We start from the raw sequence: 72,089 nt of genomic DNA on the forward strand, positions 1-72,089 counted from the left end.
CATTCTTAGTGACAGTAAATCAGCTATACAACTAGCACCTAATCCAGTGTTACATGAGAGGACAAAGCACATTGAGATAGATTGCCATTTTATCCGGGATAGGATCAAAGCAGGAGAAGTTGACACTGCTTATGTACACACACAACAACAGATCGCAGACATATTGACAAAAGGGCTAAGTCAAGTTCAGCATGTGCATCTTCTAGGCAAGCTTGGAGTGATCAATGTTATGCACTCATCAGCTTGAGGGGGTGTGTTAAAAGTAGTTGTCCATTAGTCAGTTGGTTACATAACTAACTATTCAAAAGTTAGTTAGCAGTTAAAGTTTGTTAGTAGTTAGTTAGGCCCATTATTGTAATTTCACTTTATAGTTTGTTACCTCGTTTAATGTGCTGATTAGTTAGTTAGTTAGTGATACTTTTTGCTGCTTTGTAACAGCCTCTGATTGCTATATAAGCAATGCAGAGCATCACTCGTTTGGCATGATAAAATCAATACAACATTTCTCTCTTTTCTCTTCTTCATTTGCAGCTTCCTCACGCTTCTTCAATGGAGTGAAGAACTTGGAAGCTTACTGTTTTTGTTCATGACCACGCTCAACCTTCTAATTATTTATATTTAAACTAGCGAGTAGTATTTTTAAACTGAATTTGGGGAAGCCAAATCTAGTTTGAGACATTATAGAATAGAGCCCTTCGTTTTTTATTCTTCGTTTTCAAATCTATATAAAATGATGTACAATAATGTGTTACTTTTTTTTTTATGTATATTTAAAATTATTTTTTAAAATTATAAATAGTATATATCTCTGAGTCCGAAACTCAAAGGGAACAAAATATTAACAAAAATTCTAAAACGGTATATAAAATTTTATATTAACCAAAACGGTAAAATCGCTGCAGGTGCAGCGACTTATTTCACTTGAAAAGTAAAATCGCTGCCAAGCAGCGATTTCAAAATTTTTTCTTCTTACAAATCGCTGCCTTGGCAGCGATTTCATATTATTTTTTAATTTTATTTTTAAAAAATAAGGTATATCGCTGCCAGTGCAGCGATTTATAAAGATTTTTTTTTAAATCGCTGCCAGTGCAGCGATTTATTAAAAAAATAAAAAAATTCTAATATAAATCGCTGCCAGTGCAGCAATTTATAAAAAAAAATTTATGTAAATTGCTGCCAGTGCAGCGATTTATTTTTTTAATTTTTTTTATTAAATCGCTGCAATAAGCAATTTTTTAAATAAAATTTTTTTTTAAAAATGTTAAAACAGCGATTTTATATAAAAAAAATTATAATATTTTTTAAAATTTAAATATGTAACTTATAAGAAAATATACATTATTTTAAAAAAATTAAAAATAAGTAAAGTAATAAATATATTTTCTTTCTAAAAATAGATATTATATTGAATTTAAATTTAAATAATATTTGAATTCAAATAATTAATTTTTTTAAATAAAAAATTAAAGGCAGAAAAATTATTGATTTTTTTTTAAAAACAAAATGATATATATATATATATATATATATATATATATATATATATATATATATATATTAAAGTTAAAGAGGATCGCATGACAACAGTAGACCCTTTGTTTTTATTGTAAATAATTGAAGAAAATTTTCACATGTAAATAGTACATAATACTTTCAATTCTATAAATTGGACTTATCCTTCATATTCATATTACTTTCAATCTTCCAATCTACCAACAATCTTTTTATCTTCCAATCTACTTTCAATCTTCCACAATCTTAAAATTCTTGTTATTCTTCAAATTTTCTAAAGTTTTTAAAAACATTTTCTTTATAAGGTGAGTTTAAATTTATTTTATTTTTAATTTATTTTAATTAATTTTATACTTTTATATGATATTGTTGATATATTCAATCGTTTGATACTTTTATTAATGTTAATTTTTCTTTTTATTTTTTGTGTATAAATATGCATCCGTCAAATTTATACGTACATCCTGGTCCAGTAGAGCAAGATGTATTAAAAATTCAAGTTCATCATCGTTCCGAAGGAATTTGGAATGGTAGCATAAAAGAAGAGAGATCTTGCTTATATACGCGTCGTGGTGATATTGAATTTTGGCAACATTTAAAATATTATCCATTACATTCTCGCATCCTTCAATATTTTGAAAATTGTAGATTTAAAGGAATTCTTGATGTTGGATGTGTGCCGTATGACTCCGGATTAATTTCTGCTTTAATTGAAAGGCGGTGTCCGGAAACTCATAATTTTCACATGCGAACTGGCGAGGCTACCATAACTTTACAAGATATTGAAATTTTATTCGGAATGGTAGTAGATGGTAGTCCTATAATTTTAAATGGAGCTGATTCTTTAGGGATTATAGGTAGACAAGAAATGATTTTTCAATTAATAGGATGGTTACCCGATACTAGTTGTTTTTCTGGTGTTAGTAGATTGTTAACATATAAATTGATTGAGTATATCGAAGGTTTGAAAGTTATTAATGATAACTCAACTGAGCATGAAGTTCAACAAAGATTTAGATTATGTTTATTATGGTTATGTGGTGGATCAATATTTCCGGATAAATCTAATAATAAGATTAATTTGGAGATTTTGATTGACATGAGAAATTTAGATTTAGTGTCAACTCAAGCATGGGGATCGGCCGCATTATCATATTTGTATAATTGTTTATGCCGTGCGTCAATAAAAAAATCAAATGAAGTTTGTGGATTTCTCTCTTTAGTGCAGGTATACATATTTTTTAATTAAATATTTTTTATATACTAGTAATATGCACTTTTAAATTTAAGTGCATTATAAGTAATGGTGAATTTATTTATTGTAGATTTGGGCATGGGAAAGAATTATTCCCCTGCAACCATTGCCAAAGCCTCTAAGAACCAATCAATTTGAGGCTTCAACTGCGCTTGCACGTAAATGGACGCGACGTAGAAATCATCAAAATGAGGCACGAATTGTAATCGGTGTGATTAGGGATGTACTTGATAATCTAACTGATGAACAGGTATTTAATATTAGTATCTTAAACTGTTCATATTTTATTTTATTTTAAATAAGAATATATTTGGTAGATTTTTAAATGACACAATGGTACAAAAAAATTATTTTGTAAGATTGTTCATTTTCACGTAAATATTTTTTTTCCTGCCAATGTTGTTTTTATAATTATGTTACTTAATTTTTTTATAGTTTATTTGGCATCCTTATTCGGAAGATGTTATTAATGGATTGCCTGAGTGGTGTCGGTCAGGACAACGTGTCTGGATGGCACAGGTGCCACTGATTTATGGAATTTATCGTGAGTGGCACATGGTTGATCATGTTGTGAGACAGTTCGGTTATTTACAACATATTTCTGGACCGTGTACCCAATTTTCCGAATATCATTTTAAGCGTGATAAACGATCCAAAATAAAACAAGAAGATATAGATGCATTTAACTATACACAATATTTATGGGAACAAAGTCAAAATCGTATATTTCGACCTCCATTTGTAAGTGATCAAACAGATTACTTTCGTTGGTACATGAGGCATACCCGCATGGTCATCGGAAATCCACAACATGTTATACAAAAAGGGTATCAACACATGACAGGAAGACATGAGGCATTAGTATGTATATTACATAAATTTTAAATATTTTTTTATTAATATTTGTTTATTCATTATAAGCTAGGGGTCATGAAATACAGTATCGTCGAGCTCGGATGATTGAAAATGATGAAAACCAATCTAATGAAATGAGACAATATGCAGCGAAAGTCGCTCGTATTTCAATGGAGTCAATGAATGCGGCCTTTCAGGGAACGCGATTGAGCTTTAATCCTGATTACAATCCTCCCACTCAATACGATGAACCACCACCAGTACAAGTATCTTGCCGATCACGACAAACAACACTGAGAGAGGGTGCTCGTCGAGGTAGAAGGACCACTGGTGAAACAGCTGATTTTTCTACAGGGCCCTCTAACACTAATGTGGCGACTCCCGAGCCTTATTATCCCACATTTGATTTTTCTGCAGGGCCCTCTAACACTAATCCAAATTTTTCTAGTCAGCACACAGTTGGTTTTGTAACTCCGCAGGTTCCAATATCTGGGTTTGCACAATTTAGTGGTTCTCAATATGATTTTCAACATAGTATGCGTGAATTTCTGATACATAATTTTCCATTTGGTGGAAGATTGAATTTTTCGAATGTAAGTATAATTATTTTCATACAATTTTTTTAACTTTTTATAATTTTTTTTATTTTTATTGCATGTTTATTTGATTATATTATGTTATATTGTATTATAGGTAACTGTGTTTGATGATTCAAGATTTAATGCTGGGGCTTCACAAAATTTAGTTCTTAATAGACAAAATCCACCTCGGAGAACATCAAGGCTACACAAATCAACTAGATGTGGAACAGACAATCACTATCAAAATGAGGAAGATTTTGAAAATGAAGATGTAGAAGATTCAGATTCAGAAGAATAATTTTTTTTATGCACCTTTATTCTAAAAGGCTGAAGATTTGAATTTTGAAATATGTAAATTTTGTTGTTTCGTGCAAGTTTGAACAAAGTTATGAGATTCTTTCCTTTTTTTTATTTATTATGTTTGAACAAGTTTGCAGGATTTACTTTTCTTTTTGTAATAGGTCAAATCAATACTTTTTATGTTAGGTCAAATCAATACTTTTTATATTAGGTCAAATCATTATTTTAATAGAGTTCAAATCAGTAATATAATAATAATGTAAAGATATTATACGCACAATATTTAAAATGCACAAAACAAATTAAATTCATGTCAACAAATAAATATAAAAGATATATCATAGGTCAAATCAATACTTTTTGTCAGCATTTTTTTTATGTTTGAACAAGTTTGCAGGATTTAATTTTCTTTTTGTCATAGGTCAAATCAATACTTTTTATGTTAGGTCAAATCAATACTTTTTATATTAGGTCAAATCATTATTTTTTACGTACAATATTTAAAATGCACAAGACAAATTAAATTCATGTCAACAAATAAATATAAAAGATATATCATAATATTAATAACAAGATAATAAAAACACATTAACCTTAAAAATATATACAAAATATTTAAAATCGAGTAGGACATCGTGTCTTTGTGTGACCTGTCTCCTTACAAACACTACATTTTCTAGTCATGCGAGCCGGAGCTATATCCATATCATTCTTAAGTCGGCTTCTTCCTTGAGTACCACTTGTCCGCAAATATTCATTATTTGCAATTAAATTAAAAGGAGCTGGTGGCCAATACATTTCATCACCCACTGGATTAAATGTCTCACTATATGTTCGTTTGTAATATTTTGCACTGTAGAATTTACTTACATAAGATTTTGGCTCGATTCCGCGAAGTCCACAAAATTTGATGGCATGCGAACAAGGCATATGATAGTTTCTCCATTTTCCATAAGAACATTTCTTACCTTTTGCAGTAACCTTGTGGACATTTCCACCTTTACCATCATGAGCAAAAGTAAGAATTTCAAAAACTCCATCACCTGTGTTGTAAGTCATCATATCTGTGTGCCCTTGAGCTCTTTGATAATAATCATTAAAATTTTTATCTATCGCATGAGGCCATGACATATTACTTTGAAGTAATGCAATTGCAAGATTGTTTCTTTCGACAAAACGATCAACAAGAGCTTTGAACGTCATTCGAACCATGGCAGTCACAGGAAGCCCCCGAGCTTTTTTCAATAGACCATTATATGACTCAGACACATTTGTCGTCATGGCACCCCATTTACGACCACCATCCTTATACATTGTCCATTTTTTCAAAGGAAATTCATTTAACCATTCATATGCTACAGGAGACAATGTTTTGATTTGTTGTATCCGTTGCACAAACCTTTTCTCCTGATGCTCAGTAGCAGCCAACCACATTAGATTTTTGAGTTCACTATTTACAAATTTTTTATTAAAATTTGCTTTTAAGTGTCGAACACAAAATCTATGATATGTGTTGGGTGGACTCAACCAATCATAAGATTGAACGCACTGCAAGATTTCTTGATGACGGTCAGAAATAAGACCAATTCCTTGTCGTTCACAAACTACATGTGTCCATAATAACTTGAGAAACCATGACCAAGACTCAAAACTCTCACGTGCAACTATAGCATATGCAAATGGAAAAATATTTCCATTCGCATCAATTCCAACCGTAATTAACAATTTGATATCATACAAACCATAAAGATGTGTGCCGTCGATAGAAATGACCGGCCTACAACTTTTGAAACCATCAATGCTCTGTTTAAAAGCCCAAAAAAGAAATTTAAAAATTTGCTCACCTTACATTGTTGTAGAATGATGCTCCCACTCAATAATAGTGCCTGGATTGAATAATTGTAGTGCAGCCATGTATCGAGGTAATGCCTTAAATGAACTTTCAAAATCACCATAAACCATTCGAAATGCTTTTCTTCGACCTTTTTGTGTTTTTCTATAACTAGGAGTATAGTGATGTTTTCCTTTAATAATTTCACGGATCATCTTAATATTTATGTCCGAATTTTGCATAACATATGGTATTAATGAAGTGGCAATCATGTTATCATTCAAATTGAAATGATTCTCCTTATAGTTATCTGTAAGACAAGTATGCGGTTCAATCATTTTTTCTGTCTTCCACATACCGCTTGAAATCTCTCTAAACCGAATCATCCAATCACACCCTAACTCATGACGCTTGCAAATAACTTTTCAACTTTTACTTTTGGATTGATCACAAAGAAATTCTTTTTTAATAGCAAGACTATATGCTCTTACTGCAGATTTCATTTGCATCTTATTCATAAATAACATACCTAGTTGCATATACAAATTAAATTAATCAACATGAAATAAATAAATAAATAAACAACTATAAAATATTTAGTTTTCAACAATCGAATCTGACTGGATATGTTTAGGATTGTTTGAATTCCAAAGTGCCGTTCGAATGGAACCGTCATCTCTCGTGTAGATAAAATCTTCTGCATTTTCGTTAGTGTGATCTAAGTATGGAATGGCTGTAGAATGATAATTAATACTTTGATCTTCAACGGATGCATTAGGTGCATTATCCACATTATCATCATCGCCGTCATACATATCATCACTGTCTGTTAATTCATGCTCGGAAGGTTCATCATTGTGCAACTCACCAACTCGTTCATCATCCATAACATTATTATTTACAATTTGTGTACAATAATTCACTGCATTTTGAATTTGATCATACCTATAAAAATAATAATATAAATATATTACATATAAGAAAAATAATTTTTAAGAAATAAGAAAACATTACTTTATTTACCTATTCGTTGAATCCGATGAGAAACAATTCAAATGACTGAAATTTTGGCTAGACTCTCCCATAATATTCAAATGACTTTATTTTACCTAAGATTGTTGGTAGATTGGAAGATTGAAGGTAATATGAATATGAAGGATAAGTCTAATTTATAGAATTGAAAGTCTTATGTATTATTTACATGTGAACAGTTTCTTCAACTATTTACGATAAAAAAATAAATTTTCTACTATTGTCATGTGATCCTCTTTAACTTTAAAAAAAAATTCAATAATTTTTCTGCCTTTAATTTTTTATTTAAAAAAATTAATTATTTGAATTCAAATATTATTTAAATTTAAATTCAATATAATATCTATTTTTAGAAAGAAAATATATTTATTACTTTACTTATTTTTAATTTTTTTAAAATAATGTATATTTTCTTATAAGTTATATATTTAAATTTTAAAAAATATTATAATCATAAAATTAAAAAATAATATGAAATCGCTGCCAAGGCAGCGATTTCATTTTTTTATTAAAATTTTTTTTTATGCAAAATCGCTGCCTCAGCAGCGATTTCACTTTTTCAGGTGAAGTAAGTCGCTGCACCTGCAGCGATTTTACCGTTTTGGTTAATATAAAATTTTATATACCGTTTTGAAATTTTTGTTAATATTTTGTACCCTTTGAGTTTCGGACTCATATATCTCCAGCCTTATTCTATAATTTTTTTTTATTTTTTACGATCAACTTCAATCCAATTCTCTAATTTACTTTCTAAAATAAATGTTTTTCTTAATTCTCAATCTTATATTATTATTTCTACTTCATCCTTATTTTATCATCTCCTTCCTTTTTTTGAGAGAATCGTGGTAAGGGTTGAACTATTATGTCACGTATTGTATTTTTAAATTAAAATATTCTTCTTATCATTTTAATTTTGTGCATTCTTCATAGTGAAAATCAATAATAATATCAAATTATATTAAAGTGACGAAAATTTTAAAAAAATATTATTAATTTGTGATTAATATTGTATATATTTAATAATATATTTTTAAAATGTTGTATAAAAAGAATTATGTATATTCAAGATTTAATAATGACCTTATATGAAAAAAAAAAGTTAATTCAGAAAATAATAATAATAATAATAAAATAAAAAAGTGAAACAAACTATCCACCTCTTATAAATGGAGAATAGAGAGTGAGTTTAGCTAGCTTTTGGCCATAAATTTTAAAATATTCTTGGCAAATATTATTTGAGTGAAAATTTGGATGAAATTTCACCATGTGTTTGGCCATATGCTTTGTGAAATATATTTCACCTATTTAGAAAAATATGATTTATACCTATAAATTTTAAAAACTATTAAAACTAACTATAAGTTTGTATTACAAGTCAATTGGATGTTCGTTACAACAATGATAAATAGTTTCCATCACACTAGAGCAATGTGGTAATTTGGAGCGAGTGCAACAAGTATCATTCCATAAATCGTAAAGTAGACAAAACACATGATTTTAGTACCTTGCGTTAATTTTTCATCATTTTCATCAACAATCATATCATTATTTAATATTCACTAAATATTTCATCACTATTTTGGTGTTCACGTAAAAAAATTATGTAATACAACACAAATAACTACTATAGAGGGTGTTTTTGTAAAAGATAAAAGTTTGGGGTAAAATTTTAATTTTCAAAAGATCTCAAATAATGAGATTTGGCCCAAATACTAGAAAAAACTAGTATTTGGGAATTTGGGATATTTGCCAAAAATATTTGCCAACTAATGACAAATTGTATGGACAAACATTATTTGCCAAATTTTTCCCCAAATATTATTTGGGAAATCTATGGACAAAAAGGTCCTTAAAGTGTGGTTGGAAAGCCTATTTTACTCTCTGAATACAACGAATAAAGAGTAAGAGCCTATTTGGCTCAGCTTAAAAGCTGGTCAAACTGACTTAAAAGCTGGTTTTTGACTTATTTAGCTGTTTGGCAATACTCAAAAAAACTTATTTTAAGTTTAAAAAAAAAACTTATTTTAAGCCAAAAGTTAAAAGCTGGGGTAGGGGTGCTTTTTTTTCCCCAGCTTATAAGCTGTTTTAAGTTGACCACATTTTTACCTTTTTGCCCTTAATATTTTTATACAATCTCCAAATTACCCACATAACTCTGACATCTCTTTCTTCTATTTTTCCCTTTTCACGCGTGGATGATACACAATTACTATTACTAATGAATGAAAATAAAATAAATCTTAAATCTTCCAAGTGATCTATTCAAATTATATATTATTAAAATGTAAAATAAGTTGCACATATAACTTAAATAAAAATTTATATTCCTCTTATAAATAATTTGTGATAATAAAGAAATATGTGAATGATAGACAATTATTATTACCTATGGATGAAACTAAAATAAAATCTTAAATCGTTCTTTAATCTATTCAAATTATATATCTTTAAAATCTATAATAAGTTTATATTCCTCTTATAAATAATTTGTGATGAGAAAGAAATATGTGAATGATAGCAAAATATAATTATTTATGGCTGTCAAATATAAATTAATTAACTTTTATTATGTTAAAAGCTTTTAAGGGTATTTCAGACATTTTGATTTAAAAAGCTATTTATCAACACTTATTTGCGAAACACATCAACAACTTTTTTTTAACTTCAGCACTTTTATCCAAACGCATAACTGCTTATTTTAAAAATAAGTTTCAGCACTTTCAAAAGTACTTTTTTAAAGCTGCTTTTATTAAGCCCATCCAAACGGGCCCTAAATTAGATTGAGTAAGAGATAACCAGACTTTTAATTTTGGGGAGGGAGTGGAGGAGGGCGCAATTGTTTTACTACGAATAAATTATGTGTAATATTTTCTTTTTATAAAAAAATCATTATTTATAATAAAAAGTATTTTTTTAAAAAAAATATGTAATTTTTTTAACCCTTTTCGGATGGAAGTTATCAAGAAATATATTATTTTATTCTCTTACCTTCACTTTGCAAATACTCACATTATTTAATCTTTTTACTCCTTCTTCACTTGATATCTTTTTTAAAACTTTTAATAAGGTTAAACTATGTTTTTTCAAAATATGAATCAATAGTTGAATGTGTTGATTATAAATTCTTTTTTTGTTTCCCCTTATAAATTTCACTCATTACAACAAACCTATGTATTACAAATAGGATATACCAAGTTATCCATTCTTAAATAAGATTTTATGATTTTAATTCTTATTTTTATTTAAAATTATCTGCTTATTATTTATAAAAGAGAAAAATACATAAAGTTCCCATTACACTTGGACCTTATTTTTGAAGTAGACACTTAAAGTTTGTCGGGGTCCTATTACCTCATTGAATAATTTCAAATCAAATTAAATACATTCGTTTTAGTGATTTCTATTCCAACTCCCCACGCGCATCTCTCACCCTCTTAATAAAAATAATATGTCTATTTATATTTTTCTGACCCGTTTTTTAAAGGCCGAATTCTTAAGTTGACCCGTTCACATTTCAACCTTTCCTCCTAATCATTTTTTTTTAATTTTTTCTTACCCAAAATTGTGATATTGAGTGATCTGAAGTAAGATTGATGCAATTTTCACTTTTTGGGATGCTTCAATTCTTGCATAAAATAAATATTAATGAGTTATAATTAACTTGTATTGGCTAATGAGGCTGTTTTGAGTATCCGACAATTTTGTGGTGCACTAAGAAACTAAGAGATTTTGAAAATTTTAAGACCAAGTGGAAAATAATGAAAATTACTTAAATAAGATCCAAAAATTACAGTCTAGCCTTGTTAAATTACGGATTAAGCTAGTCCAGCGGACCTTGCCCATATTAGTTGCTCTAGTTATAAGAGTGAAAGGCAAAAGAGATATGGATAGGAGAATATTTGTATTGTATAGTTATTAGTGTATAGGACGAAGATATATGTATTTGCATATGTATACTGGTCTAATTATTTACTTTAGAGAGACAAAAAAAGAAGAATGCAAGAACAAAAATAATAAATTACTTACAATAGTTGGAAAATTCCAGTGCTGCAACATATATTGGATTTTATGTATCATATTTTTTGCTTAGTTGTCAAGTTATTGGTTTATAGGGTTAATTAAGTCTGGCTACATACCTCTCGTTGTTCGTCCGGACGTCACCCCTGAACACAAATCACCTCAATTTAATGGGTCGATCAAGCTCTCTATATCATCTGGTCTATCTAACCTCTCTTCTCTCTATTTTAAGATTAGACAATATATTTATCTCTCGATAGACAGTCAAGAAATACTAAACAAGAATATAGAAGTAACTTATAATGACAATAAAAAATTAATTCAAAACGCCATTAATAATCAATATTTGATCCGTAGCTACAGCCTCATAAAGACTTTAGCTACTAATCTCTAAAAAAACAAGAAGATGAAAAGAACCCTAAAAAGTAATGATGACTTTCTCTTCCAAAGTCCTCATCTAATTGAATACCTCCAATAATTATTTGTACAGATTATTTATAGATGTAGAAACTTTAAATATAATAACTAAATCCAAAATCAATTGGGAAATCAAAATCAAACTAAATCCGACTTTCGTGCGCGAACAACCTCAATATTTTGAAGGCATGTGATGTGAATGACACGTGCAACAACTAATTGCAATTCAATTTGAATTCTCTCAATCTTTTCGTTATGCATTATTATATTAAATTTATTTCATTAAGTTATCTGCTTGATTTCCTTCTTCAGCATTTCATCTTTAATTTATTTTAGCTCCAAACTTCTTCAACTTTACACCAATTTACTCCTATAAATAAAATATATTGTTTAGCAAAATCCATAAAATTAATGATTCTAAATTTTAATATTTTAAATTTTTAATAGATTTTGAGTTTGGACTTTTGTTGTTTGTTTTTAATACTATATATATATATATATATAAATTTATTTTTATTATTATTATCTTTTATCTAGCCATGAACCAACTCAATTCATATTGTTCAAGCCCATATATATATATATATATATATATATATATATATATATATATATATATATATATATATATATATAATTTTATTTTTATTATTATTATTTTTTATCTAGCCACGAATCATCTCAATTCATATTGCTCAAGCCCCATTATCTAGCCACAAAACCCCTTTTTTCTTAAGAAACACTAAAAATTTGATCCCATGTAATATATCAGAAAAAGATGAAGTAAGAAAGAATAAAAATAAAACAACAACAATTTGATTTGTTTCGACTTTCTCCTTCTCAACATTCACTTTTGAACTTTAAAAGACGATTGTTTATCCTTCTTCTCTTTGTACTTCTCAATATTTTCTATTGTATCTTTTTTCACTATTAACAATGGTGTCATTCATGGAACTTGATCCAAAGTCCTTACTAGAGCCACTAGTAAATCGGTTTTCTTTCCCTTTGTGAGCGCTTTTTACAGTCGATTTAAAATTTGAAGATGCTTTCTTTTTCGACTAATTCGGTAAGCCCAATATTAAAATATGGACCTTCATCCATATGTATCAATGAATTTTGAAGATGAGAAACTAAAAAAAATTGAAAACTGAAATTATGGAAAGAGATCTACCTCTTGATTAACTTGAAATCATTAATTAGAAAGAAAAATGATTTGAAATTAAAAAATGAATAAACGGGGTAACTATGGAGAGATTTGTGGCGTGAAAAAGGGAGAAAAAATCGTATGAATTATGTACCCTGCAATTTTGTGTTGCGGTAAAAAAAACAGATTTTGAAAAATTTAAGAACGGGTGGGAAATAATGAAAATTATGAGGGAAAAAGTGTGTATATAGGTAATATGTCATTTCTTAAATAAGCTCCAAAAATATAGCCTACCCCTGTTAAATCACGGACTAAGCTAGACCAGCGAACCTAACCTATGTTAACGACTCTAGTTATAAGAGAGAAATCAAAAGAGATATAGGCAGGACAATATTTGTATTGTATAATTCTCGACTTTATACAACGGAAACACAATTTATATATTTCTGTTTGTATAAGCGAAAGAGGCGAGGGAGAGATTGACGAGATCTCGTAGAGTGGCGAGCAAAATTCACCAAAGAGAGGCGAAATAGCACAATTTTGTACAGGGTGTAATTAAATTAAACGGTGATTATGACATTTAATTTGAATTAATAGATTGCTATTATATTAAATTGGAAAAATAACTTAAATACACAACTATAAGTTTTATATTCTCTAATTTTCCCTTCTTTTTTTAAATATTACATAATTCCCTTTTTTTTAATTTTAGTGTAAGTTTATAGATACATTACATTCTCTCTCCTATAATACACAATTATCCATTTTAATGCCTATTTTTTCTCCATTAAAACACTCAACCTTTTAAATCAGTTTTTGGATTTTGAATTTTCTCCATTTAAACACTCAACCTTTTAAATCAGTTTTTTGATTTTGAATTATTAATTTTAATTAATTTTAAATAAAAGACCCAATTTTGAAATTTTGAATTTCAAAATTCAAAAATTTTGAAATTTCAAAAATCAGAACAACTTCTCTTAACTTCTCCCGTTTTGTTCTTTTAAATCAGTTTTTGGATTTTGAATTTTCTCCATTTAAACACTCAACCTTTTAAATCAGTTTTTTGATTTTGAATTATTAATTTTAATTAATTTTAAATAAAAGACCCAATTTTGAAATTTTGAATTTCAAAATTCAAAAATTTTGAAATTTTGAAATTTCAAAAATCAGAACAACTTCTCTTAACTTCTCCCGTTTTGTTCTTACTCCATCAAGTTTCAGTTCTTTTTTTTTTCCATAATCATCTTCCTTCTCTTAAAGATTACTTACTCCGCCATTGCAACTTCAACGTAAACCCACATGCTTAACAACTCCCAAAAATAAAAACCCTAAACCCCCAAGTTCAGTTACCGAAGAAACAAATTCCAATCAGAGGAAAGATTAAACGAACAATCAAAAAGCAGATGAATTTGGTAATCTTCTTGTTCTTGGAGGCAAGCAGATGAACTGATACATGTTTTGAAAATTGTTATAATGTATCATTCACTAAGTTTAATAAATGTTTCATCCACTGTACTTGATGATACATATAGAATCAATGTGTATATTGTTTAGGCGATGTTTCTGATACATGTATTAGATATGTATCACATGTTATAATGTTTTAGTTAATTCACTGATACATGTAGTAGACATGTATCACATGTTTTTCATGTAGTATGAATTTCTGAAAACTGAAACCATGTATCAGTAAGTTATTAGTTGTTTTATTTAGTATTTATATTTCAATATCATTATAATTTGTTGTTTTATTTTCAAATTGCAGCCACTGAAGTACAAGATTAAAAAGATATCAACACATCTCATAAGGTTTGCTGACAATTTTAACAACAATTTCCTAAAGGACTTTGAAAAATATATAGGGGAGAATATTATCCAAATGTTTAATGATATGTTACCTTATACATAGGGGAGAATGTTATCCAATTACGTGCTGATTTTATGGTGATTAATGATCTGTTACCTTAAATTAAGTTGTTTTAGTAACAACATTAATTGTACCGTTTTTTCTCAATTTTTTTCTCAACAGTTTAAACTTACCATGTAGCATTTACCATGTATCACTAGAGTCTAAAGTATCACGAAACAACAAATTTAAGGGATTTTTTGTAAATACTAATTTTATCGGGACAAAATGTAATTATTGAATTACACTATGGGATTCCTTAAATTTTTACTATTAAATTTTCCCTCTTACATTTTGTATAAAATAGTAAACATATTCTCTCATTACTTTTATGATATTAGTTATAGTTTCTAGGTTGTCAATCACATATTGTATCAATTTAAAGGGAAAATTATATGAAATGGCAAACATTCATAACTATTATATAGTAGGGGTATAGTTTAATTTATTTACATTATATAATTATAGTTTATTTTATTTTGCTATAATTAATGGGGGCCCACAACCTATTATGTAACCAATTGTATAAAAACCTTATTTTCTAATTTTGTATATAATTATACACAATCTTATTTTCTCTCTCCTTTTCACAATTAATTTTCTCTCTCCTTTCCACATTCTAACGTCTTCTCCTACATTTAATACTCCAATATCAGATTTGAATTTCGAATTTTTGTCCAAAATTTCAGTAATCCCTCCCGAAGTTGAAGTCCCCTCCCTTAGTCGAAGTCAATTTCGTAAGTACTCCTTAATTTTAGTTGTTTACCTTTTTTTTCTAACTTATCTAAAAATTGTATATTTTGATGAAATAATCATTTTTTTGTTCTTGATAGATCTAAAATTCGTCAAACAATGAACGAATCGTCTACATCTTTGAGGATTACCAGAGGTAGTCCTTTGCATGTCAATGTTGTTGACATTTTACCATCCTTTTCAATGGGGCTAACTCAAGAATTTGGGGTTAATGTAGGGTCTTTGGGAAAATCAAAACAACTTATACAAGAACAAACCATGGAAGAGCTGAGATCAAAGAAAAAAACGACTCTATGGCAGTTCAACAAGTTATTAAAAATGCCAAAGCTAGAGGCATTAAAATTGTACAAGGTACAAGAAAGAGGAAAGCTTTAATCGTTGAATCAGAGGAAAATGATTCTGAAGTTGTCGGATCCGAAGAAATTCATAATAATGAGGTAGTGTCTTAAAACACAAACTTAGATACAATTTTTTTGTTATTTAGTTGTGAATATACAAAAACTATTAAATTAAGTATTGTATATAGTATATTCCATGTGAGTAATTGTATATAGTATATTGCATGTTTATGTTATTTTTGGTTTTTGTATATATATACAAAATATGGAGAAGTTTACTCTGGGGTTTCTTTGTGTTTTATAGCTCTGCTCATTTCTTGAATTAGGTGAATGTCAAAATGGTTTTGACTTTTGATTATGTTCCATGCTCTTTTTGTGTGTTTGTGACTTGTTTAGGGTTGTGGAATAAAGGGGCATTGGTAAAGTTTTTGTCTTTCTGTGTTGTGCCTTGTGTTTTCTGGAACTTCTCAAGCATGATATTTGTATATTCCTTTGTTATGTTGCTCGATCTCTTCAAAAATGTCGGCGAGTGCGCGTCGGATCCTTCAAAAGTAATTGGACTTAGTTATACAGATGGAAAATTTGAATATATGATTAGAATTTGTATATTCTATTAGTTATATACAAATTTTTGAAGTTAGTATATATTAAGTTTACATACATATACAAAAATTGATATGTACATGTCTGTTTTAATAGCTGGTAGTAAGGATTGTATATATATGGGAAAATATCATAGGTGATTATAATTTTGTATATTGTAGTAGTTATATATAAATTATTGAATATAATGTATTGAATATGCATATACAATTAATAAAAACATTGAATAAGTGTTAGTATATACTATATACAATTAAAAACCTGAATAACATATATCTCTTGTTATACAAATTCGTAAAATGCATTTTGTACATGTATATATTTATTCAATAAGATTGTATATGTATATTTATTGCAATATAATTAGACGTGTATATACAATAAAAGACATTGAATACGTGCTGGTATATACTTTATACAAAAAATGCAAGTGCATATATATAAACAGAAAATAATCTGCGAATGACTTATTTTTTTATTTTATTTATATATATATATGTAGGTATGTATATACAGAAATTAATTTGTACATGACTTATTATAAAATTGTTTTTTTTTTTGTATATATATACTATGTTTATTTCATACACTTTTTTTTATTTTTTAGGAAGTCAGATATATTTGCAATAACCGTGAAAAAAGGACAATTCACATGCAATGTTATACGCAAATAAACACATTGAATGAGCTTCAGAATAAACTGCCTCCAAAGCAATATAATCGTATATGTGCATCATCGTGTTTTGCACAGTTAACAGCAATGAGACGATGTCACGTGCAAGCACAACTTTTTAGATGCATTATGTTGAGGGAGTTGGAAGGTAGTTCTGTGAATACAATACTTTTTTATATAAATGGCACAACGCTTCGATTCACAATACGGGAATTTGCCATTATTTCTGATTTGAATTGTTCTGATAATGGTGCTGACTTCAACTTTGATATTGATCAACCCAATAGAATCATCGATGAGTATTTTCCAGGGAATTCTCCTGTCACTAAAGCTCGTTTGGCTGAAGCTTTTAAAGCAAAGGTATGGGGTGACAATCAGGAAGATGCATACAAGTTTGTGATTCTATATTATATACATGAGTTTATCATGTCCGCAGAACCTACTACAACAACAATAGATAAGTTGGACTTTGATCTGGTTGAAACAGGTAGATTTACGGATTATCCTTGAGGTCGGAAGGCTTTTAATGAACTTGCTAAATCCATAAACAACAAGATAAAGCCATGTGGACAGTACTACAGAATTCAGGGCTTTCCACTTCCAATGCAAGTTTGGTTCTATGAATGTTGTTCTTATGTTGATGACAAGATTGCTGTCAAGGTTTCTAGTCACATTCCTCGGATTATCAATTGGGTGACTAAGAACGACCATACTCGGTTTGATTATTTTATGAAAATAATTTTTAATGATGCAGATAATCCGGTATGCATTTACTTAATACAATTTATAAATTATAGAAGTTAGTATACATTTACTTACTACAAATTTTATATTACATTTTTATTATATTGAATTATAATTTTTAATTATTATACAGATTAAGTTCAGAATTATTGAGCCAACAGCGATGGAAATTAAAATCCTCAAACTTCCACAATCGATAGAACAATCAATGTCTCAGGGCCTGCAGACTGATCACAATAAAGTTACAGATCCGGATGATGATTTCCGAAACCCGCCCAGTATAACAAGCAGAAAAGGAAAAGAAAAAGTTATTGAATGTTCTTCACCGGCTAGGAAAAAGAAAAAGCAATCCGTTACAGTCATCTCTTCAACAAAAGCAGTTAAGACATACACGCGAAGATCAATGGCGCGCAAAGCCACACGATCACAGTCCATCAATATCAACAGTGTTGCGAAACACAGTGATGCAGGTACGTCACACTACAATGAAAATGTAGAGCAGAAAAGTGTACAAGACAGAACACAAATGGGGGAAATTAAGAAGTCAACAAGCATTACAATATCGCGTGATGAATTTGAAGCATTCAAAAAATCGGTAATCAAATATACAATTCAAATATATGTTATTTGAAAATATTATATACAATTATTAATAAAATATGCACCTTTTTCACATAGGTCAAGGACGAGTTCGCTGATTTGAGAAAAATGCTTGAAGACAAATTCAAAACAGTGTTGGAAGCCATGAATTCCAAGGTATCACATGTATAAATTTTTTGTTTTAATTATTTATATACAATATACTTTATACTTATGAATACAGTTGTATATTTTTTTTCCAGGGTAATGTCGTCGATGATGATCAAGAATCACCCATCGGAGATGTTCATCACAAGCCCACATACACTCCACATGAACCCCAAAGTCAATCTGCATATGTGACAGAACAAGAGGTATTATTTTGCTTTATTTATACATTAATTCAGTTTATACACATTTTGAAATGAAATAAATTGTATATAAGTAAATTCAGTTTATAGACATATTGAAATTAAATAATTAAGAACTATATACTAGTATAGCTCAAATTACACATCAGCGTATTACTTATTTTTATACTGAATATACTACAACATATTTTCTTATATTGTTTACATTATAATCAGGCTACATTTGAAGATGTCATGCAAGAAACGCATATCACTCGTGTTCATCAGTTAAATAACAAGTCTTCACAGTTAGGTGCACAAAAAAACCCCGATAGGTCATCAAAGTGCATTAAAAGATCGTGAGGTATCCGTAAATGATTATATACATTTTAAAATTTAATATAATGGTTTATAATCAATTTGTTAGATATTTAAGTTATTACTTTCTTTTTAAGCTGGGAGATAACTTGCAAGAACTAAACCAGAATTCCCCACTCTTGGATCATGTTGTTTTGAGTGATAATTTGAATGATGTAAGTGGCACTGCCTCACAAGATCAATTAGTGTTGTATGCTAATGTGGATGCCCAGCAAAATGCCCAAAGGGAAACTGAAAGTAGCTCAAACAGTCGGGTAATATATAACATATACAATGTTGCATCTCACGAGCGTATTGCAGAAGCAGAGGAGTCTATTATAGTTGCAGCGCCTATACAAATGGTATACATGCCTGATTCAAATCAGGAAACAGTTGTAACTGAATCACAGGATGAATTGCCAGACCATCTTCTTCCAAGCGTGAACACACTGTAAAACATTGTATTACAAAAACAAGTTGAAGCTGAAGTAACACCCATGCCAGCTGTTAGGCATAGACGCCCAGGTCCATTCAACATATCTCCGTACATGACTTCGTTTGGTTCGGATGCTGGTAAGCAACAATTAGTTATGTTTACATTTTCATAAATAAGCATATTGTTTGCATGATGTAAATATTTATATACATATCTTTTCAGGTAGTTCGTCCCGACAGCCAGTTGTGTTTTACATGAAACATCCATTTATTTCATTGTCTGATAAGGAAGAGTCTGATTTGTTTTCAAATTTTTGGATATGGCTGAAAGAAGACTTACTCGTCAAGCATTACAAAAAGTAACATTTTTTTATACACTTGCATTTTTTATTGTTTGTTTTGTGTAGTTATTTTGTATTATGTATAATAGGAACTATGCGGAGGATCGCTACAAGAAAGGAAAGACAATATTACCACAATTGTTTAATTTTGGTGTAGCAACAATTGACAACAAGAATTGGTTCTACAACATCGAGTTTGAGCGCCAGTTGATTGATAACTCGGTATGTTTCCGTTTTTATATTATTAAAAATGTTTAAATTAAATGAAATTGTATAATGTATAAATTATAACATTATTACTCATTATATCACAGCACATAGATGTCTTATTCTACTATATAAGGAAAAAGGCCAAATACTCCAACAGTAGCACATACAAATTCATAAATCTATGTTGCAATTTCAACACTGTTTTTCTAAATGCTTGGAATGCATATTATGGAATAAAAGGTGACCTTTCTAAGGAAGTGTTAGACGAGATGATTATTGATTATATTAATGGATACAAGATGCTAGTGTATGCACCATGGCACACAGTCGATGATGTATTCATCCCGGTTAACTTAGAAGGCAGGTTACATTGGATTCTGGTTGTCATATCTTTCAATGATCGATGCATCAAGGTGTATGACTCAATCAACAATTCTCTTCACCACTCATTTGTTGTCAATCACATCAAGAAGTATGCACAGCTTATACTAATGTATCTTGTAAAGTCTGATTTCTATCAAAAGAAAGGTCTGGATATTGCAAGCCACCATCGATATCAAGGTCATACCGTATATGATTCATTCGAAATTGTATATGTGGAAGACCTTCCCCAACAACCAGCTGCTAGTTTGTAAGTTATAAAATTCAATAAATTTATATTTTATTGAACATAGTTACACTTTAATTAGTATAATAACAGTTGAGCTGTATTTTTATATAATTTTTTTAGGGACTGTGGAGTGTATGTTGCGTCATACGCGGAGTTCTTGAGTGAGAGGAAAGACATTCCAGCAGTCTTAGACCCAGAAGAAATCCACCTTAGATATGGTGCATTGTTGTGGAATTACGGCAATCAAAAGATACAAGCCGGAGCTGTCAGTGATATTGAAGCGCCTTTAAAACCCGTCAGAAATCGCACACAAAACAACAGTTCTGAAAGGATTACAATCCAGTAGGTTGATACCTTAGTTGTAGCATTGTTTTGATTTTTGCGTTGACAGTTTAAATATTAGTTGTAGATTAACAATTTTACGATAATTTTTGTTTTAATTAACTCGTAATATCATTTTCTTTGTTTTGAACTATATTTTAGTATTATAAAAATATATGACACTATCTTTTTGTGTTATTTTGTATAAAGTAGCATATAAATAAATATATACATATACAATTTAATTGTATAAAAACTACTTTTAAAACTAAGTGTCTTACATTTACGAATTTGTATAACAAAATATATATGGTCAGGTTTTTATTTGTATATATTTTATAGTCACACTCATTTCATTGTATAACGTATATACTCTATATTAGTGTTCAGGTTTTTATTTGTATATAGTATATTATTAACTGTTATATTCACATAAATAAATACATATATGTTGTTCAGGTTTTTATTTGTATATAGTATATACTATCACGTATTCAATGTATGTTATTAAATGTATATGCACATACAATTAGATTGCTATATATATACAAATTCTATCTTATGGAATAAATATACATGTACAAATTGCAAAAGATATATGTTGTTCAGGTTTTTATTTGTATATAGTATATAATAGCACTTATTCATTGTTTTTATTAATTATATATGCATATATGTAGTTCAGGTTTTATTTGTATATAGGATAAAAGAGTTTTATTTTTATACGATCTACTTGTTTAGTGTTGAACATTTTATCATGTTGCGTGTATATATACAAATTTAATTTACGCATATTGAGTATAATATATACTTTTGTAGGTCATACAACACACACATTAATGTACAACACATAACAAAATTAAGACGTAGTTTAAGTAATATAAGTATACAAAAACAAAGATTTCAATTAAGTCATAATGCATATAGTTTCAAATCAAATTTAATTAGGAAAAAACAATTAGCCTTAAATATCTTTTGGCTTATTTCTACATGAACGCCTATTGTGACCTGCCATTCCACATGTGCTACATGTATTTTTCCCCTTAATCCTCGATAACTCTCTTGCTGTTTTTTTCCGAGGCTTACCCTTTGGCCTGCCAGGAGGTCTTTTAAATTTTGGAGGTAATACGTCATCAGCAATAATGCTATTCGGAATCAACCATGCCTTTACATCCGGTAAAGGATGTATAGGCATATTATATGTCTTCAACATTGTCTTTGGTTTGTATAAATCCGAGCAATATTCATCTGGTGGTAGACTCTTCCATTTCAATACCGCCCAAGCATGTTCACAAGGTATTTCCTCGTACTGAAATCTTCCACAGGTGCAAGTTTTTTCTTTTAGACAGACTACAAAATATCTCCCATCATTATTAACATTGTGCACATATTTCGTTGACGGTACAACCTGCTCATTTATAAATACAATTAAATGAAATGATGTTCATACTAATATATACAACTAAATTTTGTCAACACTCCTAAATATATACTTATTCTTAAATATTACCGTCATTCTTGTGCTCAATGCTTCATTGTCTGTTAATATGACATGGTATTTTCCAATCAATGATGTGAATGTGCAGGTTGCCTCCTTCTTGTAGTCATGATTCCACCTTCCAAATAATAGCCTTACCTCTTCGAGAAATTCAAAAATAGGCAATTCTCTAGCTGAAACAAGTGTTGCATTTATACTCTCAGCAATATTTGATGTCATGTGCCATCCTCTATGTACTTGTGCATAACAAAGAGCCCATTTTTCATATCCAGCTAAATCCAAATACTCTTTCCCTCTTATATCTTCTTTTTCTACAGTCTCCATTAACATATCAAATTCATTCTTTGTGCAAGCTTTTGCCATTGTATAGAATACACCAGATAACTTCTCATTAGATTTTCTAAACTTTTTCTGAACGTTATTCCATAAATGCCACATACAAGCATAGTGTGGGACATTACTGTATACATTTGTAACAGTCTTTATAATGCTCTCATTTCTATCAGACACAACACACATGTTACTCCTCTCACCGTATGCTTCTTTAAGTTGCTCAAAAAACCAAGTCCACGCAGCATCATTTTCTGAATCGATAATACCATACGCAAGTGGAAAAATATGTCCTACAATAATAACAAAATCATATATTAAATGTACATATACAACAGATTCACGTTTATACATATACATTATTACATATATATATATATATATATATATATATATATATATACCTGCGTCATCTGTCGTGCTTGCTGCAACAAATGTACCATTATATGGACCTCTCAGATGACTACCATCCACCACGACTACTGGTCTACAATGATTGAATCCTTGGATAAATGTATTCAATGCAACAAATAGATACAAGAACTTATTATTCGTACTCTTTTTCATACGTATATGAGACCCCGGGTAAGTGATATCCATCATATACAAATAAGCAGGTAACTTTGCATATGATGCAGCTGGTGTACCCCTCAAAGCTTTCAATGCTTTCTCCCTGGTCCTCCAAGCCATCATATAGTTAACATCAACTCCTAGATCAATCTTAACATCCTTTCTTATATCAGCTGGTGTATATTTACGTTTATGATCTACAAATTTAGGTTTCACAATCCCTCCTATTAAATTGCTAGTTACATGTCTTTGCGAATAAACTCTATCTTTTAAAGGACATGTATGCTTTCGGTTGAATGCTCGAATTCTGAACATTCCAGATTTGTTGATATTAGAGGCCTTCATTAACCATTCACATCCTTTAGAAAAACATTTCAGAGTGTAACTGCATATAATTTTTAATATAGTATACAAATTTAGTTTACAATAGGCAATAAAAATATTTATACAGTTTAAAAGTCACTATTTGAGAGGCACACTACCTTATTGAATTTGACCGAGTAGTTTTATACTGAAATCTCTCTTTAATCGCATATCTTTCCATGACTGCTTTCAAAATTGATTTGTCCTTGTATACTTGATCAACCTCAACATGCTTATTAGATTCGTCTGAAATCACCCAAGTTGTATCAATCGATAAAAATGCAACATTTGTATCCTCCGGTTCAACAACAATCATATCATGACAATCATTTTCTGCAACAGTTGCCAACACCCCCATCTCTTTATACTGAGAAATCTGTCTATCACATGAATCCAAAATAGTTATACAAATAGGAAATTTGTTAAAATCAATGTTGGCCTTTTTTAGCATTACGTACACTCTGACACCCATGTCATTGTGTATAACCATTCGTTTATTGCTTTCTTCAACCTTGTACTCAATCTTCAAAGTCTTATTATTCATATCAACACCAATCTGTTTTGCAATAGTTGTATAAAAATCTAGAAACGTTGACTGTTCCTTAAAAACTACTCCCTCTATAGTATAATCAACGTAACAATTTGTATCGTCCCATTTTCCAGAATGCATAACCAAAATAGCTAATGAGCCCATTATCTGTACATTTATGAAAAAGAATATTTATATATATTTCAAATAATTCAATGAGATCATATATACAATTAATACAACAATTTTTATACAATCAAATTATTGAAATTTTATACTGTTAGTATTTTTAATATACAAACACTACATCTACAATAGTGTATACTTCTTCCCAAAATAAATCGTATGACATAGAGTTTTTATATTATTATTCTTTTTAATATACAAAAACTACATCTACAATAATATATAATTCTATCAAAAATAAAACACATAATTTATGAATTTATACAATTATGAACACTGATATTAATATTGACGCTTTCAAAATATACAAATACTGCGAATCACATATACAATTGCATGAACAGTATATACAATATTGTATACTGCAAATTTTCAGCTTAACAAAATCATATTTTGAATTTTTTTAAAAAAATAAAAACATCTCACACTAACGAATGAACGCAAATTCAGCTTAACAAAATCATATTTTGATTTTTTTTTAAAAAAAATAAACAATCGAAAACAATTCACAAATTCTAAAACCAATAAACGAGAAATTTCATTGAATAAAAACTTACCTGTATTCGATTGACAAAATTGCTGAACTTCAGTTTCACAAAGAGCAAAAAAAAATAATTATTGTTTTGTTTCAATGGCTGTATGAAATTATTTTTTTGAATTTGAACGTTTGGCTTGAAAATAGCGACGTTTCCCTAAATTTGTGGCATTATCTTCATTTATTGTTACCATATTTAATGATTCAGTTACAAACAACTTTTTAAAATAGAATTGTATAAATAATAAAAAAAATTATATACAAAATTAAAGACACCTTTAATAACTTAACTATACCCATATTATGTAATTAGGTAAACTATACCCATATAATGTTATTTAATCTAATAAGTTTGCCATGAAATTTTCCCTAATTTAAATGTCTAAATCAATATAAAAATAAAAAATCAATATTCAACAATATTGTCATTTCTAGTATTGAATTAATTCTTTTATTAACATTAGTATTAATTTGATTTTGATTTAAGCTTTATTAAAATTATCAATATCTATGGACAATAACTTTTATTGGACCATTCAAAATTCTAAATCTCAAAAACTTGAACTTATATCAAAATGCTAAAAGAAGTATAAGGAATATTTAGAAATTTTATCAAAGTAAATATTTTTATATATAAAAATTTTTTAAAATCATATATATAATCTCAAGTTGAGTTTTTGTAATTATAACCAAACCAACCCCAATATAGTCATGTTTTCTTTTCAATACCAAAACCAAGTAAACCATTAATCATATTTTTTTTTCCCGATTTGACTCTATTTACAATATTGCTCAATTTTCAGTTCAATTTTATATGCCCCTTACCTTTTGAGTGTTTCTTGAAATTTGTGGTTCTAGTGTGAAAATTAGAGAAGGAAAAGAAGGTTTTATGGAGAGATCAAGTAAGAGGATCCAACTGAATCCGTCAAGTTCAAGGGTCTTCCAAGTCATTCTACCGACAAATTATACTTTAGTAGATTGACATATAGATGAACTTGGCTTTACATTACCAGACAAAACATATAGTTGTTCAACCAAGTAAAGCAAGATATATGTAGAAATACAAGGAAGCATTGCACCTCATGCAAAAATAAATACATGTATAAATCATGTCGAAATCGACGAGACAAACATCTAACCTCTATGGCATGAGTATGAACAACATTTCTGCATTGCAGTATTCTTCATAGCATGTGTATAAATTCCCCCCTTAATCAACAAAGAACATATTCAATAGCAAAGAATCTATAAACACAAGTTGCTGCTATTCATTAGTCCAAGTAAAAAAGAGTAACAATCTTCCTAAGATTCTTGGCTTCTTGACATGTTTCCATAAGCAATCTGCTATCATGAAAGGCAAAGCAAATAACTTGCTGCACTTGCGAAATGATGTCCATGTTACACAGCCTACATTACCAGCAAAACCAATTCAAAGGGGATCAACCACCCGTTAGAAATCACCACGGATACAGCAAGACCCAATATGACAACACATATACATTCCCCGTGTAGTTCCACAAAGTGGGGTCTAGAAAGGGTAGAGTGTACCTAAACCTTACCCCTACCTCAGAGGTAGAGAGGTTGTTTTCCGGAGACCCTCAGCTCAAAAAGAAAAAAAACAGATCAAAGCAGTTCAGAAAAAACTGAAGTACAAGAAACAACATATAGTAACAAATAGGTCTACGACAAAATAATACGATAGTCGAAGTACAAGAAACAACAAATAGGTAGAGAAATCAAAGGACAAGAAACTATAAGAGAAATACTACAACTACTAGCATGGACGGACAACAAGACAATGCACTCCTATGTTATGAAGTATGATGATAAAAAGCACATTCAGAACTAGTTCCATTTTTACAAAAAATAGGAAGTAGAACATCTAGAACATAACTAGGTTATGTCGTATCATGATATTTCATTTCAGCACGTCACTTCTACACAGTTCTGTACCCAGACAGGGAACTTCATATCATAAAAAGCAGTTTCTGCCAAGTAACAAATCAACTTGACTACAAAATGGAAGAATGACTATTGAAAAGTGTACAAGACATCAGATATTCATGTTTTCCTGCTAAAACATACAAAGGAACTGGTTCAACTTGAAATGGAGATTGTATACTCAATTCATTCAAAAGAGATGCTCTTTTCGTACCTGCTAGCTTCTAGCAGTGAGAGATGGTCATTGTGAGGTTTCTCTATCACATGTTTCACCTGCAAATCCAAGAAAGTTAACATTATAATACCGTTTGGAAGTGCTACTAACTACTGCACTATTGTTGCATTTCACAAACAAACTTGGTGGAAATCAACATGAAGATTGAACTCTTCTTAATGAGTTATAAATTACTGACGGAGACCAAATTCAGCCTGTACATTCAATCAGAAGTCATTATAAAGTGGTTGTTTAAAGCGGAAGAAGCCTTGGTTCCTCCTCTCTTGAAACTTGGAATCCATCATGAGTCATATTAGCAAGCCATCTTAAGTATACATGTTACTTTCTTATTCAAAACACAAAATTTAGAAGACTAAATAATTTCAAAACTCCATCATTCAGATCTTTAAAATGGCATCTTAGACGTTTCCCTTGTCAAAAACTTCTGGGTATCCAATATTCATGTCCACTAAAAGAGCAACAGAAGAAGTGCATTTTAATTTTCAGAACCTAACCAGAAGCCATTTGATGACAAATCTTAATTGAGGGTTATAGAGATACAAAACTTGCTTCGATAGAAGTTTGAACCTAGAGAAAATTTCAATTCAACTGGACTTTTAGCTTAAATAAGAATGTGGTAATACTAACATAATATGTTAGATCTATATGGAAAAGGATGCAACTATACATTGAAAATCTAGCATTCAACTTATAACAACGAGATAGATCAATCACTCAACACAAATGACAAGGATAACTTTACAGACCTTCATAGGTCCTTGACATATAGAAACCTTAGTTACACTCGTACAATTAGTTCTACAGTAAAGGATGCCATGAAAATGTTGGAGTAGAAAAGCATGTCGGATGGTATCCCTATAGAGGCTTGGAAGTTCTTGAAGTGGTTATGTACATTAAATGTGGAAAGCTACCACATATAGACTTTTGAAACTTGTGGCATCAAACATGCCATCACATCTGTGTGGCTATAAAATCATATCATTGAAAGTAAAATAGGATGCCTAAAGTAAATCATTTCCAAATATAGAAAGAAAGGTGTTATTTTTCAAATTAGACTAAAAAAATGAGATCAGATAAAATAGAATAAAGAGAGTAAGAACAAAGAAGATTTTCAAAGTTTTGCAAACTACATGGTATTAAACTTATGAGTCGTACAAGAAAAAAGCAAGATAAAGAGACAATGCGAAGGGTGACAGAAGGATAGTTTTGCTACTGGCTGTTAGATCCACAATAAACTAAATTTTGCTATAAAGATAGATGAAAACTTATAGAAAAAGAAAGAAGGATCCTCAAATGGTATTAGCATCAAGAAATAGTTTGTTAATGGATGATTGAGAAGAAAGAAATTCAAATCAAACATATAATTTCATAAAACACATGTACAAGAGAGCAGTCACAAGTGAAGGATCAATATAATGAGATATTAAGGAGTTTGCCATTACTGTAGGTGTATACTAGGGACTTGGCTCAAATCTATACTTGTTACCTAAATAGGGTGGGTAATCTATAATATGAAGGATAAGATTCCACAGTGAAATTTTCGATGGAAGAAACTGGTGAGAAACTCAACCAGAACTTGGAATTGCCAAGAAGCACTTTGAGGAGAAAGGTTCTTAGGACAACTAAAAGTAAGACATAGGTGTAGGTTCTTTTCATTTTGGTATAGGGCTTGTACACGGGGTTCTCCCAATCAAGTTATTTACCTTATCAAAAAAACCTAAAAGTAAGACAATATATATGTCGTAAGTTTAGCTCCCCATAAAAATAAAAAAGGTATAGTGAAATTAAACAGGATTATGATGCATAACTGTATACAATTCAAATATCTAAGCTCAGCCTTCCAAAAGAATAGCATGATAGAAAAGATGTAACACACGAATTACAAGATGATAGCTAAAACAGACAAGTGCTTACTTACAGAGCATGGGATGAAAAAACACCAAACGGTGTAAAAGGTACTGTCTACATAACAGTTGTAAGACCAGAAATATTAGCACTCAATGCATCCACACGATGTATATCGTACAATCCCTTATGTAAAGATGGATGTTCTCACAAAAGATTGGTCAAGATTAGAAATGATAACATCAAACAAAGGGTTATAGCACACACACAAAGGATAAAATGCGAGAATGCAACATGAGGCGGTTTCGCCGTGTCCTATGTAAGCCTCCACAAGCACCGGCTCATAGGTCTGATACTGATGATCGAAGATGATAAAAGATGTGTTAGGCCTATAATGAAAATCACATCAAGAAAGTGTCTCACAGACCTATAATGTTTTCAAAAAATTCCGACTTACTAAGAACACAACATAGTGGATTGAAATGATCCGTATATATAATACCAACTAGTTGGGACAACACTTAATTCTCATTGTTACACTAATGCTACGTCCGGAGATGCCAAAGTTAGAAACTTGTGCATCTGTGTAGTAATAAGGGTGTCGGTGAGAGAAATAGCTTTAGGCTTAAGAGAACCCGAATTTCCTTCAAAGTCAAATCATATAGTATTTGAATGAAATAGACTTCAGAAAGAGTCAGATGGTAACTAATGATACATATAACTGACCCTGACTAGTTTAGAACTCAGGTGTTGTTGGTTGTATGGTGAATATATGAAATTAGCTAAACAAACAAAACGTAGGAAACTAACTCTTGCAACTCCTTACTCGTCTTGCTTAGCAATATAAAGAACTACAAGTAAAATTTTAAAATTAAAAGACCTAATGGTAGATGGTGCCACAGGCTGTTCCAACTAATTTTTGAAGTTCCTGTTTGTACCGAAATAAAATAAATACACACAAATGCAGTTTGTATCAACTCTTAAGAAGTTTAATAAGATGCACAATAGTATGTATGCCCATTGACTTTAAGGTCAACACCTTCAGTAATTTAGCCTCTGAAATAAAATATTCCAAGAGATGTTGACTCCAAATGTTTCAGTATATAACAATTTGATTATTAAACAGTACATGTAGTCAAAGAGAAGATCAGAGATTGCAGCTCTTACGAATGATTCCTTCTACTTAAGAAAGGAATACACAAGAGGAGGAAGACTTATTTTCTGGGATAGTAAGAAGCAAAACATATTTAAAAGAAATGTTCTCTCTCCATATCAAACAATTTAAACCCAAAAAAACATCAAAAAAAGAGGAAGACTCTTTCAAAGATGGTTAAATCCACGAGACACAATGCAACGACTGTGGTTGTTCATAACAGGGGAAGAGAGAGAAAAAAAACATTTGAACGAGGAACAACAAAGATGATATATTCTTTTTCGCAAATTTGTTTTGTGATACCACAAATGACGGTTCTTTTCTTTTCTTTAATGGAAAGATAACAATAGTGTCATTCCTGTCACAATGAAGCACAATTTTATGAATAGATGCAACCAAAAACAAAATGTAAATGCATTTACTTTTGACAATAACTCCTGACTTTCCGGAGGTTGTTTTTCCAAGCTCTGTGGCAATATCACTGTTAGCAGCTCCGGTTTCTCAGCACGAAGAGCACCTCTTATGACAGCAGCATTGGTGCCTGCTGCTCCAGAAGTAAAGATGTGATTTTTCTGGAAAAAAAAGAAGTTGAAGAAACATTGAAACGCTCGAAGTCATTAATTCACTATCTCCTTCAGGCTTTAACTAAGACAAGAGAATCATACCGTAATGACCAAGGCATAGCTTAGAATCTCAATAAGTTCTTGATGCATAAATCCCATGTTTCGTGTCCCAAAAAAGCCAATATTTCTTGGACCTTGTTGTTGAATAGCTAACAACTCCTGAAAACAAGAAAGGAGCAATCTCTCTTATTTACATTCAGACACATCTGATAAGTACATTCATAGACACATCAGATACATCAAACTAGACGATTTTGTTGGCTCAAAGTGACACTTGAATTGGCCAGCCAAATAGCTTAGACTGCTTGCCAGCAACAATTTGACATATTAGTTCTTTCTCATACTCTCAGGTTTTCAATGCAGTTTCAGAAAACACCTAACAAAGAATGACTTATAGATGGCTACCCAAGACGCTCCTTCCCAAGATTACATAGACCAGAGGTTGAATCACTAAGGAATTAGCAGAGTTAAGGAAAAGTGCAAGTCCAATCTAAAATTTTGATCCATCAAAACAAAAACATAGTAACCCAACCATAATTAGAAGTAACTAGTAATTTAGTAGAAAATTATTGATCTGATCTATCATATTCGTTTACTTAACTAAAGATGTTAAATGCCAAATGGAAGATGATCACTCAAATAATATTGAAGTGGACTATTGCAGGTAATAAATATCCAAAGGAGGAGGGGTAAAACAAGCAATATACTCCTAAATGTCATTGCAGTTCCCATTTGATACAAGTACTCCCTCCATTCCAATATAAGTAAATTTCTGGCACTTTTTTAATTGTCCAAAATGAATGGATTTTTCGAAGTTCAAAGATGTATTACTTATTTATTTCCAAAATGACCCTTCATTTTAATGGGTTCTTCATCGACTATCTCTAGTTTTAAGAAAAGTTTGGGAAGAAGCAAAGGGGTGATATTGACAAGTTACCTTTTAACCAATGTCTTTCATTGACTTTCTTAAGGGATGTGTCATACCCCAATAATTCATTTATTTCGGAATGGAGGGAATATAATACAACGTCCTTAATCGAAGGGTAAAAAGAAAGAAGTCAAACCTGCAGATAGTCCACATCCGGAACTGGCTTATACTCTGACACCAAAACTGATCCTGAGCCTTCAACAAGAGTCTGAACTTGAGTTGGAATCTGAGAGCTGAGTTCTTCATCAGAACCAAACATCTGAATTGCATAATCATCTTCTTTCCTCAAATTATCATTGCTGCAATATCTTTCAGCATCTCCATCTGGCCACTATACCAGCACACAGAAAACAGAGGCCCCTGGCAGTAAATCATAAGTGAAAACCAACTGATGCATGAAAATGCATTATAATGAGAGCCTATAGTTTGTGTGGTTGGCAGTTACTGAAAATTTATGCAGCCTAATAAAGCTCAACAATTTGAGGCTAGAGCTAAAGAATATCCAAACATGCCATAGGTGATGTGATAAGTTGCTTGGACTCAGGTGCGGTCCGTGTGGATGTCCAATATGGGTGCGCATCTAGAGGTCAGATCCTTCATGATCTAAATTTTGAGATTTGGGGATACAAATCCATGCATAGATACGGCTGTCAATATTTGGCTAAAAAACTAAGTTGCTTGGACTTTTCACTTTTGGTGTTGCACCCGTGTCGACACGACATGGGTGCAGGATACGTGTTGAATTTGGTCAACCGATTTTGGGTAACTTTGACCAAAATCGATGGGGAAAAATCGGACAGTTTTAATGATTTTTGTAATCAATACAAAAGCTAAGGAGAAATTGAATAAAATGGAATACTTCTTATATAGAAATTTCTATGTCACTCCTTTTCCTTTAATCTCCTTCAGGATTCAACTCAAATTCTCCACATTATATCTCAACTTCGGTTTTATAACTCGATTTTAAGATATTTTAATTATTTATAGGTTCTCCACATTATATCTCAAATTTAGGTTTATTAACTCGATTTTAAGATATTTTAATTATTTATAGGCGAATCCCTGCAAACATATAGATCCATATCCCTAAATCTTAAAAATTAAATCATGAAGAATCCTACCTCTAGTATCACACCCGTATCGGACACACACACCCTAGTCCGAGCAACTTCCTAAAAATAATTCAAATATCTAAAAACAAAGTTATAAAAACAAAATTATGAGATATTATGTGGAACTTAAGGAGAAATATTGATCAAGACGAGAATCTTGGAAGGAGATAAAAAAGGAAAGGGAGTGACAAAAGAAATTTATATATACAAGGTATTCCATTTTCTTCAATTTCACCTTAGTTTTTGTTTTAGTTATAGAAATTATTGAATCTGACCAGAATTTCTTCCTCGAATTTGGTCTAAGTACCCAAAACTGACTGATCAAATCGGGTACGGATCCCACACCCACGTCTGTCGACCCAGATGCGACACCAAAAGTGAAGAGTCCGAGCAACTTAAGACCGTTGTCAGTAGTAGTAGGATACGCAAACTTGTTCCACTCATTCTAACCAAGTGGTTTTTCTCTAACAACTTCAATTTCCAGTTTGACAATTGAAAGACCAATACAACAGGAATGACTAAGCCATTTGTCCTAAAACGAAAAGAAGAAAAAAGACGACAAACAAGATGAAATGGGGAAACTTCTTTCTTTCTGACAAAAGCCCCCAAACCTACTTAAATGACATTAATCAACCATGATAAAAGCATACAATTGCTTGTTTCAAATCCAGAAACAATTGTTTTTTCTGATAAAAGAAAGTTAATTTTCTATATATTACATAGAAAGCATAACCAGTCACCAACACAGCAGCAAGAGATAGTTATCTAACACTACAACACACAAACCCCAAGTAAAGGGAGAACATCATATCCCTTTTTTTTTCTGGACAAGTCAGAACAACAATAAAGTTTTGATCTTTCCTCCCATCAAACACCAAATTTTTCAAGAATCCATTTTTTTTTCAATTTTCACAAAGTCAATAGCAACGAGAAGTTCAAAAATTAAAACCCAGCATATGCATTTTAGCTATTAAGAAGTCTTGACCTATCCTCCCATCAAAAGCCAAATTTTTCAATAACCCATTTTCCCCATTACCACAAAGTCAATTGCAAGCAGAAGTACAAAAATTAAAACCCCATTTTAGCTATTAACACAGAGAGAAAAATAGCAATACCGTATGTCCATTGGAAGATGAACTTGTTGAACCACATCTTTTGGAAGATGAAATAGGATTGAGTGGACAATTGGGGTTGTTAAAGTGAACAACTTTAGTGAAATTCAAAGGGGAAAATACAGGATGAGAGTGAGGAAGAGGCAAAAAAGGAAGCCTCAATGAAGAAGTTAGCATTCTTGATTTTTGCCACAACTAGCAAAAAACAACTTTTTGAGTTTCTGGACAACTTTTTACTTCACTTTTTCTTCAAATCCAAAGCCCCCTTTTTGAGTTCTTTCAGAGACGATAGGTTTACAAATTTTGGACAAAGGCCATCCCTTTTTATTCCCTTTTTTTGTGTTTGTGGTTTGCTAGTATTTTACTTCAATTTTTTTCAACATAAAAAAATCTCCAACTTCTCTTTTATTTTACTTTTTAAACTTTTTTTAATCAATATTTGAGTATTGTAGTTAACAACCATAAGTGTCATCCTGCTGGACAAGTGCCTTGCAAGCTCAAAAAGATACTAGATGCCTAATTGACCAATCATTTTGACAAGTATCTCTAATAAACAATGGTTAAACAATTATTTATGTTAATAATAATAAATTAATGTTATGTCCAATAAGATATGAGTATCATCTAAAAGGTTATTATCCTGATTATTTACTATCATAGAAGAGTGAATGAGAATCAAGATTAACATGGTAATTGAGTTTATTACGTTTATTTTAATCTATAATTGAATTTGTTACGTTTTTGTTCATTTATCTGAGTCTATTCTTTCTAAAAGACTTAAGTAGGTTTTTCAGAATTTATTGAGTTCTTCTCATTTATGTCAGTTTTGTTTTTCAATTTCATGATTGTTGAGATATTCCCTTGTTGTTTATATTTTACTTTCTTTCTCTATTTGAACTCTTCATTATTTACCTCTAAAAAATATAATTCAACTTATATGTAAGTTTGAAAAAATAGTAAACGAATTCTATCTAAATGATAAAATAACCAAATAATATAGTTGTAAGAATGTACTCAAACTTTATTGATTACAATGTGAAGATATATCTTTTTATAGGTAAGAATCATTAAGATATAATGGCTATATCATATTCTATTAACTTATGTTAATTAACTTATCAAATGATATTTTAGAGTGAAAAGAGCAACGCTCGGCGATGCTTCTAAAATAGTTACATAACAACGAATGTCTTTTGACGATAATGCTCTATATGTTCGGGCTTGATTCAATCATAATTCAAAGAAGTGAGTATTATCGGTTTCTGATATAATAACGTTACTTGTGCTTATTTTTACGTATTATTGTTTAACACGTTCGTGAAATTTATATTGATCATATATATATAGTATCCATGTTTTTTGTATCAAATTCTTTCTTCGTCTGGTGAATGTAAACAATGTTCTTTTTCACTCAACAAAAATTTTAGATTTTTACTTTGTTTTGAATTGAATCTTTCTATAAAAGGTATTGAAGTGACTCATCTAATTAATGATTCTAACATAGGTCACATGTTCAAATCTTTTCAAAAACAAGTGGTGACATATAATGGGTTCTCCTAGTGGAGATTCAATTTTTAATCTTTTTTTTTTCTTTTTGCTTTCTTTTGACGCATCATAAGATTTGACTGAGAATATCTACTTATTTTCTTTTTATTATTTTTTAAGTTTCTTTTCGCATTTTATTTCATCCACTATAAATATATTTTTTTTGTTTCATTACTTTTTTCTTTCAAAAATTTCTTCATTCCTTATTCTTCTTATCATGTTTTTCACAACAAAAGAGGAGTTATTTCCTTTATTGTCGACTTTTTTTTCTTCTATTGGTATATCTTTTCTCGTTTTTGTTGTTGTTTGAATATTCTAGCATTACGCTCTAACCATATATGATAAACTGTATTTTGTCATTGCCATTCTGTACAATATAGCCCTGCTGCTTTTGTCTTTCATGTACTGCATTTCTCCATTGTACTTAATCAGTCCAATTCATTACATTCCGTCTTATTTCTTGCCTCTGTAGACAATGGCGAGCTAGAATTTTTGTTCAGGGAGTTCGAAAAATAAAAGTATAGATGTGTAAATAAGCTTGAAAAACAGAACTAAATTTTATTTTTAAAAAAAAAAAGATAATGGACAAGTACCCCCTCAACTTATGCCCGAAATCCCAGAGACACACTTATACTATACTAAGGTCCTATTACCTCCTGAACTTATACAAGATAAATTTTAAGTATTTATATATATATATATATATATATATATATATATATATATATATATATTTTAACCCCCTAAATAACAAGGAGAAACTGATGGTGCAGTGGCAAGTCCCCCTTAAATTAAGCTTCATGTCACTGGTTATGTGTTCTAAAAGGAAAAATGCATAAGTACCCCTTCAACCTATGCCTGAAATCTCAGAGACACACTTATACTATATTAAGCTCCTATTACCTCATGAACTTGTTTTATAAATAATTTTCTACCCCTTTTCGGCCTACGTGGCACCAGTTTGAAAAAAAATCAACATATGCCAGGCCCATAAGATAGTGCCACGTAGGACGAAAAGGGGTAGAAAATTATTTATTTTCAAGGGGGTTCAAATGAGTCCCCTGAAGTTCACGTGGGTCTACTCATGACTGTAGAATACTTCTTCATACCTCTGTTGCATAAGCACAATGGAAAAATGTATGGTCCTGATCTTCATTAACTAACTGACATAGAGGACATGATAAACCTTGCATTACTCCCCATTTCGCCAATCTATTCTTAGTTGCAACAAGTCTTCTTTGTACTACTAGATACATGATGAAAATTCATTTAGGAGAACCATAGTTTGTCCATACTAGTGATCTTCATCCTACCTTCTCCTTTGTACCTCTCATTTGCATATAATTGCTTATGTTGTATGTGTTATACTCCTCATATCTACTTTAGTAATGTCTGCCTCTTGTAGATGTTTTGTTGTCTTCAAAATCCTCTACACTACCTAGGAAGTCTATTGGGCTTGTATATTTCGTACATCATTTTATTCATAGTAACTATGTGTTCAAACCACCCACAATTTCTCTTTGTTTTTGCACAAGTTCGACAACAACTTTTCAATTGCAGCTTTGTTCCATGTATACATATTCTGAAAATTTAGTCCACCACTTTCTTTAGGCCAACATAGTTTATCTCTTGCAACTAGTGCTTTCCTTGAGCTTTGAAACTTAATATCACCTTTGTTGTGATATTTGTCTTGTTAAATTTTTGACATACGTAAAATTATTCAATAAGCATATATTCAAACTTTCTCTCATTTCGGCAATTTTATGGGCTGCAAGTGTATCAAAGTGTCTCTTCAACTTGAAAAACTTATCTTTCTTAGGACATAAGTGATATATTTTTATACCTTGCTGTCCTTTTTGAGTTTTTTTTTATATATGTATAATGCATCTCAAAATTTTTGTGTACATTTTTGGGATTTTAATAAAAGGACATATTTGTTCAGACATTCATATATTGTGCTCATATATTAGGTTTTTATGATATTGCATTTTAGACTAACCGACAAATCTTTTGCATCTTTTAAGATCTACTAAAAAGCACAAAAATTTAGTACCTTTTTAAATTTGATTTCTTTTGAATGATTGCTATCATAGTAATAAGCTCTAGTTCTATTGATTTCAATTCAGGGTTAGCATTACACAATTATACTTTACGACTTAAGATTCAATATATTTAAATGTCTTATATTGAAGAGAGGCTTTCAAAAATTATGATGTTGGTATCTTAGTCATCTCATATTTAGAGGAGGTGAATCAAAGTTATATGTCTCTCACCCTATTGTCGTTTTGGATAAGATAGACTTAAACTTAAGCTTTGTAAAAAAAATGTAAAATATGAATTTATTCGTAAATTTACCTTCTTCATTTTGAAGTTTTTTTATCATTGCGGTCTTTCATTAATACAGAATATTCATTTGATTAAATTATTATCTTGTTCTATTTGTCTTTCAATATTTTCTGCTTTAGCAAAATCTTTGAAATATTTAATTTATAAGTTTTATGCTCATATCTTGATCATTTGGCTTTATATTCAAAACTTTAATATAACAAATTCATTTATCGTTATTTTAGATCTCCTCGTACAAAATCCTAAAATTTTGAAGATACGATGTCAAATTTAAATTTTGAAACACACGAAGAAATTGATTAATTGACTTATTTAGTAATTGATGGCCATCTGCCATCAATCCACCATAGAGGGAAGCCTCCCTCTATGGCGACACCGTTATAGTGACTTCATGACCACTATAGCAGGCTAACAAAAAATTAGACTCTAGTTAATGCGATCTCTTTTATTTTTCTTTCACTTTTTGAAAGGAGAAAATAGATGACGGTTGCTCCATAAATCCTCCAAAAGCACTCGGTAAAGGGGGCAATGAAGTGAAAGAATTATAGCACAAGGTAGGTGAGTCCTAAGAAATTTCGGTGCTTGTTCATCACGGTTGAATCTCGCAGAGTTGAAAACTTATGGTCAAGGTTCATTAGTTGATACATGACGTCTAGATAGGATAGATCTTCTTTAACTGAGTAGTTAAATTCATTTTTATGATATTATATCCTATGAATTTTTGTTGGTTACTTGCATATGATTCGGGCAGAGATTCTGGACGATTAAGCTTATGGTTAAGGAGGTTAGGTTGATAACGGTTGTTAACTAATGGTGATTGTTTAATGGTATGGCTGGCTTTTCCTTGGGAAAGTATTTGTGAATAAATTTGGTAATGATGAGGGATTGCCTAGAATGTTACCTACGATAGGTGGTGATTGTATGCTTGTCTACTGTTTTATAGGATCACCGTTCTAATGTATACCGGGAAAAATCTAGAAAATGATATGAAATGACATTATATTGATAATCTCATGCAATGAGCCTATTTATTTTGCTTGTGATTTCAAGTGTTATTGTTCATTGTGATTCTGATTTTGCACGTTGAGCATGATTTGACTCAAATTTCCACCCAAATGTGAGAGAATGCATATTATGCAACTCAATTTTGAGAATGATGTTTTACTATTTAGTAGAGAAAACAATGGATCGTTTGAGCTGCTATTTGGTGTAACGACCCGGGAGTACCCCCTAGGCGTCACACAACGTATTCGACCTCTCGGAGGTCTTATACAAGCTCTTAGCATTCATTTATTATATAATTATGAAAAGTAGTGCGGAATTAAAACTTTTCACAATAAAGTCAATAAGAAAACTCTTTTATAAAACATAAGAAGAATTAAGTCTCATCACAAAGTCACCTTAGACACATCTCATTATCATAGGGTCACAACCGTTACATAGAAAAAAGAAACACATGTCTAATACAAAGTCATTAATGAAAGAAAGCTAGAAACATAGTCCATGTTCTCGAACATATGAGGACATACCAAGTCTTGAGAGAATTCTACTTCCCAAGCTTCAACACTAGAAATCCTCACTTGCCACCACCTACACTTGTAGACATAAAGTAAAATATGGAATTAGTACAATTAAGCACTAAGTATGACTACCATGCAAGAAATCATGTAAAAGGGACATTTTAGTTGAAATATGCTTTTATGCTATTTTAGTAAAAACTTCATAAACAAGAGCAGCACATCATACAAGTTTATCATCAACCACATAAGATAATACTCACAAAATCTTCAAGATGGGATCATAATCATTAAGTAACCCATTTAGCCATTTAGACCCTTTATCTAAGGTTATCATAAGGCTCACCTAAGTATGACATGAAGAGACCGCCATACAACCTCTTCAATACACATCTAACTGTTCCTTAAGACTCCCAAAGATAAGGATATTTCCTTTCCTACACAACCACAACAAGTCGATATTCATTACTAAATATCCTAAAAGAGACATTCATACACTTAGGGGACTTCACATAATGGTCTTGGATGACCTAGGGAACTCACTTTAGCATCTTCAAAACCTACTCATGCCATGTGTAGATAGCATCTCATTCCACTACCTACACGTTGTAGAACCTATCCAATAACTAGAGTGCACATCCCACATGATGAGAATAGGCATTAACCGACATAGAACACACTAGCTAGGTATGAAATTCGGTGTCATAAGACCCCACACCGTGGAAGGTGTTCTACTTGCCTAAGGTAGAACTAGGAAACATCCCATGTACTCACATGGTTTAGGGGATATCAAAAGGCTTATTTGTACTCTAGTCTCATATTCAAGTAGCGTTACTACCTTAAGAATATTCACTTGGTACTTTTCCATGGTTCTCAAAGAGTAAGTTCATTCATATAAGAGTATTTGAGAAGGTACCATCTCTAAGCCCTACCAACTCATAATACCACTACCAAGAAGGGGTCCAAAAGGGTCTACCGATCACTTCATTATAAACGTTCTTTTCATATTCAAGGTTTTGCACATTTATTTAGGTAACTAGACTCATCAAGAAAGGGTCCATTCTTAGGTCTACCGATTCAACACATATTTTAGAACACTTTATTTATCATTCATGTATCAAGTAGGGACAACTAGGTCTACCTAAAAAATTCACCATATCAACATATAGATACTCTTCATAGTCTATCATCATCACATACCAGCATTTAGAAGAAACATGCTCTCACTCATATTATCACATAGCTTTATACAAGTTCATCTTATCATCATATCACAACGTCACAATATACCTATCTTCAACATAACAACATAACCAACCTTCAATTCACATCATACAGTCATCAAGATCATAATCAAATAAGAACAAGACGTAAGCACCTTTACTAGAATTGGATCAAATCATCCATACATGGAATGAGGTTGCAATAAACAAGTCACTATAAAATTTGAGTACTAAAAAGATAGACTATATATAGAGTAAGTTCACTTGTGTTATGAAAAACAAGGGACCTTATGGGGTATTCTAGAACCTCAAGTTTCATTGATAGTGAGGAAAATACTTCACTTTCATAAAAAAAAAAACTTGTGATTATTGGTTGGTATGAGAAGTACATCAACAAAATTGATTAGTTCACTATAAAAAATATATATAGAACTCTTAGAGGAGATTACTACAAGGTGAAATAGAGAGGCTCACTTGTAAGTTTATCCTAAGTGAATTTTCATTTTATATTTAATATTACAAAGTAGGATATTCACAAGGAATCAAATAACAATATGAAGATGCGTATAAGATGTTCACTGTATCATATGAAAGCCATAATCATATGTTCTTTCAATGTTTTTATCTCTTCTCATGTGTGACAAAAGGTACTCTATTGGAAAAGATCAATAGGGAGGCTCAAGGATGGGGAGAGAAAATAATTTGGATAAATGTGTATTGCGACGGCAAGCAAGCATGAGCTAAAATTATATGATAGCACTGACTTCAAGTGTTTCTCTTATTTGACAGGAGATTAATTAATGATTTTTTCAAAAGATAACAAGAACCCTTGCAATGTTGATGATACAAGTTGTTTGAAATGTGCATATAAGAGGAAGAATAAAACCAAGACTAAGTTATGTATTGAAAACTCTAAATTTTTTAACTATAAAGATGCAAGATACTTAGCTAGGTTGATGGTGATATTGTAGTTAGGTATTTATAATGATGATAGTGGAGATTGAATGTTGTTGTAAAATTGAGAGTTGTTCAATTTCTTGTGTTACTGGTTTGTAATGCTAAAAAATCAGAAGAAAATGTGCAATATAAAGTTACTCCACCCCACTTCACTATCCATATACTTTTACCCTCCCCAGATAAATAACATAACTAATGCACCTTGATCCCATGCATCTCTACTACACCGCCTTAAATGTCAATCATATCCTAACTCTATATATACTAAGTATGAAAATTATCATACAAAAGATTAGTACAATATATACTAAGTATGGAAATTATCATACAAAAGATAAGATATCTCAAAGGGTTAGTCAATAATAGACATAATCATAAGAGACAAAGGCATAAGCATAACACGAATATCATAAGCATAATAAAGCATCATAAAGCATATAAGATTTCATACTTGGCTCAATTTCTTTCTTACTTAAATGAACTACATCACAAGCCACCTCCAAGTATACTAGCGCAAAGCTAAGGTAGCATCCCATACTACTACCAAAGCTAAGTACATCTTTTTGGTCATACTTGATCATAGTCCACTCTCATAATTAAGACCTAAGTTCATCACGTCATATGAGCACTATGTCCCTAGGCTACCCCAAAGTATATTTGTGCAATGCATGTGAAGCATCCCATACTACCTCACACACTAAGCATATCTTGAAGTCACCCTATCTTGTTCATGTCATCTTAAGGGTCTCTAGTAGACTTATGTTATTCATACTAAAGAGTACTATGCTCTTTATGATTTCTTCCAAAATATGCTTGTGCAATGTATACAAGGCAGCCCATACTACCTTACATTCTAAGCCTATTTGAAGTTATCCTTAGCATGTTCACCTCCCATGGCCTTATCATTACTTGAATTCATCTATTAAGATTCTCTCAACTTGAGTCTACTTTACAAGGAAAGGCAACTCTATTCCAATCCTATCTTAAATCTCTTCTTCTTTAATGACCCTAGGTTATATATAGTGCAACACACTTATGATGCCCCACAACACCACTCATGCAAGTTACAACTTTTGGATCCTTTCTCCGTTACTTCTTATATTTTTATCTTTTGAACACTTTGAGATACTTATTTAAGCATGTCTAAGTTCCTTAATCATATGGATCCTATGATATACTTTTAAGTTATGTCTTGATCCCTTAATAATCATGAACACTACGAGATACCCCTTGGGCATTTCTAAGTTCATTTACAAATTATAAACACTACGAGATACCCCTTTGGCATGTCTAAGTTCATTCAAACATTATGAACACTACGAGATACCCCTTGGGCATGTCTAAGTTCATTCTTTGCTTTGAGCACTACGAGATACTTCTCAAGCACGTCTAAGTTCATAGGATATGGAGATCTCTACTAGGCGTGAAGGACTCCCACCTCATGAGACCTACTTGAATAGACATCACAACTACTAGGTGTGGCTTTTCTTTCTACTTGGAGTCTGGACCCTTACTAGACTATCTGTCTCACTTTGCATATCCACTTGGAGTCAAGCATATACTCCAAGGTTTCTTGTTAACCCTTGCTCAACACTTTTCTCATGGAGGGATGTCCTAGACAATCTCTCCATGCTCAAGTGAACCTATCACTTTCCTTCAATCACCCTATATCTATAGCCAACACAACCAACCTAAGGTTCATTATTCATCAATTCATTCTATCTTGATGTATCACATTGTTCATTACTAGTGTAGAAGAGAAAAGAAACATCATCACAATCATCCTCATTATGACTTCGCACTCAAAGCCCATGAAACCAATGACCATAATCCCTACAACCTGCTGCCACCTTTAGTCTCTCATGATTCATACTCAATTACTTGTTAATCTATTCAATTAGATCATTAAAAGACAAATCTAGTCATATGTGATCACATAGGTTCAATTCCAACTTACTAGGTCAAGATCATTCTTAATCAATTAGATCTAGTTCAATTCATATCTAGGTTATTCAATCATGATCAAATAGTATAGAATATAATTTAGTTAAGAAGATTAACATAAACCTTCATCTAGCCTCTAATGGCAAAAAATCACCATGATCACCTTCAAGTTCAATTATTATAATTAACCATGAAAACAACATATAATCATCATTGAATGCTACCCACAAAATTAGGATAACAATCAAGCCTCACCCACAATGCAGTCACAACCCTCCCTTAGAATGGGGTTCTTTGGATTCACAATTAAAGGGAAACTAGGGAGGCTTCATGGATGGAAGAATCCATGTATGAACAAGCTTCATATACCATAGATTAGAGCCTTAATCCCATCTTGAACCCTTGGTGAATTCTTCCTAAGTTGCTGCCCCCAATTCTTCTTCTTCTGGTGTTCATGAGAGTACTGATGTGAGAGAGAGGTTTTGATTTGGATTCTAGAGAGTAAGAGTGTCTTTTATTGTTTAAATACTCTTAAGATACCCAAGAGCACCTGAATTAACCCTCCATGCATTTATTTGGACGTAGGGTGAATTTCCCAATTCACCCCTCCACTTTACAGTAAGCTGCGAGAATTGCAGACTCAATCGATGGAGGGCCACCTATGGGGCATCGACCAAACGACGGGCCGTTTAGGCAAGACGTCGTCTTGGTCAGAGAATACTCAACTAGAGCTAAGCTTGAGAGACTAAGTCTCAACCAATTCCTCTCATCGAGGGGGCTTTGATGGACCTACAGTCTGTTGGTGCCCCTCGTTCGTGGAGACTGGTTTTGACATCTTTTCTCTCAACTTGGGTCCTCTTCAAGGACCATTAGGTGGTTCCTTGGGGAGTTGTGCCCATGCATTTCCATCCCAAATACGTCCGTCTAAATTTTAGGAATCGTCTTTATCAATTGGAGCCCCATACACTACTTAAAACCTTGTGAAACATACTAAGGCATGCTAGCACGTTTCAAGGCTATCTTTCAAACGTCACTGGACGTTCTTGGACGTTTCACCTTCAAACTCTCTAAAACTCTATATACTACCTCTAAACACCAAAATTGATCATTTTAGGACCTCATAAGCTCATGGCACTACATGTTAGGCTCTATTTTGACCTAATTCATATTTGGGTCCTTACAGGCTTATTCAAACATCACCTTGAATTTTTCTATGTTTCAATATTGACGCAGTTCATCCATCGCATGAGGAAATATCCACTGATTAATATCCATGGATTTTTTTATCCAGCTAGACAGTCTCGCTGATGTCCTTTTTTCAAATATGATCACAATGACCATATTTAACCTCGACTCCCAAGTACACATAGTCTGAAAAAATGAATAACGTTAGATAATTTTAAAAAAAAGTAAAGTGTACTAAAATTAATAATCTTAGGTAAAAATATATTTACCTTAAATTCATTAAACATCGTCTGACGTATATTATTTTGGATCTCACTCCAAAAGTGATAAGCTTGTGTAAATAGCCTTCTCACAGAGTCTTTTAAAGTCCCGCATCCTCAAATTTTTAACTCACTCACAAATTTCATGTTTCTCATTCAATTTAATGAAAAATCATCTTTAAGTTTAACTATTTTACCATTTTGTAACTCTTGTATCCATAACTCTATTCTCCTACAAGATTCATTTATGTTTGTTCTAGCTTTTAGACTTTCTTTTGTCTTGCCATTAACATTCATCATTGTGTTGAATAAATTGTCAAAATATTTTTTTCAATGTGCATCACATAAAAAATATGTCGCAGTTGATTATCTTTTCAATACAGAAACTCTCAAAATATGCTTTGTTTGGTCCAGTTACGTTCAACATCATATCCAGAAAGTCTAGAAGGTGAAGCTTTTGTAACTTTAGGTTATTGAGAAACATTCTACCAAATTTGATACCTTGTGAGTAATGGAGGTGGGAGGTCACTTTCAATCTTATTTTACCTAAATGTATTTTTTATCTTTCTAAACTCATGGTCCATTGGCAAGAATTGACAATTAGAATCAAATCATGTATTTTCCCTGTCATCCTTAAAAGTAAATGTGTTACTATTTTTCATGCAGTACAGACATGCTAACTTTTCAGCTGTCATCCAACCAGACAACATCCCATATGCAGAAAAATCATTAATAGTCCATATTAAAGAAGCACGCATAACAAAGTTTTGCTTAGTTGATATATCATAAGTCAAAACGTCTTCAAACCACAGTTGTTTAATCTCATCTATCACTGGTTGCAAATAGACATCAATCAAACTTTTTCGATTACGGAGACCTAGAATAACACAACTTAGAAAGATTTATGGACTGGTCATGCACATTTCAAGAGAAAGATTATACGAGGTAAGAAGAGTGAAGTCACTTTCACATAACTCCAATCTTACATTTCTTGGTTCACCAGCAAAATCAGGATATACATTACCCAAATGCTTCTATGATTCATCATCAGATGGATGAGAAAGAACACCCGTCAATCTTCTATACTCGCGATGTCATCTCATATATGGGATATATATCATCAATGCATACAACCTCTTTAACCTAGGAATCAGAGGTAGATAATTCAACACCTTAAATGACACTATCTCTTCAGCCGGAGTTCTCTTATAATGAGCATGTCCATAAAACTTGAAATTTTCTAATTCACTATCGGTCTTGTAAAATAACATGCAACCATTAACACAACAATAAATTCTATCATACACAATTCTAATTTGGAAAATCAAACGCTTTGTCTAATAGAAGTTCTTAGGTATGTTAAACTCCGATTTAACTAGTTCACCTAAAAGATTAATTATTGAGCCTATAGACGCATTAGGAACATTTCAATCTGATTTAGTATTCATTAAACTAACCCCAACTGACAAGACAGAAAGCGGACTTCCTTCACATAGTGGACGACTAAACTCACGTGTTTTGCTTCTTTATTTAAAGCTTCATCAAAATATTACTCGAATTTCATCCCGCCTTGAACTCCGAAAGTATCATTGATCATTTCATGAACGATATTATGTTTAACCCTATCATCATGTTCAACCCTAATTTGATCAGGTGTAATGCATATTATATTCATCTATGGACATCAAATTATAAAATATAACATTCAATCCATCTCTTTCTCCATGATCAATCCATACAAAATATATAGGCTTAAATCCATTATGGTACAAATAAACCATTATTGTACCTGATTGAAAAATTTTTAAGTACCTACATGCACTGCAAGGACAACTAACCTATCCATTATTCTTAAAAAAATCAAGTGTCATTCTTTTGTTCAATAAAATCTCTAACATTGTCAATAAATTCAGATTCCAAACCTACACCAATTTTATAATGCATACTATACATCCACAAACGATGATCCATCTACTCATATATAGATGTTCAATCATATTAATAAATTCAATAATAATTTTACTACATTAAACTAACAGAAAATGGTCTAAAATGCCCTCAAAGTATTGGAAATGGTATAAAATTACCCTCCATCCACCTATTGGCTCCTAAATACCTTTCCCACCCACCTATTGGGTCCAAAATACCCTTATCATCGACCTTTTGGTTCAAAATTGACCACTTATTTAACGGTTATATATTTAAACTATTTAACTATTTTTTTAAATACGTGGCGCTCAACTATTTGTTATAATTAACTTATTACTATAATTTATAAATCAATCCACTACCCATCCATTACTAATTAAACCCTCCAAATTAATAAATCACTCACATTATTAATGCAACAATAGAAAAGCTACTGTCAATTGAGTGTTTTAAAAAATTTGAGACGAAAAAATCTATAGAAGTAAATTATCATACATTCAAGTGTCTAAATAAAAATTACCGAAAAACTTAAAAGTCTGACTATGTTCATCTTAATTATTCTTACGTCTCAATTATGTGATGTTACTTCATAGGTAACTTTTTTTCAAAATAATATATTAAAAGTTTTAAAACAAATCATAAATATTTATAAAATTATATTTTAAAAAAGTGCATGAAGTAATTCGGGATGTATTACTTCTTTACCTTTAATCATAAATTTCTAATTCAATCTTGAAAGAGAATCAAATTGAAAGTGTACTCCTAAATAAGCGGCTCAACATAAATTTAATTGGGGCTTCGATTCGGACTCAAATAATTTTGTATGTCATTTTCATTAATCTATAATTTCATCGTGTTTTAGTAGTGTTTATGACGATTTTGATATTATAGTTGAATTATTAATTGGGTGGGGTTTAGTTAGTAATGGGTGGGTAGTGGGTTGGTTTATAAATAATACAAATAAATTAAATTATAACCAATAGTTGAACATCAAGTATTTTAAAAATATTTAAATAGTTTAAATTTAAAATCATTAAATAAGTGGTCAATTTTGAACTCAAAGGTGGATGACAAGGGTATTTTGGAGCCAATAGGTGGATGAAAAAGGACATTTTGGAGCCAATAGGTGGATAAAGAGTAATTTTGTACCATTTTCAATACTTCAAGGATATTCTAGACCCTTTTCCGTTAAACTAATTTATGTTGTTAATATAAATCTTATATTTCAAGATCTACAAAGTTAAAACTTAATTAATGAATGAATACTAATTAATTAAATTTAAATTCTAGTTAAGTTCAAAATTAAGTTTATATTCCTAATTAACTTTTCAAGTTATTATAAATTGATTAAGGTTAATATGATTTCAAGTACTTAAAAATTCTAATTAAGTTCTAGTTAAGTTAAAAATCAAGTTCTAATTGATTAAGATCAACAAAATGTCAAGTTCATATTCCTAATTTAGTTCAACTTATAGTAAATTCAAGTTATAAATAATTATAAGTTCTAATTACACTAAGTTGTAATTCAAATTCCTAAAATCTCAAATTCAAACTAGCTAGTCCTAAAATCACAAATTCAAACTATTACTCCTAAAATCTCAAATATAATTCAAATAAGTCCTAAATTTCAAATTCAAATTAGTCTTGAAATCACAAATTCAAACTAGTCGTGGTAGAATCCCAAATCAAACTAGTGCTAACTAAATTTCAAATTCAAACAATTAATCCTGAAATAATCTCAAATATAATTCAAACTAATATTAAATTTCAAATTCAAACTAGTCTTGAAATCACAAATTCAAACTATACCTAGAATCTCAAATCAAACTAGTGCTAATTAAAATTCCAAATTCAAACTATTAATCCTAAAATCTCAAATATAATTTAAATTAGTCCTAAATTTTAAATTCAAACTAGTCTCAAAATCACAAATTCAAACTAGTCCAAAAATTTCAAAATCAAACTAGTGCTAAAATCTCAAATTCGAAATAGCAAGTCCTAAAATTCAAAAATCAAACTAACTCAAATAATATCCAAATTCAAACAATTCCATATAAACCCTAATTCAAACTAGTTTTAAAATCTCAAAGTCAAACTAATTAACTCAAGAAATATCCAAATTCAGACGAGTTATAGGATCGATACCCTAATTCAAACTAACCCTAACATTAAAAATTCACTAAATAATAATTTCTAATTCAAACTAACTATAAATAAATAACAAAATCAAATAACTAGTAACAATTGAATCACTAACAAAATCAAATAAATTAATTACAATTAAACTTACAATAATATTAATTTTTTTTGGATAAATTAAATCCTAACCTTAAAAGAGAAGGAGAGAATGAAGAGAAAGGGAAAGGAGGCGACGACAACTTAGGCAGGTGAAGGCTCGCTAGTGCAGCAACGAATGACAACAATAAGGATCAAAGTGGAGAAAAGGAGAGAATATTGTGAAACGGAAAATGACAAATGAGAAATGGGGGAAATCGCATATATAACTATCAAATATTTAATGAAAGGCGACGGACATCATCTCTATGTCCGTTTCCTTTTTTTATATAGTTGATCAACATTTTGATAAAAAACAACGGACAGAACGATACAATCCTTCACTTATTTAAAATATTTGACCAGATATTTTGACCAAGAGTGACGAACATAAAGATGTTGTCTGTTGCTTTCATAAAAAACAATTAATAAAATAAAATAATTTAAAAGCGACAGAACGCGTGACTATTGTTAAATTTATATGTAATATTTTTAATTAAAAGTGAAGAACAACGTCTATATCTATATTGAATAAATAATTATTAATTTTAAATATATTTGATGCAAAAATTAGCTGAAAAAAGCGACGGACAAATAGAGATGATGTCCGATCTGTTGATTTTGTAAAATAATTTAAAAAATAATTATTTTTATTAAAAGTGACGGACAGTGTGTCAAATGATATCATTTTTTGGAGCGAAGTCATCCGTCACTTTTCTATATGTCGTTTTTAGCAGCTTTTTAGTAGTGTATCCATAAACACAAGACAATCACTAGCTTGATTTACCATTCTACTATGTTTTCAATTTCTTATGCCTACTCCTTGACCCATTTTGAAACAGTAAATAAAACTGACGCTTTAGATCATTTCTTTCATAGTAAAACTAGAGTACTACACCCAACATCATCTATAAGCCGAGCTCATCAAGATAAATGAAAAACTCAATTTGAAACAACTAAGAACTGTTTCCACATATATTCAACCATGTAGTTGAAATAATTGTGAAGATAAACTTCTAAACACTGACTTGTCCGTAAAAAATAACATATACTTACTATTGATAGTAATATAGTCCAGACTCCTCGTCCTTATCCTGACTTAACAATAGCATGAAACATGTTAAAAATCTGAGCAACCTAGACCACTTAAGGATCCAACATGCAACAATTATATTGTGAAGATCTAAACCAGGTTCACTCATAGAACCATAAATACATACTTGGTTGTCTCATGGAATCCAAAGTCAAACTATTAATATACCATTGTGGTATTCGAGTCATCCTTAGTTTATCTATCAGTGTAGTACTCGAGTCACCTATATATGTATATATCTATACTAGACATGATATTCAGGCCAACCCTTATTTTATACTAGGCGTGGTATCGGAGATAACCGTTAGGACATCTTGTATCAAATGTGGAACTTAAGTCAACCATCAATATATGCAATTATGTACAATCACAAACATCATGATCAGTAGCACTTGAAATCACAAGTCACATAATCAGTTCATTGCATAAGATTATTAACATGTTGTCATTATGTATGCTTCCCTATGGTCTGCCATAATGCATACACAAACGATAGAGCAAGCAGTAAACATGCAAACCTATGTCTAGTGAACCACACAACCATTCTAACCAGGATTTTCAAGTCTAAACAAGAATTAGAGAACCACCCCTAGACATTATTTCGTATCTCGCCTTTATAATAATAATGACAACATATAACTATCTAGACTTCGTGCTCGATGGCCTATACATGTAATCTTCCAACATGTACATGATATAATACGGTAAGAAAATCTAGAGCCGAACAACAACTGATGAACCTTGCCCATGAATTTTGACTCCGCGAGAGCAACCTATGATGAACGAGCACAAAAAAATACTTAGGCTTTCACCTTCTTTGCCTAATAATTCTTCCCCCTAATTGTTCCCTTGCACCGGGTGCCTTTAGAGGGTTTTCAGAGCGTCCCTCGCCTATTCTTTTTCCTTTCAAAAGTAGAGAAAAAAATGATGCATTAATTAGGTTGCACAATTTTGACATCCCACTAATGCAAAATTCAGACTGCTATAGCGACGCCACCATAACAGATAGCCTCTCCTATGACGGGCCAACATAAGCCTGAATCAAAATTAAATTTGGGCTAAAATTATTATGAACTTAAATTTTTAAAATTTCTCGCACCACACTTTCAGATTTTTGAAACTCCGTACAATATGCTGTTTAACAATAATAAATAGAATCGTTACATAAAAAGACATTTTAATCCATTATATAACAATAGAAATATTTTTAGATAAAATTATTAAACACAAATATATTATACATATTATGATACAACAAGTAAGAACCATCCAAACAAACTAGTATTGCTTATTAATCTTTGTAGGATCATTTTAGAAGTAACAAAGAAATTGAATACATAATTTGACATGATAAAATTGTTTTGGGACCTAACCAAACATTTACAATTTTCCCAAAAGATTCCACATTTTATGAATTGTAAGCTCACGCAGTTCTATGCACAGCTAGCTTTAAAGAAAACACAGAAAGAACAATGTATGGAGTGAAGGGTATTGTGCTAGACGCTTCAATTCTGTTGAAATCCGGTGATGATGAAAATGGGAGTCCCTCTCTTAGACCTGATGCTGATTATGTTCTTCGCAAGCTTCGATACTCCAACATCTTCACTGTAAAAATATCAACTTTTTCTTGATTTTTTTGCCATTTTATTGTTTTCTATTTGATTCTTGAAAGATTGTAGAATTCCGAAGAATTGTTTAGCAAATTAGTTGGGTTTTGAATGTTCATGTATGTATTATGTTTCTGTTAAGTTACATGCAACCAATTTATTAAGACTCAATTTCAAATAAGTTGGATTTGGTATACGGATCTTTTGGTTTATGGGGTTATCGCATCAAAGAACTGTCTTTTAGTGTTGTTCTTTATTTGGGTTTGGAAATTGACTGTGCTGTGGTCAGTGGCTAATCCAGAATTTTCATGTTTGGGATTTGAAATATGAACTGAATTTTGACCCCTTAAACCACTAAGCTAACGTATAGTCTTGTGTTCAGGGGGTTCAGTATTATATACTAAAAATTAAAAATAAACATACTTTATATATGCAGTGTAATTTTTTTGCTGAGGGGTTAGATCCGCCCTTGGCTGTGTGTAACTCACATTGTCATTGTTGTCTTCTTTCTGGGTTTTTAGCTTCTGAGTTCTTTCTTGATTATCCATGTAATTGGAAGTTGTTACAATAGCTTGATGATAATCATTGTTCAATCTAATTTTGCCAAATTGTTTCTTCTTTTTTGTTATTCTCAATTGGGTAAAGATGGTTTTTATACGGAAATTTGCTATATTGCTGAAATAATTGGATTTATGAGTTGTAAGAAATTTTTTTTCTCCTTATAATTATTTGTGGTAGTTGAGGAATTGTTTGATTTTATGAATGAAATTTATACCTTTCAATTTTTGTAGGGTATATCCTATGGACCGGATCTTTCTGCTCCTAAGGTGATGTCCTTTCTGCTTTTTTGTTTTGCATTTCTTTCGGCGTATCACGTTTAGTGATGTGGTTGTGTAAAGAAATGTTTTGCACTAGTATTCCTATTGTCTCAAAGTTTCCCTGCCTACCAAAATAGTTTAAATGTCTTCATCAATAGTTTTTATATCCATGTCCTTCTATTTCTTCATTTTTCTTCAATATTTGGTCCTTGGCTTGTTTCTTTTAGTTCTCAAGTCCCGAATTTTTTCACCTTATGAGCGGAACTACAACAATGATGTGGACTGATATTTTTTCAGAAAAATTGGAATCTCAAACAATTGCAACTGCTTGTTTTAGGTGCGCCTCCTCCAAGAAAGCGCAAGACTATATTCCTACAATTGTTTTGTCTTCAGGCCATCAGCCATAGACAGCTTTATAAGTGAGGTTTCTTTGGAATGGGGCGACATTACTGGAAGTTATATGCATGTCGTTTCCAGTTACAAAGACGAGGAGATTGCCCAAATGATAAGTTCTGGCTGGCTGATCACTGCTCTACGTGAGTTCCAATGCATTGACCTTCTGTTCTTTTTTGTTTTGATAAGCCAACTATGCATTGATAACCTATAGAAAAAGGGAAAAAGTGAAACAAGAAGAAACCACATGAAGTCTTCTGATTTAAGTAACTGAGATGTTCCCTTTACTTGTTGCTGATGATTGACTGTTTTTAGCCTTCAAAGCGACCTATTTCTTAAAAGCATTTCACTCTATACATCTAACATTTAGAAGGTTCTTTTGAGGATCATTGGATTTTCAAATTTATGCTCCATGAAAGGGTTCAAAAACTCAAAAAGGCTGCACCTTTCTCAAAACTAAAAATCACTTACATTACCAAACTAAAGTCCTTACCAATATATAACCTGTTTTTTATTATTGGGGTGAATGGGTATGATAATTATCCGCTGGAGGTTTAATATCTGTAGTCACTACGGGTGGAAAGTTTGTTTTCATTCTCTCACATATGTGCTTGCAAGCATCTCATCATCCGACCTCTTTTTGCAGGATCTCCTGGAAAAGCATCAGGTATAAGCTCACAACTATCTTGTCCCTTCAAACAATAGTTTCGAACAGTTTAAAGGATTTCTTTTCCATTCTCTGGAGAACTCCTTTGTTCTAGCTTGTGAATTGCTGTTGTTATTCATATTGAAGAAATTTGTTGGCTTCTGTCAAGTGGTGAGATTGTTGTTTTCTTCTGAATCTGAAAAATTTCTACATTTACGTCAGATGTTGAATATAGTACTGGAACTGAAAATCCAAGCAAGATTTTCATTAACAAGCTTGAAGAACTGCCTCTGACTATCTGCCATTTAAATAAAAAGGTGAGAAGAAATATTGTGTACTGGTGTGCATTTGGATTCCTTAAACTTCTTAATTAAGATTTACTGGCAACTCCGTAATAGCTCCACCATAGTGGCTTCTCTGAAACATTTGGTCATTTATTCCGTGCCGAAGCTACTGTTAGTTCGTACCACATGATGTTTTCTCCAGGCCGAGCTTCAACGCATCCTATGGCTTTCAACATGACCTTTTTTTAGTTTTATCTTAGAAAAATAACAGTTTTATTAACATGGTGGGGAAGTTACCGCTATACAGGTGGTATACAAAAGTAGAGAGCCTACATAGGGTTGTGGATGTATAAAATTTCATATTTTGCGAGGCTTTTGATTCCATGGGATGATCCTGGTACATATTTCGTCATATTGAGTGAAAAGAATGCAATAAAGAGGAAATGTATGTGTCCAGAAACGTGAAAGATGTGGAAGAGTTTATTTTTTCAAAGATCTTAGAATAGTTAGTTTCTTCTGTAGCTGAATGACTGATATCCTATCCAAACAAATCATAAAGAACGAATCTTTAGTGAGAAATTGTACCCCAATTAGATGTTGTTAATGATGTGTAAGAGACATATTTAGTGAACAGATTCCTCTTATTTTATTTATTCACTGGCAGCGGCAGGAACATAGAGCCATTTTAATGCTGTCTAAACAATACTTAACTCTTGAGTGTAATTTTTTTAATTGTTAAAAAAAAAGTATAAACTAATGAAGAATTTTTTTTGTATCCTTTAGAAATTGGTTGGGAGCGTAACGATTAATGTTCTTAAGGATTCTTTATTTTATGCTATGGGTAAGCAGGCAATGGGCAAGGATGTCAAGACGGTTGGTTACTTGATGAAGCCTTCTCGTGAAGAAGATTTTGCCAAGGTCAGTTCTGGTGGCAAAATGAGTTGAGTACTTATTTATTGTGCATAAATGGTTGTCAGGCATTCAAACTTCTTGCATAATTTCAAATAATTAATGTTTTGTGTATGTCTTCTCCATGATCCCCAGCTTTTAAAATTTTTTGAAGTAGGCTTTTTCTGTTGGTTCATATGATGAAATGTAGCTAGTGCTTTGCTTGACTTAGGAACCTTTCATGTTATGTTTTGAGACTTGACATATTTCTTATGTTTTGCAGAGAGGGGCATTCCCCCTAAAACCTACACCAAACGGATTAATTTTTGTGCCCCTAACTTACGAGCTCCCTATATCACAGCAGTTACAAGAAATTGACGGTGTTCTACATAAAGCAACTGATGACATCATTACTGTTGAAATGAGCAGCTCTTCAGATTCTGAAAACAAAGTTACTTTTACAGCGGGCATGCAAGAGTTACAAAGGTGACTTCCAGCTGTTAATTTATAATGGCTTAATAATATGCTGCAGAATAGAAAAAGGGGTGATGATTTTTTACTATATCTCCTTTAAGTGCCTTCAAACTTCTATCGCAACTACATGATAAGAAGGTAACCTGTACACTACATGATAAGAAGGAAAGAACTTGCCCGCACCCAGTGTGTACATATCATGGTTAAGTGATTGAATGTGATGAGAATCTATATTACTGGGCATGGTTTAGTGCAAGAAGTGTTTGAGGAAATAAATACCATGAATCTATTTTTTCGGTAAACACCTGGTTTGGGTAAATTTTTACCTGATAAGAATCTCAATTTGTCATTTCTTTATGTGAATCACCTTAGTACCCTTCAATTTGTCAACCTGAGAAAATAGGGTGTTCAGAAATTCATAGCTATATACTAAACACTGGAAGTCTGTTCAACTAAGCGCATCCTCAAAACTTCTAAGCATGAAGTTGTTAGAGGTAATCCAAGAGAGACATACCAAGGATTGTTATGGTTGCCAAGAGACCCTATTGTTTAAGCTGGAATTGAAAATCCGAAAGCTAAATATCAATAATAACATGATGTAGATGATAATAAAGGTTTAGCTAGCTCTAACTATGTGCCCAAGTTCATGTTTAGATCGGAGAGCTATACCCTGTTGGTCGAAATAAGTTTGTATCTTTATCTTATGTTCTGTAAAGCTCATGATGGCTTGGAGCGATCAAAAATATTTAATGATTTCATTCATTCTCTATAGCCTCTCTGATAATGATAATTTGTTGATAGCAAAATGTGGATGCTGTTCATAGATCGTTGTAATTTCTTGATGGAAATGACTTTCTTCAAGCAGCTGAATGACATCTTTAATATTTTTGCATTATCTTTTATTTTCCTGATTGTTTATGTCATATTTCTATCTATCTGAAAAATGCATTGCATCACATTTTGCAGCTTGAACTGGTAACGAGTGTCGAATTAATTTCTGGAAACTTGGATGGAATTTTCTGAAATGCATTTAGAACTTTCTGTTTAAGCTGAAATAAGTTCATGTCAGAGGAGTTGGTTTAAATCACACTAAATCTCCTTTGGTTATTTTCTGTTCAGGTACATCGGATGCCATCTAGACTGTCGTTTGATTGACCCATTCACCAACATATATCCTGTTCTTGATCGGTTGAAAATACAGCAGATTCTAGGTGGTTTGGAAAATCTTAACAGTAAAAGCTGCAGTAAAATCAGAGGTCCCCATTTTCTAAAGGTCCTTTTTCCTAAATGGTACCCATGTTATGCTTACATTAAAAAATCTACTGTGAAATCTTTGTGACTTCAGTCCCTAATCTTTTCCTTATTGATTCATAATTGCATCATCTGTTTCTTTATTTCTTCATTCAGCAGCCTGCTTTTCTGAAGCTATGTTAAGCGAGGCCTTATTTTGGGGTGTCAGTTCCCACCAAATATATGGGTACCATGTGTTTTGGATGGGATCAAGTGCTATAGGCTTTCTGCAATCTGAGTTGATGGTGTCTTTAAGTGGGGTTAAGGGATAACAATAGTGGATCAGCTTGGTTAGTCCAGGAGAAAGTTTTAGGCTTTTCCCACTCCATGAATGAAAAAGATCAGTCACTTTGTTGCTTTACAAGGGCCATCCAAGTTGAAGTTGCTTGGTTGGGATGAAATTGTTTATACTATGGAATTTTTTGTCTAGCCAATCCAGTAGTTGATATGGTTATATAGAGCCTTACCTGAGAATAAAACATGGCCGAAAAGAAGGAAAGTATTATGCTACGACAAGTCATTTTATGAATAGCATATTCAACTATAGTATTTAGATGCTTAGGCATCGTTTTTGGGTTTTGTTGTTTGCTCATTATGAGCTCTCTTCACAGTTATTGGGGGCATCTTTCAGTAAGACTGTTTTCAAGAGTTTACCTGGTACCATTTTTTTCTAAAGTTAATCATTTTGTTCTGTTGTTATCACTGCTTAGATCAGGTAGGTTAAATTTGAAGTTGAAAAATTTAATTAAACACAATACTTAAAGATTTTATCTGTATCTTATATTTCTTTGAGATTAAGATCTTTGTATGTGTTCCTCAAATTGCCTCACTATTTGATGATCTAAAACCGAACTGTGAACCCAAAAACTGGATAAGAAAACGCTACAATACTTCAGTTTATGGTGGTTCACTACTCATTTTATCATTTATCATATAAATCTGTAGGTATGTGAACATCAGTTTTATCTACTTGCTAGATATTTGATTTAACATGCATTTCTTCGAGCAGGTTGTTGATTTTCGTGAGCCCAAGTTGGAAGACAAGCTAGCCGATGCAAAACTGTCACTTCCGAACATTGTAAAACCCCAAGTTGCTTGTGGAGTTGCTGATGCTCACAGCATGGTAATGCTGAATTCTCAATAATACTCTTTGTCCCTCTCTCTTTCTCTCTGTACATATATATTGGGAACTTCTACTCCATAATAGGTTTGGTATATGGATTCCTCCGTTTGATGTTATTAAATTTTTTGACTATATTTGCTTCAGCTCCAAGCTTTGCTTTTATATGTCTTCCATCTTTTTTTTTTCATTTGTCCTGTGAATTGTCAATTGATTTTGCAACTTCCTTTTTGATAAGTGATTTTTCTTGTATGGCAGTCTTACGTAGAATTTTTAATGGACAGGCCATTGTCTTCAAGGAAGACAGCTACAAAGACCTCAATGTCCCTCTTCCAGCTATTGTGCAGGTAAACAAGGAGCTATATGTAATGAATATAATATTTTAATCAGCATCTTGAATGGTAGAACTGGTTTAACTTGAAGATTCTAAGTTGGTGCCTTTGTGAAAGTGTTGCGTATTTTTTCATCCATATGTAAGATGCATTCCTTATATGCAAATGGCAATGGGTAGGCACTTGATTGTATCAGGTACTGATCAGATTTGCGAGATGTTTTGGAAGCACGGATATTGTGCGAACAACAATTCTCATCTAAATAATTATTTCCTTCTAACATAAGCTTTCTCCTCCAAGTTAAATATGAAGACAAGTGTAACTGCAGGAATATGTGGATCATTCATCCACCATGTTCAAGTTTTACGTTGTTGGGAAGAAGATGTTCTTCGCAATTAAGAAGTCTACACCTAATGCAGATACCTTGATAAAGTTAGCTGAAGAAAAACAGTTGAAGCCGTTACTTTTTGATAGGTACTTTACCACTTCAAATTCCTCGTCTGCTATATGCATTTTCTATGCCTCTTAAGATCACCTATTTTTGCAGTTTAAAATCTCTACCCGTTGACACGCTAAAAAGCCAAAATGAAGATAATACACAAATTGATCATGAGCTAGTCACTGATGCTGCAAATTGGTTGAGAAGGGTACTTGACCTTACTATTTTTGGCTTTGATGTTGTGGTAAGTACTTTCATATTCCTCACCCCTTACAACCTATGTTTTAGCTGATTAACCTTTTGTCTTCATTTTTTGTGGGAAATTAAAGAGAAACAAATTGGATTAGCTTTAGGAGAATAAGATGTCCATAATAGCTGTTAAAAAGATAATGCTCCTCCATGCTCTAAACCAACATCCCACGTAAATTCTTTAACTTGTACTCTTGTAGTAAGACTGAATCATCTGATAATCTTGTGAGAGCTGTGTAGTGAGGCGTCAAATAGGACAGGTTCACTCAGTGATTGTGGACAAGCATACATGTATCATTCTTCTCTATTCTTTTGTCGAAATTTTAAGTATTGACAATCTCTATGTAAAGAAAGATCTCTCCACCAAAATATATTATTCCTTGACTCCCTTATGTAGTGCTTTGATTCTTCTTTCTCTCCACAACGAAGAGAGGGCCTTGTGCTAGTCAGTTTAGCAATGACATTGTAAAATGAATGGAACATTAAAAACAGACTTAACTCTTATCAGCAAGCCTCTTCTTTGGACATTTGCCTATGGTGCCTCTTCTTTGATCTTCTATAGTTGCCTATTTGCTTTTGTTCTGTCAGGATAATTGATTTGTAACCGAGAGGTAAAAAGGAGAACCATAACAAGGTTTTAATAACATCTGCCAGGGCCAAAAATAATCATATCTCAAATCTCATCTTCTTCTATATCCTTGTTGCTAAGCTGATAATTTTGCCACAGATAAGTGAAATAGAAAGTGATAAATAATAGTTAAAGGGAATAGGACTCGAGCAACACACGTTGTGATTGTGATAATGACTTCTGAATCGAATCTCAGATCCAGGAAAGCACCGGTGACCATGTCATTGTTGATGTAAATTACCTCCCATCGTTTAAGGAAGTTCCTGATGAGGTTGCAATACCGAAATTTTGGGAAGCCATAAAGGAGAAGCTCACTGGAAAACAAAGCACAGAAGCAGCAATATTGTTGTAATATTCATCTTAGTAGCAGGACTGACTAATAAAAAGGTTATATACAACAAACACTGACTACCCTATTCTCTTTTGCTATTTGTGTTATTAACTGTAACTTATTCTGTAAATTCGAAATCCTATTTCATTCTGCTCAGCTTAAGTTCTAGATTTGAACATTAACCATCTGCTGTTTCTATAATTTGAAATATCAGGAAGTTGATTCCCTTATCTCTCATCCATCTATTTGGATTTAGGGGTGTGTTCAGTACGACGGAAAACTACTTATTTTCTCGTGTTCGGTAGGTAAGCAAAATATATTATCCTAAAAACATTTGTATATAATTTGGACATACTATGAGAGGTGGGGGTGAAGATTAGGTGTGTTGGAGTGTAGGGAGAACACGATCTAGTAGAGCTTGTTTTCCCTACTTCCATTAGGGAACTCATATATCCCATTTTTAAGGAGCTTGTCTTTTTAGAGAAAATGTTTTTCGAAATATTTGATCAATCGAATATGAGAAAATTGGAAAATGTTTAACAAACACACCCTTGAAGAGTGGTTTTGTATATTTCAGATTGAGGCAGAATATAGAAGAGATGTGTGTTAGAGTTTAACATCTCCCTAGAAATAAAATGTTTGGGCATTCTTTTTGGACCGTCAAAGTCTTGAAGGATAGAGTTATTCTGTTTTAGTATAAGTTAGTAAGTAATCCTCGAATAGTCAAGGTGCATGTAAACTAGTATTGATACATTACTAATAAATAAAATAATTGTGTTAGGGTTGTTTGATTTGAAGGACAAGAGATTATAATTTTGGGATTAATTTGGTTAGGAGAAAGATTATAATTTTGAGAGCAGCTTATCCCATGTTTTGTAGGCAATTTTCTTGATTATTTATATCACAATATTTTGGTGGAGCTGAAAATTGAAAAGACCACATATCAGGTCTATACATTTTTTTTTTGGTATTATGTATTTATGTTTTATTTTCTTCAAAGTATGAAATATCTATTGAAGTATATTTTATTACATATATAATTTTATATGGTATATTATTGTACTACCCAAATTTATAAGCTAGACTATGAGTGTGTTCGGTATGAAGGAAAACATTTTCTGGAAAATGTTTTCCAATTTTCTCATGTTTGGTTGGGGCAAAAGTTTTGGAAAATGTTTTCCAAATCAACTCATTTTCCTCAAAATTAAGGAAAATGACTTCCCTTCAAAAATTAAGGAAAACATTTTCCAAAGGTCTACTCCAATTTTAAATTACATTTTTTTTGAAAACATAAATTTTAAAAAAAATATTTTCAATTTCAAAATTTTATTTTTTCACCAATTTCTGACCACCCTCCCCCTCTACCCCCCCGGGCCCCCAACACCACCCCCTCCCCAAAAAATTAATTTTACTTTTTAAAAATATTTTCAATTCCAAATTTTTATTTTTAAGCTCCTACCTCTCCCCCCCGGCCAGCCCCCTACCAACCCCAAAAATTTAATTTAATTTTTTAAAAATACTATCAACTTCAAATTTTTATTTTTTCATTCCTACCTCCTCCCTCTGCGTCCCCACCCCCCACACCACTACCCCCACCCCTTATCACCACCATCCCAAAAAAATTATTTTTAAAAAATATTTTTAATTTCATAAATTATTTTGTATTCTAGTAAAAATAAAAAATATTCCTCAAAAATATTTTCCATTCATAAATCAAACACTAAAAATCATTTTCGAAAAATATTTTCTACCCACCAACCAAACATGAGAAAATAAGTCTAAAATCTACTTGTTTTCCAGGAAAACATTTTCCATGGAAAACTTTTTCCTTCGTACCAAACACACCCTATATATCTTGATTGAAGTGTCTTTTGTCTAATTGATTAAAGCAGAGAATTGCCTGTACTTTCTTTTGTACTTTAAATTTGTACACGTTTAAGGTGACCATATGATATAATTGTGACATTTTAAAATAAATTTAAGTCATAATTCTCTATTATATGTAAGTCGAAGTCAACTAAACTATAATTATCATCAAAATTTAGCTTAAAAATATTGAATCATATTAAATTAATTTGTTATTATAATAATATGATATATTTGTAAAATAAAAGATTAAAAATTATCGAAACAATTTTTCAATATCATGTCCAAGATTATGATTTCAAGGTGAATGTTAGCCACAGTTTGGAGAATTGTTTGTTTGGTATGTGTTGGAACTTTGGTCTACACCAAGAAATGACTTGATTAGAGTCTGAATAATTGTGTTCATTTGAAAATAAATAAAAATTGAAATACTACGTAAACGTGTCATTTAATTTGATTTTAGTTGATATTTATGTTCTTTCATTTTAGGGAAAATTATATATAATAGCAAACTAATAACCTAAAATAAATGGAATAGCTAGGGTTTGATTTAATTGTGCTCCGTAGCAAACGTTAGCTAAAATTTGCTAGCGTCTCTCTTCCAGAAATCTCGCTCGCCACTCTCCATTCTCGCTCGCCTCTCTTGCTTTATACACAGAAGTGTATGATTCTGTTTTTGTTTTGTATAAAGCGAGAGAAAATTGTATATACACATGCAAAAATATATATCTTCGTGTTATACACTTAATTATACAATTTACAAACATTTTACTTCAAATATTGCAGAGAAAAAGGCCAACGAATTATACAATTGCAAATTATACAATTGCAGTGAAATACAATTTTCTCTAGCTTTATACAACAGAAGTGTATATATTGTGTTTCCGTTTTTGTATAAAGCGAGAAAAACATATATCTTCTTGCTATACACTTATAATTATGCAATATACATACATTTTAATTCGACTCAACTGTATGCAAAGCAAATCATACAATTGCAGCGAAATAGGCTAGCGAATTATACAATTTAGGCTAGCGAATTTTACAATTTAGGCCAGCGAATTATACAATTGTATATGTATAGCGAATTATACAGTTTTATGTTTGCTATGGAGCGCAATTATGCAAACTTTGCTATAACATACAAATATGAATTTTTTGTTTGCTATATGTGAAAGTTGCCCAATTTGCCTTAATTTTAGGTGTGCTTAAATAAGCATTTAAACTTGTATAAACTTGAGAAAGTAGACAAAACACATGATGTTTTGCATAGCAGTTCACATTTTATGTATGTATATTTATTTAATTTTATACAACTTTAAATGTCTACAAATATACATCTATAGTTACAAAAATAGAATTAATATTAGCTAAAAGAACACGTTAACATATTATGCGATAAAAAAGAATAGGTTCATTGTAAAGACAAAAAGATCAAAAATATTTATTTTAATTATATCTTTTAAGGTAGATCATCACCAACTTATTCCCTACCACTGTCTAAGCAAATAGATTATTTAGGATTTATTGGGAAATAAAGTTGCAGCTTAATAAAAATGTCGGTAAACCTTTTTTCTTTTCGCATTTGTTATTTTAGGGGGAAAATAATAATAATAATAATAATAATAATAATAATAATAATAATAATAATAATAATAATAATAATAATATCTCTAAAATAAATAATAACAGATTTAGAGAAGAGAGATGAGTGAGACGAAAAAAAGAGACGTACAAAAAGTATCTTATCTTAGATACAATCTGTATCTCAATTGGAGTTGAGGTATACAGATCACGTATACACAATTGCATAACTCTAATTTCTTTCTTCCAAATCTTGCTCTCCTTTTTAAATTTGCATGCAGATATACAAGTACACACAAACTTTAAAATTGAAACATAGACATAAATGCACAAATACCTCAGTAGACTATGATCAAAATTGCAGAGATATACTTCAACTAAACTAAGGTCCTATTATACTCATGAACTTATTTTCTTTGTAATTTTTGGCAACTTTTTAGTTTACGTGACATCCAAATATCTCCTACGCGCCTCAATTGAGTGGACTCACGGAGTGTACCACATAAGACAAAAAATGTATAAATTACAAAAAAAAAAAGTTCAGGGGGTAATAGGACCTTAGCTTAGTTAAAGTGTATATGTCTTAGAAATTTCGGTCATAATTTAGGGGTTACTTGTGCTGTTGTGCATTTTACCATTTTAATACAAAATTATAATTACGATAAAATCTTATTAAATTAATATTTAGTTAATCAATAATCTCTTTAAGACAATATTTTTCTCTGGTTCTGATTTGGGCGAATAGAAAAAATCAGCATTTTGATAAGACAATAAAAAGATATATTGTCTTAGATATACAATCTAAGACAATTTAATGAAATATACTTCTATCGTGTTGTGTTTTTTGTTAAATTTGGTTCTAATTGAAGCTACTCTCTAACTTTTCTTACTTTCATCCAAAAGTTCATGTGTTGTCTTTTTGAACTACATCATAAAATTGTGAAAAATTCTAAACGTGATAAGTTTTTCCTTATCTGTAACTAGTTGATTCCAAATGTATTGTATCATCTTCAACTTTATCATCATTATTTTTCTTCAATGGAAATAATTTTAAGTATTTGAAAAAAAGAAAAAGACCTCTTTTTTATAGCCATTTTCAGCAGAAATGTATATGTTCAGAAAAATCTATTCAGACCTGTTTTTTTCAGAAAGTTGTGTCTTTTGAGAAAAATAACGACTTTTCGGAAGAAACAAGTACCTTCAGTTCGTTATTACCGTTGCACGTGAATCTGTTATTTAATTAACATTCTGAATTAATTTATAAGTGAAAAGAAATCGATTAACAGGATTTATTTGATTAACAAAATTGATTAAATAATTTTTATTCAAAAACTTATGGATCACATCATTTGTCAAATTCAAATCCAGATTTGGAGTCGAGGCCGAGCGAGCGACGACGACGGTGCAAGGGGGCACCGTCTTCTTAACCCTTTAAGAAATAAATGAAGTGTTTTCTAACAGTCACGACCGGGGAGCACCCCCTAGAAATAACACAGTGTACTTGACCTCTCGGATTTCTTGTACAAGCCTTAAACATCTTTCATTTCATAGACATAGAAATTTAGCGGAAAATTTAAAACTTTTCATAGCACATCATATGCTAGATCACTTCATATATATGTAAAATATCATAAGTACATAATTAGACTCTAAGTCTCATTTTCCATTTTAGACTCAACATCAATAAAGTAGAATAGGGACACGATCCCTAACAACATAAAATAATAATCTAAGCTATTACATAAACTTAAAGAACACCTTGACATATGCAATCCTTGAATCATAAGGATCCCTTTGAACTTTGGAGATCTATCCAAGATCTTCGCTTAGGAGACATCCTCTTGCCATCACCACCTACACTTTGTGTAAAAAGATGAAGAAGAATGATATTAATACAAAAATGCACTAAGTATGGCAACCATGCAACAAACATGTATTTAAAGAGGACATTTAGTTAGAAATCATGCATCATGTCTTTTTAGTAAAAATTCATGAACATTGATATAATAAGCACAATGTAATTCACATACATCATGTAGACATGGATGTCACTCATAACAATACTTGAAGCCCTTTTATCACATTTTAGTCACATTCACTAAGGCACATTCTACACATAAAAACCACCACCTAAGACAACCTCCCAACCTCACTAGTGCAATGTAAAAGTAGCATTCCATAATACTACTCATACCAAGTGATCCTAGGAAGTCACCCTAGACTTAGGCACATCCTATTCAATAACATACCACACATATATTTAACCTTATACATAAGACCAACATACTTTATTAATGGTCACATAAGAACTCTTTTATTCATTACATATTATTCATAACTCTTTTAGTTCATATCATTGGTAAAACACTCTTACAACCTCTTCAAAAACTTACTTGTGCAATGTACACATGGAATCCCATATCCCCACACATACTAAGTAAACTTATTTAGAAGTGAAAAGTGTAATTCACATGCATAGTCATAATTCATGTTTTGACATAGCAAAGTTACTTCAATATGCATTCCTATAAATCATACATAACATAAATCTTTAGTTCATAAGAGGCTCCAGTCCTATCCTTTTTTGAAGTCGACTAGTGCAATGCATAGGTAGAGTCCATAGACTTACCTATACTAAGTAAACTTCTCAAGGAGTTATGATTAGAATTCATATGCTTATCTTAATTCATTTCTTAACTTTTGGGAGACATAGTCATAACTGACATAGACCATGTGAGCTACATGGAATTTGTGTCGTACAATCCCACACCAAAAAAGGCGTTCTACTTGCCAAGAAGCTACATAATAGCTATGTAGGTGGATTTGCTTGCTATAACTTATGGGGGTACGTAATTATGGAATAAGGAGATTGTTAATATAAACCTTGACTTGCTAACGTGGAGGTTTCCATCTCATGAGACAACATCTATGTTGGAAACTCGGACTTGCTAACGTGAAGGTTCTCTTGTGGGAAGTCGGACTTGCTAGACCTAAAGCCCCCACTCTCATTTTCCATGTTCACTTGGTGCTAAGATCATACTCCCTTTTAAACATCCTTAAGCCTTTATTAGCATTAGTTCATAAAGCAGGATTTTAGGAGCTTGCTCCTTTATAGATCATATAGCTCAAAGGTTCCTAAGATGAGAATGTCCTTTCATCATAGAACCTACTTTATGTGAGAATGTCCTTTCACATAATTCTACCACTCATACAATCATGTGTATGCATACATATGTGAGATCTACCTTCACATAAACACCACTAGACACACATGTTCATAATTCACTAATCATACACTTTAAATGCATAAACACCACTAGTCACACATGTTCATAATTCACTAATCATACACTTTACATGCATAGTAATAGATAAGGGTGCATATGAGCACTGTCCTTTCAATTGACACCATAAATCCATTCTACTCATAATTATGCATGAGTGTGAGTGTGTTCATATTGGTCATCACGATCACATAAGAGCAACAACCGAGCTATTTAGGAAACCACAATCCAAGGATCATAACACACATACAAGGTACCTCTCAAATCATGACAAACTCATAAATAGAACACCTAGGGAATCTAGGTCACACACCATATTACATCATAGGAGACAAGAGCATATTCAACCTTAGTTTAGAAGATTACTAACATGCATAAGATTACATATTCATACAAAGTTCACATAGGTAAGGGTCATGCTACAAGAGTATTCATCACAACTAGTCATGTAGACCATACCAAATCCTAGCATGATCATCACATATGCATAACATCATCAATACACCTAGATCATGGTGATAGAATCAAAGACTACACTCATCAACTTCATAACATGATAATAATCATATCAATTCATATTTCATCTAATGCCTTCAAGACCATGATCACAACATATATAGATAGACAAGAATATAAACACCGCTACCATAAGTGGACCAAACCAAACAACATGAAATCCAATACTAAACACTAGGAAATTAGGTAAACTTACCCATACTCCAATCCATGATCACCATGTACCAATTCTTAACAATTCCTAATCAATTGACATAAACGAATATAGAACTAAGTAATTCGTTACAATCTAATCATAATTCAATTAACATATAATCAAGGTCATAAGACCCACATCATAGGCCAATTTGAGAAATAGATGGATCATGTGTTCTTTCATAAATTACTAAGAAAATCATCATAAAAATATTGAATAATCATCAATTCACCATTAGAATGTCTTTGAAATTCGTTTGACAATGAACCCATGGCTAGATTGGAAGATAAGATTTTCTTTTAATCTTAGATTCTTTTTGAAAAACCTTTGAAGGAAGATTAACTAAGTATCAATGATTACCATACCTTACTATAGGAGAAGACCATGAAAAATTGGAGAAGAAACCATAAAAATCTATCCCTTAGCTTGAACTTGAGTTTTGGTCTCCAATGGAGGTTTGAGAGAATTTGAAAGAGGAGAGAGTTTTGGTGTTCTAATTTTCTTATTGGGTGTTGGGTTTTGACTTGGGAAAGGGGTTAAATAGAAAATAAAAACAGTTTATAGCCGACTCCCAAAGTTACCAAAACACCCCTATACTTATTTGGACTTTTAGACATGTCAAACTTGACTTTAAAACGATGCAACAGAATCTGGGAAGTGGCTGCGCGTCGTGGAGGCAACTCCTAATATTTCCTTACCAGATTTTTGAGGTAATGAGCATTGTGACGCACAGGATGTTTAAGTTCCACGCTCCAAATCTTAGTGCTGCACGCTGCCTGGTGCGAAGTAGTAAATAAGCAATAAATCAAATATGATGCTTAATATGAAGTAAAGGTAAGGGTTAGTAGCTTATAAACACGTAGCCGGACCAAGATACGGGGAGAAATTCTCTAAATGCCGGACCAAGGATTTAGATATGCCTAACTTATGACTTTGCATGCAAAACACTAGAGAAGAATTGTTATAGCTAGGAATACGACGTGATGAACCTATGGGGAATACATACACCCTAGTTTCTCTCACCACTTAATAAAAACTAAATCTTTACTCCTGTTACTTGTTTTACTTGGAGATATTCAAGAATTTTGTTTTACAAAACACCCCCTTTAATTACCTGTTATCTGAAAGAACTTGACTAAATATAAGTAATTGTACATTGAAGTTAAGTTTAAACCATTTTTCTTGTGGGATCGACCCCGATCTACTAGATGGGTTCTTTACTAATACGACCGCTTTTACTTCTTTAGGGAGGTGTAATTTAATCATATCAATCATATATAACATAAGTCTTTAGTTCATAAGAGGATCTAATCCTATCCTTTCATAAAGTCGACTAGTGCAATGTATGGGTAGGGTCTATAATCCTACATATACTAAGTAAACTTCTCAAGGAGATATGATTAGAATACATATTCTTATCTTAATTCATTTCTTAACTTTCAAGAGACAGCCATAACCGATATAGACCATGTAAGCTACATGGAATCCTGTGTCGTAAAATCCCACACCGAAAAAAGTCGTTCTACTTGCCAAGGTAGAACCTACATAATAGCTATCTAGGTGGATCCACTAGCTATAACCTACAAGGTCACGTAGTTATGGAACAAGGAGATAGTTATTAAAAACTTTGACTTTCTAACGTGGAGGTTTCCATCTCACGAGACAACACAACTAGTCTTGTAGACCATTCCAAACCCTAACATGATCACACATATGTGTAACATCATCAATACACCTAGATCATGGTGTTAGAATCAAAGACTACACTCGTCAACTTCATAACATGAGAATCATCATATTAATTCATCTTTCATCTAATGACTTCAAGGCCATGATCACAACATATATAGATAGGCAAGAATATAAACACCGCCACCATAAGTGGACCAAACCAAACAACATCAAATCCAATACTAAACACTAGGAAATTAGGTAAACTTACCCATACTCCAAGCCATGATCACCATGTACCAATTCTCAACAATTCATAATCAATTACATAAACGAATATAGAACTAAGTAATTCGTTACAATCTAATCACCATTCAATTAACATATAATCAAGATCATAAGACCCACATTATAGGCCAATTTGAGAAATAGATGGACCATGTGTTCTTTCATAAATTCCTTATAAAATCATCATAAAAATATTGAATAATCATCAATTCACCATTAGAATGTCTTTGAAATTCGTTTGACAATGAACCCATGGCTAGATTGAAAGATAAGATTTTCTTTTAATCTTATATTCTTTTTGAAAAACCTTTGAAGGAAGATTAACTAAGGATCAACGATTACCATACCTTACTATAGGAGAAGCCCATGAAAAATTGGAGAAGAAACCATAAAAATTCAGCCCTTACCTTGAACTTGAGTTTTGGTCTCCAACGGAAGTTTGAGAGAATTTGGAAGAGGAGAGAGTTTTAGGGTTTTGATTTTCTTATTCGGTGTTGGAGTTTTGACTTGGAAAAGGGATTAAATAGGATATATAAGCAGTTTATAACCAAATCCCAAAGTTACCATAATACCCTCATACTTATTTGGACTTTTAGACATGTCAAACTGGACTTTTAAATGACGCAACCGAATCTGGGAAGTGGTTGGACGTTGCGGAAGCAGCTCCTAATTTTGCCTCACCGAATTTTTTAGGCAGTGAACCTTGTGTTGGTCACACAACGCACAGTCCGTTTAAGTGTCAGGAGCGCGACGCGTGAGAGACTACAAATCTTGGTATTGCACGCTGCCTTGGGCAACTTCTCTGTCCAACATCTGGATCCTTCTTTAGGACCCTTAAGGTGGTCCTCGGGGAGTCGTACCCAAATGTTTTGACCCTTAACATGTATATTAAGTTACTAGGGTCAACTCCCCTATTTTTGGACTCCAAAAACCGCTTAAAAATAAGGCAAACATACAAGGACTAAAGAAGGACACACTAGCACACAAAAGACTAGCTTTTAGATGTCTTTATCGTCCTTTGACGTTTTGACTTCCAAACTCTTTAAAACTACTATTACAAGTTGGTAAACACTTTATTTACATGTTATTAACTCTTAAGGCACATGTGAGGCTCTAGATAAACCTAGTTCATTTTAAGGGTCCTGACATTAATATAAGGACAATAATTTCCTTTGTTCTACCAATATGGGAGAAATGACTTTTCATTTACACTTTACAAATGACTTTTCATTTTCCCTCCAAAATTGGTTCCCTCACTTTTCCATTTTTCACTTCTCTTTTCTCATTCACATTTTGCTAAAACCCAACAATCCCACATATGAATGGAGAATGACTATTGTTAAAACATATGCATGAAAAACTTGTGTGTCTTGTAAGAAAGGGTTAATCTCATCTGGATAAGTAGATTTTCCTTGAAACTTTCTATAATGAACATATATCAGATATACTCGGTCAATCGATAGATTTGATATCTTTGAACCGTCGATCTTTGGTTTATACCTAGAAAACATAAGTCACACAATCAACCTTGAACCGTTCTTAGTTCTCATTGTTTTGTTTGTCTTAGCCATGAACACATCTCAGTTAGTAGGTGCTTAGAGAACTGGACTTACTAGATTTTCTTTGAAGTGAATTACATTTCACACTCAAATAGGTGGTTTCTAAATGTGATATCACGTAGATACACTATTTGATATGCCATATATCAAACTTAGAAACCATTAATAAGTCCTTATGCCTTTATCCTGGTTACTGATCATTATTTCATCATGAGAATGGACCAAAAAATTTTTTCAATGTTGAACCGTCTTCAATGATTTTGTTTTCTATCCTTGAACCTAGATCTTGGGATCTCATGTCTTCTAGGTAGAGTTACCGCTACGATTACTTGTTCTCGTCCATAGTCCCATTCCCGTTGATGATCTCTCAAGTCCCTCTAGTTAGGCCTTTTGTAAATGGATCCGACACATTATCCTTTGACTTTACATAGTTAATTGTCATAGTCCACTAGAGAGTATTTGTCTAACAGTTATGTCTTCGTCTTATGTAACGAGACTTCCCTTTGTACATAACGCTTCCAACCCTTCGTATTCCAACTTGACTATCATAGTGTATGCATATAAGGGCAATTGGTTTGAGCCAAAATGGAATATCTTCAAAGAAATTCTGGATCCATTCGGCTTATTCACCTGCCTTGTCTAAGGAGATGAATTCAGACTCTCTTGTAGAGCGAAACATACATGATTGGTTGGATGATTTCCAAGATATTGCTCCTCCACCAATAGTGAAAACGTATCTACTCGTGGATTTTGTTTCAGTTGACCCTGTAATCCAATTTACATCACTATATCCTTCAAGAACTGCTAGATATTTGTTGTAATGCGAAGCATATTTTTGAGTGTGATCTAACTACCCAAAACTCTGTAAAAATGCCAACTAATGATTTTGATTGGGATTACTTGTGTATCAACTCAGTTTACTGATAGCGCAAGCTATGTCTAATCATATACAATTCATGACATACATCAAACTTAACAACACTCTGCATAATCCAATTGAGAGTGACTTTCACCTTTGTTCTTTGCAAGATGAAGGCTCACATCAATTGGTGTATTTTCCCTTTTAAAATTCAAGGACTTGGAACTTTTCAAGTATCTTTTGAATATAATGAGATTGAGACAATGCTAGATTGTTAGGAGTTTTGAAGATCTGAATTGCCGATATCACATCATCAACTCTTATATCTTTCATATCGAACTTACTAGCGAGCATACACTTAGTAGCTTTT

General features: G+C 31.7%; 4 protein-coding genes across 5 annotated transcripts; 1 reads left to right on the forward strand and 3 right to left on the reverse strand.

Moving 5' to 3' along the window:
- Positions 1-5,118: 5,118 nt before the first annotated feature.
- LOC138337708 (uncharacterized) lies at positions 5,119-5,937 on the reverse strand. The gene has a single exon (XM_069287973.1). It carries the CDS (start codon positions 5,935-5,937, stop codon positions 5,119-5,121), a length of 819 nt encoding a protein of 272 aa, XP_069144074.1.
- Positions 5,938-22,051: 16,114 nt separating this feature from the next.
- On the reverse strand, positions 22,052-24,715 carry LOC101244070 (uncharacterized). The gene is made up of 4 exons (XM_069287974.1): positions 24,045-24,715; positions 23,397-23,947; positions 22,675-23,285; positions 22,052-22,572 (listed from the first exon to the last, which is right to left on the reverse strand). The coding sequence occupies exons 1-4, from the start codon at positions 24,617-24,619 to the stop codon at positions 22,129-22,131; spliced, it is 2,181 nt and encodes a 726-aa protein (XP_069144075.1). The 5' UTR covers positions 24,620-24,715; the 3' UTR covers positions 22,052-22,128.
- A 1,540-nt stretch (positions 24,716-26,255) lies between these two features.
- LOC101258678 (uncharacterized) lies at positions 26,256-34,536 on the reverse strand. The gene is made up of 6 exons (XM_004244730.5): positions 34,128-34,536; positions 32,037-32,231; positions 31,015-31,131; positions 30,772-30,921; positions 27,331-27,389; positions 26,256-26,582 (listed from the first exon to the last, which is right to left on the reverse strand). The coding sequence occupies exons 1-6, from the start codon at positions 34,299-34,301 to the stop codon at positions 26,447-26,449; spliced, it is 831 nt and encodes a 276-aa protein (XP_004244778.1). The 5' UTR covers positions 34,302-34,536; the 3' UTR covers positions 26,256-26,446.
- Positions 34,537-51,716: 17,180 nt separating this feature from the next.
- On the forward strand, positions 51,717-60,078 carry LOC101258977 (inositol 1,3,4-trisphosphate 5/6-kinase 4). 2 transcript variants are annotated; one of them, XM_004244731.5, is made up of 13 exons: positions 51,717-52,004; positions 52,796-52,831; positions 53,160-53,358; positions 53,862-53,882; positions 54,084-54,178; positions 54,995-55,063; positions 55,317-55,519; positions 56,627-56,780; positions 57,807-57,920; positions 58,202-58,264; positions 58,578-58,723; positions 58,797-58,932; positions 59,762-60,078. In XM_004244731.5, the coding sequence occupies exons 1-13, from the start codon at positions 51,870-51,872 to the stop codon at positions 59,915-59,917; spliced, it is 1,527 nt and encodes a 508-aa protein (XP_004244779.1). In that variant the 5' UTR covers positions 51,717-51,869; the 3' UTR covers positions 59,918-60,078. The 2 variants fall into 2 exon arrangements, with proteins under 2 accessions (XP_004244779.1, XP_019070955.1); XM_019215410.3 differs by having other exon boundaries at positions 51,782-52,004; positions 54,929-55,063.
- Positions 60,079-72,089: the final 12,011 nt, after the last annotated feature.

Source organism: Solanum lycopersicum, chromosome 8, assembly GCF_036512215.1.
Source record: "Solanum lycopersicum chromosome 8, SLM_r2.1".
In the NCBI taxonomy this organism is placed as follows: Eukaryota; Viridiplantae; Streptophyta; class Magnoliopsida; order Solanales; family Solanaceae; genus Solanum; species Solanum lycopersicum.

Coding starts and splice junctions, on each gene's coding strand:
- LOC138337708 (XM_069287973.1), bottom strand. CDS start 5,937: ATGTGGTTGGCTGCTACTGAGCATCAGGAGAAAAGGTTTGTGCAACGG.
- LOC101244070 (XM_069287974.1), bottom strand. CDS start 24,619: ATGGGCTCATTAGCTATTTTGGTTATGCATTCTGGAAAATGGGACGAT. Junction 23,948..24,044: donor ACTCGGTCAAATTCAATAAG/GTAGTGTGCCTC, acceptor AATTATATGCAG/TTACACTCTGAAATGTTTTT. Junction 22,573..22,674: donor CATTGAGCACAAGAATGACG/GTAATATTTAAG, acceptor ATAAATGAGCAG/GTTGTACCGTCAACGAAATA.
- LOC101258678 (XM_004244730.5), bottom strand. CDS start 34,301: ATGCTAACTTCTTCATTGAGGCTTCCTTTTTTGCCTCTTCCTCACTCT. Junction 32,232..34,127: donor CATCTTCCAATGGACATACG/GTATTGCTATTT, acceptor GTGCTGGTATAG/TGGCCAGATGGAGATGCTGA. Junction 26,583..27,330: donor TCACTGCTAGAAGCTAGCAG/GTACGAAAAGAG, acceptor CTGGTAATGTAG/GCTGTGTAACATGGACATCA.
- LOC101258977 (XM_019215410.3), top strand. CDS start 51,870: ATGTATGGAGTGAAGGGTATTGTGCTAGACGCTTCAATTCTGTTGAAA. Junction 52,832..53,159: donor CGGATCTTTCTGCTCCTAAG/GTGATGTCCTTT, acceptor TGCTTGTTTTAG/GTGCGCCTCCTCCAAGAAAG. Junction 53,883..54,083: donor ATCTCCTGGAAAAGCATCAG/GTATAAGCTCAC, acceptor CATTTACGTCAG/ATGTTGAATATAGTACTGGA.